This window comes from Manis javanica, chromosome 3, assembly GCF_040802235.1.
Source record: "Manis javanica isolate MJ-LG chromosome 3, MJ_LKY, whole genome shotgun sequence".
NCBI lineage: Eukaryota > Metazoa > Chordata > Mammalia > Pholidota > Manidae > Manis > Manis javanica.
In genome coordinates this window covers 44,708,479-44,765,966 of record NC_133158.1, presented here as the reverse complement: position 1 = coordinate 44,765,966, position 57,488 = coordinate 44,708,479, and the positions used below count along the sequence as shown (strand labels likewise).

At 46.0% G+C, this 57,488-nt stretch overlaps 1 protein-coding gene across 1 annotated transcript; it reads left to right on the top strand.

The window, feature by feature from the left end:
- Positions 1-10,863: 10,863 nt before the first annotated feature.
- Positions 10,864-43,312, top strand: B3GALT5 (beta-1,3-galactosyltransferase 5). Its single transcript, XM_037014609.2, has 3 exons — positions 10,864-10,998; positions 38,474-38,631; positions 39,769-43,312. The coding sequence occupies exon 3, from the start codon at positions 39,769-39,771 to the stop codon at positions 40,699-40,701; it is 933 nt and encodes a 310-aa protein (XP_036870504.1). The 5' UTR covers positions 10,864-10,998; positions 38,474-38,631; the 3' UTR covers positions 40,702-43,312.
- The last annotated feature ends 14,176 nt before the right edge of the window (positions 43,313-57,488 follow it).

Sequence of the window (57,488 nt, the reverse complement as noted above, 5' to 3'; positions counted from 1 at the left end):
AACACCATCCCCCAGATATGAATTGTGGCCAGGGTTAAAATGATGAGACGAGACCCCAGTTTTGCTGTCCCTCCCGGACCCTGTCCTTGGCATCCTCATAGGTCCTGGCATCCCCTGCCTGGCTGCCTGGCCCTCCAGGGACTTCTCTGACTTTAGTAGTGTTAGGCATGGCCTAGATCACTGCCTCCTACTGAAATGTACCTGTCTTGTGTCCCAGCCCACAGCCCAACGTGCTGCCCTTCTGCAAATAATACTCCAGTTTTCAACAGAGCTTGTTGATATTTTAGCCTGAATGACTGAGAACTGGCTGTTTCCAGTGATGGGGTTGAGAAACCAAGAATGAAAAGAAGAGCTGCCACCTCTTCCTCTGCCTCCATCTGCCTGATAGAGAAGGTGAGCACAGCAGGTGGGGATTTCCTCAGCATCCGCTCTTGCACAATTTAACACTTATATGGTAACACCATGTGAAGTTTGGGGACATAAAAACAAGTGACATGAGGTCTCTGTCCCCTAGTGGGGTGACAGACATGTGAGCTGATGGATGGCAGCCCCTGTGGTGCAGTGTGGTGAGTGTTGTTGCCGAGGCAGAGACAAACATGGCAGTAGAAGTCAGTAACTTTGTGCAGGGCATTTGATGTGAGTTTTGATGGCTGAATAGGAGTTTTCTAGAGACCTGGGGAAGAGAAACGTGGGCAGGAGAGTAGTAAATCATGCCAGAGTGTTGTGTCACAGGATGCAGGCTGTCACCATGGTTGGTGAGAGGCATTATGAAGTAGTATTGAGGTACTAAGGTAAGCAGTTAGAGCCAAATTATTAATGGTTTTTCTGAGGGCATACATCTGGCCAGGAGTGGCCATGGTCTTCAAGCCAGAGCTTGATTTAATTAGGCAGAACTGTCAGTTCTTCAACAGTGGAGCTCAGGGGGAGGCCAGAGATGGTGAGCCTGGATTGGGGAGAGGGCAGCCGGCTCAAAAGATATGCTTAGGGAAAATGGATTAGATTTTGTGAAGGAGAGAGGAAGGAGCTCAGGCTTCTGACCTGCATGTCAGGCTAGATGGTGACACTGCAGGTCCAGAAAGGTGATTGTGGGAGGTGTGGCAGGCTTGTGGGCAGCTTGTGAGCTCAGTGACAACAACAGCCTGATGTGTCCTCGCCTCTAGGACAGGCAGGGTCTCGGTGCAGCTGGCTGCCTTCCCTGTTTCTCAGCCCTTGCCCTGCGTACTTCACAGTCTTGTGAACCCGGGTGTTGCTAGAAGGCACAGAGATGGTGGGACTGCGTGGAGAGGCAGAGCCGTGGTCTGGGCCATCCCCAGCACGCCGGGAGGAGGGGCAGCATGACCAGGAGGAAGCCTGCCTATGTGTTTCTAGCTGTGGCAGGACTTCTGGCTTGTACCAGCGGTTTCATGCCTGGGCATCCTATGAACAGGGAGTGGTCCGCTGACTGTGGACTGGGTCTCATCTGGATGAGTGCCTTAGCTCTTCCTGCCTTTCCACTTGCTTTTTCTTGGACAAGGCATATGACTCCATCCTTCCTTGGCTGCACTGGGGGGCATGGCAGGCAGAAAGTGCTGAGAAAAGCATGTTCTCTGGGATCCAGGGAGAGAGGAATCCAGTATCTGAAAAAACAGTCACATCAACGATTGGCTTTTAAACACACAATTTTGTTTTCAAGTGTAGTTGTTTTCTTTTGCCTATGGACTTTGGGGACAATGTGGTCCAGCTCCATAAATGTGAAAAGCTCAGGTTCACTTTCAAAGTGCCTCAACAAGCTTCCTATCATTTGCATTCACAAACTTAAATGTCATGTTGCCAAATGGGTATCAGATAATAGCAGAAATAATAGATGATTCACATCATCATTTATTTCCCTTTTTTATTCCCTTTAGAGCACCATTACCCAAAGTGGATATCTTAGAACATTAATCAAAAAACATGCTCTTTGAAAAACAGGTTACATCATTAGATAAACGTGGAAAAAGCTGCATCCCTTATGCCCCTCTTGAGCATTCACAATTCACACTAAAGGTTCTGAGAAGTCCTGCACTAAAACTGCCTGGTAATATACAACTGACTATAGTTAACAGTACCATTCTGTATATTTGAAAGTTGCTAAAAGAATAGATCTTTAAAGTTCTCATCAGAAGGAAAGAATTTTAACTACATGAGGTGGTGGATATCAACTAAACTTAACTAAACTTATCATGGTAAGCATTTCACAATGTATTTGTGTATGAAATGATTATGTTGCACACCTTAAACTTACACAGTGTTATGTGACAATTATATTTCAGTAAAATTGGGAAAAAAACTATGTACACAGGGTCTCCTGTGTTGTTGTTAGTTTATGTCGATATTTTAGCCTGTTGTTAGTACATGAGACTCTGAACCTTTCTTTGTTTTTAAATACATTTTCACTGTCCAGGGGACAGACTTTTGTAAATGCTGCCCTAGCACACACAAACCACAAGCGTCTTAAATCACATTCTTGAGTCTGTAAGAAAGGAAGAAGAATTGAAGAACCACAGATAACGGGCCACAAGTCTATTCTGGACCCCTAGAGAGGTTCTTATCCTTTTGTGCATTGATTTTCCTTTTCCATTTTTACCCTCCCTCTAATTAATTTTTCTTATTGCTCTCCACTGCATTCTTGGATGTTTTGCCTTAGACAACAGTAGGGTAAATGGTTCTTTATCTCTATTTTAAAGGTATCCCATCCAGTTTTCAGCCCAGGGGTTAATTATGGCTTTATGGATTTCTTCCTTTGAAACAAATCAGCACTGATTTCTGCTAGCTCCCCATTTGCTGCAGACTAAGATGCAAAGCACTGTATCCTTAATTCTTCCTCCCTATTTTAGATCTGTAATATCTATGACAAAAAAGTGGGGAAGTGGTACTGGAGGTCCTAGCCACAGCAATCAGACAAGACAAAGACATACAGATTGTTAAGGAAGGAAGAAGTTAAGCTGTCACTTTTTGCAGATGACATGACATTTTTTTTAAGGTATCATTGATATATAATCTTATGAAGGTTTCACATGAGCAACATTGTGGTTTCAACATTCACCCATATTATCAGGCCCTCCCCCAACACCCCATTGCAGTCACTGTCCATCAGAGTAGTAAGATGCTATAGAGAGATGACATGATGTTATACATAGAAAACCCTAACAATTCTACTGAAAAAAGCTATTAGAACTAATAACTTCCAGCAAAGTTGCATGATACAAAATTAATACACAGAAATCTGTTACTTTCCTATATACTAACATGAACTAGCAGAAAGAGAAATCAGGAAAACATTTCCACTTACAATTGCATCAGAAAGAGTAAAATACCTAGGAATAAACCTAACCAAGGGGGTGAATGACCTATACTCTGAAAGCCATAAGACACTCATTAGAGAAATTAAAGAGGACACAAATAAAGGAAATCTACTCCATGCTCCTGGCTAGGAAGAATTAATATTGTCAAAATGGCCATCTTGCCCAAAGCAATCTACAGATTCAATGCAATCCCTATCAAATACCAACAACATTTTTCAATGAACTAGAACAAATAATTCTAAAATCCATATGGAACCACAGAAGACCCCAAATAGCCAAAGCTATCCTGAGAAAGAAGAACAAAGCTTGGGGAATTACACTCTTTGACTTCAAGCTATATTACAGTTCTACAGTAATCAAAACAGTATGGTACTGGCACAACAACAGACCCATAGACCAATGGAACAGAATAGAGAACCCAGATATAAACCCACATATATATGACCAATTAATATACAATAAAGGAACCATGAATATACAATGGGGAAAAGACAGTCTCTTCAATAACTGGTGTTGGAAACTGGACATCTACATACAAGAGAATGAAACTGGATTGCTGTCTAACTCCACGCACAAAAGTAAATTCAAAATAGATGGAAGACCTGAATGTAAGACATGAAACCATAAAACTTTTAGAAAAAAACATAGTTAAAAATATCTTGAACATAAGCATGAGAAATTTTTTCCTGGACACATCTCCTTAGGCAAGGAAAGGAAAATAAAAAATGAACAAGTGGGACTACATCAAGCTAAAAAGCTTCTTTACAGCAAAGGACACCATCAGCAGGACAAAAAGGCAATCTGCACTATGAGAGAATATATTCATAAATGATTTATCCAATAAGGGCTTAACACCCAAAATATATAAACAACTCATATACCTCAATAACAGCAAAAAATCCCACATAATCAGATTAAAAAATGGGCAGAGGACTTGAGCAGACATTTCTCCAAAGAAGAAATATGGATGGCCAACAGGCACATGAAAAGATACTCCACATTGCTAATCATCAGGAAAATGCAAATCAAAACTACAATGAGCTATCACCTCATACCAATTAGAATGGCCACTGATAATCCAAAAGACAAGAAAGAACAAGTGTTGGTGAGTATGTAAAGAAGAGGAAGCCCACCTACACTGTTGGTGGGAACGTAAATTGGTGCAGCCACTATGGAAAGCAGTATGGCGGTTCCTCAAAAAACTAAAAATAGAAATACCATAAGACCCAGTAATTCCACTTCTAAGAATCTACCCAAAGAAAACAAATTCCCTGTTTTGGAAAGATATATGCACCCCTATGTTTATTGCCAATTTCCAATAGTCAAATCATGGAAGCAGCCTGAGTGTCCACTTATAGATGAATGAATATAGAAGATGTGGTACATACACACAGTGGAATATTACTCAGCCATAAAATAAAAAGAAATTCTGCCATTTGCATCAACATGGATGGATCTAGAGGGTATTATGCTCAGTGAAATAAACTAGGTGGAGAAAAACAAATACCATATGATTTCACTGACTTGTGGAATATAAAAACAAAGCAGGACAGAATGAACAAAACAGCAGTAGACTCATAGATGTTAAGAAGTGACTGGTGGTTACCATGAGGGAGGGGTTGGGGTGAGTATTTGGAAAGGGTGAAGTGGATAAAAGGCCACAACAATTCTCAATCATAATGTAAGTGGGTCACGGGGATGGTAGTACAGCATGGAGAATATAGTCAATGATTCTGTTAACATCTTCCTATGTTGACAGATAGTACCTGTACTAGTGGGGGCCAGGAATTAATAATATGGCTAAGTGTTGAACTGCTGTGTTGTATATTTGAAACCAATATAAGATTGTATATCAACTTATACTTCAATAAAAATAAAGTGGGGAAAGGAATTAGGTGGGCTAACAAAGTAATATAAGTATTTTATAACTTTTGGTTATTTCTAGTTGGCAAGATATCACTTTATGTAAGTCAATTATTTGACCTCTCTGTGGCTCAGTCTTCTCACCCATAAAATGAGGATATAATAGCATCTACCTCATAAAACTGTAGTGAGAAACAAATGAGTTAATGCTTGTAAAACATTTAGACTAATGATTGCCACAGAACTTTCATAATAACTAATGTAATTCTACTTCTGGAAAAGATACCTAAGTGAGTTTTCCTGAGTTGACTGCGATCATTTCTTTCTCAGGCTTTACTTGATAAAACCAGCCATGAGAAATTCTGGAAAATAGAGACATGCCACACAGTGTTACTCATTTATTCACCAAACATTGCTAGCACTTTTTATTTTAAAGATCAGGTATGCTTCTGCAGGGACTCAAACAACCACACAAAGGACTCTGGGATAGCAGGGCTAGGAAGGGGGTCCCAGGGAAGACTTGGAGGCCTGGGACCTGGTTCTCCACCCCCACCTCCTAGGGATGTGTTCTGAGTCATTTACCTAACCATCAGAGCTAGTACATACTGAGGGCTCACTATGTGCCAGACATAGTTCAAAACACTTTCCTGCCATCTCCACCATGCACACGGGACACTGAGGTGACGAGGGGCTGCAGGGCTGGGACAGAGCTATGAAACCCTTGCTGTTAGTCACCACTGGGCTTCAGTTTCATCTGAAAAATGATAAAACCTCTCAGACACTCCGCCTGGTGGAGTTATCAGAAGCTTGAATGAGATTGCTCACGTGAACTCTTTGAAAGCTGTAGTGTTTCTGAAAGCAAGCTGTAGTTTCGGTGAAAACCTTTCTGTAGCTTTGGGTTTTCATTGTGATTCGACTTTGTGGACAGGAGCCCCGGTGCATGCACACGTGGGCTCGGGGAAAGGGGTTCCGGAGTAAACCACTGGAAGCAGCCAAGGCTCCGACTCCCTTAGCTTCCTCTGCATTTTGTACCAAGGTCCCACTAACTAATTTGGGTGGTTAGAAACTTCACCATCCTCTGGTCTGGAGATGCTGAAACAGTGCGGAGCACAGTCCTATGGGTCTAAGTATGTGATGTCTTTGGTGGTGGAAGGAAGGGGTGCAAGGCTCCCCCCTCCACCCCACAGAACAGCTCTGACCTAGCTCATGTGGGGATATTGGAGGCACACACACACCCTATTTGAAAAAGGAGTTTCTAATGCTAAAAATAGATGGAAAACATCCAAGCCCAACCCCTAGTCATAATCAATCGGCTGGACTTCCTCTGTTAACAGAAGTGTGAGCTTCTGTTAACATTTGCATCTGGGGCCAGCTCCTGACATGGCCAGTTATGGACAAGTTGGTCTCTTTTCCGCTGATGGGTGTCCCTGAAGGAAAAACATAAGGGCTTTTATCTTTTCTTGTGCCCTTGTGAAGGACGATCAATGTAGTAAGCCAATGCTCCAGAATTTACACCCCTGGAGTGAAGGTCCTCTCTTGCAAACGGTCCCTGGGACTTGACCTTCTCTTCAGTGTGCTTCTCCAGGAGCCGCTGCAGAGCTCAGGGTGCACAGAAACCTCCTCAATCGCAGGAAATGTCCTTGAGCTTGAAGTTGGTTTTCAACCCCTCAGAAAATCACTTAGCACCAGGTAGAGAGCTTCTCCAACAAGCAGGTGTATACCTCTGAAGCCTGGGTTTGTCGAGAAGGGGCAATGCTTTGGGAGACAATGTTGAGAAACGGGTGTGATTTCCTAAAATGACAATGAAACAAACAAAAAACTACCTTAGAATTGTTAAGGATTATAAAAAACCAGCATGGGGTGCCACAGGGGGTCGCCAGCCTCTGTCTTCCCTGTGTCCTGACAGCATGACAACTCTTATCTTCACGCTCACTGTGCAGAGGAAGCTGACAGTGGAGCCATCCGGCAGAGCCAGGGTGACCAGGCTCTTTGTGCTCCTGCCGTCCCATCACCTCCCGGGCTTGGGATGCAAGATGAACATCTGTTTGTGGGCTTTAGGATCTGGTTGGGTGTAGGGGTCCAGCACTCGCTGGAGACGCCAAGGGGAGCACATCCCTGGATGAATGACAGCGCGTTAGACCACGACTTTATACGTGGCCACCCAACAGCTGAAAACCAGTGGTTCATTTTCTAAGAGTCCTTGGGTTTTCATATGCCATAAAAATGACATTATTCTGGAATAATCCTGAAATAAAATAAAATACTCAAGTGAGAATATGAAATACAAAACGTACTGGTGCAAGTTTACATACTGTTTGCTACACTGTGGCTTGGGTGCTGGAGGTGGCCGAGGCCACTCGAACTCAACCTTCTTCCCTAATCTGACCCTCTGTAAACCTGTGTGGACTGCCCTTCCTGCCTCACTCTGAGGTGAATCCCGTCACTGTCTGGGAAGGTGTGGTCCCATCTTGTAAGAATGAGGAGCCACGTCTGTCCCAACCTATAGGGTGAGACTGGCCACAGCCTTGTGTTGTAACTGTGTGGGTCACTCAGGCGAGCTTCCCTCTGAGGAGTGGGGTTACAGTTACACGCTGCAGCCCCACCCAGACAGAGGGTGGAAAAGCCAGTCTCTTTGTAGGGGGAGGGGCAGTCCCAATGGCTTCTGGGGTCCATGTGGGCACAACCCCCCTGCCACAGCAGCATGCGTCCTGGGGTCCCTGGATGGTCAGCCACACAGCTGCACTGACACAAGACTCCCTGAACAGGAGCCTCTTCCCCTGGCTCTGGGTCCCAGTCCCCACAGCCCTTCACTTTGCCCCACCAAAGCTTTGCTCAATGCTTCAGAAAACTGCTGTGAACCTGAAAAAACCTTTATGGCACAGTAACTCTAATTCATACAGTGGCTTCCCTGGGAACACCATTTTCTGGGTCTCAAAGGACCTCTGATTGGTTCCTTACGTTTGCACGAGGGCCCCAGGGACAGGCTCAGCCACCGACGCTGGTTCCAGATGCTGGACTGCTGGCTGGCACCTCTACCTCTCTGAGATGAGGGAGACCTCAGTGGGCACCCCCCACCGCCAGAGGCCTGCAGCCTGGACCAGGAGGGAAGGGATCTTGCCCAGCCTCTCAGAGCCTGGGCCCAGCCCCAGGGCATCAGAGTGCTAGCTGCTTTTGACCCCACTCCTGCCGTCTGTTCTTCCCCCAACTTATGGGCTCAAGGAGTACTGTTCAAGATCCACTTGGGGCCATGACGAGCCCCAATCCTGGGGCTGTGGGCCTGTGATGGGGATGAGCCCTGCCCATCAAGGAATGCAGGAGGGCTGGCGTGACCGGAGCAAGTGCACTTCGGACAGTGGCTCAGTGATGTAGTGGGCCTTTCCAGTCTGAGAAATGGCCCTTTTCTGGGAGGCCATCCATCATAAATAAGTGTCTGTAGCTATTTGCGAGGCACTGGGTGCCACTCCTTCCTATTAGAGCAGTGGTTCTCAACTGGGGGCAATTTTCTCCCCTTGGGACATGTGACAATGTCTGCAGACAGCCACTCATGTGTGTGTTCCTGGCATTTAGTGGGTGGAAGCCAGGGATCTTGCTAAACATTGTCCCACAATAAAGAATTGGCTGACCCAACATGTCAACTGTACTGAGGCTGGGAACCCCGTTTTAGGTCTCAGCAGCCTGGGAAGGCTGCCAGCCATGGGTGCTGTGCTCTAGAGAGGGTCCGGGGTGGGATGGGGGACACACAGGACTGAATGGTTCTCTAGTGGGGGTTGTTTGCATGGCTCTCTTTTGCAGCTCAGCAAAGGACCTTAGCCCATGAGCTCTGGGCCTGCACACAGTGCTGCTGTTTTCCTGACCCTGTGCCCAGGGCTGCGTGACTGGTGCCCGTTGCCATACCTGGTTTACCCTGTTCAGTTAGTCCATTTCCACGTGGCAATGCCGAGCCAGGTGCAGGCACAGTCCTGTCTCAGGGTCTTGCCTCTGCCTGGAAGGCTCTCTCCTCACCTTCCAGTGGCCTTTTTGTCACTTTGGTCTCTGCTGGACCATCGTCCGACATCCCCCAGGCCCCTTTGCTGCATCCTGCTGCTCTGCTCACAGATTAAAAACACCTGCCCTCTCCATCACCATGGTGAGTGTGGTTACCATCTGTAACCATTCAGAATTATTACAATATGATTGACTATATTCCCGGCGCTGCACTTTTTCATCCCTTTAACTTATTACTTTATAATTGGAAGCTTGTACTGCTTTATGCCTTTCCCCTGCTTTTCCCATCTCCCACCCCCTCCCCTATGGCAACCCCCAGTGTGGTCTCTGTATTTATGATTGTCGAGTCACTGTGCTGTACACCTGAAGCTGATGAGATGGAATGTCATCTATACTCCAGTAGCAGGTCCAGTGAGCAGGCAGAGCTAAGGTGTCTGTGGCTGACAGGTGTGGACTGGTCCTGATGGGGAAGACTGGCCAGTGCCAGTCCCACCTACTGGCTGCCGGGGCTGCCCCCTGCCTGGCTGTGCTGCTCACAGCAGCTGAGCTGTGAGGGCACCAGGCCCGTTTGGTTGCCGCAGGAAATGTGCTGTGGAAGAGGGGGGCGCAGTGCAGCAGCGCGGGGGCGTTTACTGCTGCAGGCTGGTGGGGCTGCCAGCCTGCTACTATGTTCTTACTCATCAGCCTCCTCCCAGGACACCCTGCCTCCAGCCCAGTCCCCCTCTCCGAGGCTGCTTCCTTCCTCTGAAACTCTGAGCCAATTCTGCACTTGCAGGTATTGGCACTCTGTCTTGCTAAATATTTGGGGAGTTCTGCTTCCATCTCCCCCACATCAGCTCATTCCATCTTTGCTCAAAAAGGATCACCTGCTCACTGTGGGGAAATGGACCTCCTGCTGTTCTGATCCTGTCTCAGAATCACGTTTAAGGAGGAGAAGTCAGATTCCTTGGCCTGGGGCAGGGCCTGAGCGCTGAATTTTGAACGCTGCCTGGGCGATTTTACTGTGCAGTCCGGGTCGACAACCACGGAATCAGATGGTCCATGATATGGCCCCGTCTGAAAAAATATTCGTGCATATTTTTGTACATAAATATATGTATATTTTTCCCACTAGAGAAAGCTGGGCTCTCACTGGCACCACCTGTCTTACTACTCAACCCTCACTTTCTTCCTGCCTCAGTTTCCTTATGCGTGAAATGGGCATACAAATAGAACCTACTTCACTTGGCTGTCCTAAGGATTAAACAGCTCTACTACCTCCAGATTCCGTTATCTGACCTTGGCTCATTGCTAACAACCATTTGCTACAAAAATAGCATCTCTTTTCCGAAAAGGGGAGGGTATTCTTTTCGGAGGCATTTGGGGTTTGAGAAGCACAGACGGCCCTTCCTTACCTGTACAGAGAGGGTTTTAAAGTTAACTTTGGGACCGTCCCCTGGGAGGGCTGGATGGGAAACTCAAAGAGTGGGCCTAAGGCGACACGAGCAAAGGCCACCAGCGCAGACGTTAGGTGCAGGTGAAAGATGCTCCCCTCCCGGGGCTACCGAGGCAGGACGTGCTGACAGGCCCCCGCCGCTCCCGCAGCCGCCCCCCGCCCGCCGCAGCGCCCCCCGCCCCCCGCCCGCCGCGCGCCTCCCCGATCAGATTTCCCGTGCGCCCCGCGCGCCGCTCCTCCCACCTCCTCGGTGCCCTGCGGAGGGAGGCCGCCCTCGGCCCGGCCCGTCTCCTCCGCGGACCCGCCGCGGGCCCCGGGCTCTGCGGTTCGCGGGAGGCTCCCAGCTCGCCGCGGCTGCAGCCCAGCCGCCGCCGAGGGAGTGCGGGGCGCGCGGTAAGGGCCGGGAGGCGCGCGGGCGCCGGAGCCCCCGAGGTGCTGGCGCGGGGGACGCAGTGGGCGCGGGGCCTGGTGGGCGCGGGGCCCGGAAGGCGCGGGGTCCCCGGGCAGTGCGGGAGCGGGCGGCCAGGGTAGCCCGGGAGGTATTGGCCCGGGGGACACGGGGGCTCGAGGGGCGCGGGGGCCAGGGAAGGGAGGGCGCGGGGAACGGGCGCGGGAGGGCTTGGGGTGCTTTTGACCGCGCGCACTTCCAAGACCGCGTTAGTGCAGGTTGCCCCTTTTCCTTTTAAATCCCTCTTTCTCTTTTAACATTGAGGAAAATAAAATGGTTACAGATCAGTTCCATCCACTTGATAAAACAGTGCATTCTTTAAAAAAATTCACCTTTTTGGGGGTAAGAACATTTAAGTTCTATTTCTCTAGGCAAACTTCAATTTCAAAGCCCAGTGTTTATAACTACAGTCATTGTGTCATTCGTTAGATCCCCAGAACCTCTCCTTATTACCGTCCCCCTCCGCCCCGGAGCCCTGCAACCATTTTTCTACTCTGTGGGTTTGACTCTTAATTTTTAAGATTCCACGTGTAAGTGATAGCAGGGAGTATTTGCCTTGGTCTGGTTTATTTCATTTAGCATGATGCCCTCCACATCAATGTTATGGAAATCAGCAGGATTTCCTTCTTTTTAAAGGCTGACTAATATTCCATCTCATGTTTATATCACATTTTCTTCATCTGTCATCCGTCCAGAGGCACTTAGGCTGTTTCTACACCTTGGATATTGTAATAATGCTGCCATGAGCACGGGAGAGTGCAGATATCTTTAGGAGATAATGTTTTCATTTACTTTGGATTGGATGCTCAGAAGTGGACTTGCTGGATCATAGGCTAGTTGTATTTTTAATTTCTTGAGGAACCTCCATGTGGTTTTCCGTAGCTGCTGTGCCAGGTTACAGCCCTGCCAGTGGCATCCTCACCTGCATGTGTTGTCTCTTATCTTTTCTGTAATAGCGGTCCGAACACGACATCTCCTTGTGTTTTGACTGGCACCTCCGTGAGGGTGAAGATGTTGAGCGTGTGTTCATGTACCTGTTGGCCATGTTTACTTTCTTTGGAAAAATGTCTGTTAGATCCTTTGCCCACTTTTTATTTGGGTTGTTATTGTTATTTGGTATTGATGATAATGTATTCATTTATGAAATATTTTAACCAGTCAGACACTGAGGAAGTTGTGTTAGTGGTTGGGCACAGCAGTGCAATTTATGATTAGGGAATTAACATGGAATAGAAACATCTCACAGTTAAAATGAATAACCCAGTCTGGGAAAAAAAACCCCAACAAACCCACAAATGCCCCCCAACAGCACAGGAGGGTTTTGAAGTTGTGGAGAGGATGAGGAAGGAGTCTCTTTAGTTCATTCCCAAATGCATGAGGTGCCTTAAGATTTTATAATCAACATTTTTACAATATCTGTACCAGTGTGTGTGTGTAATATGTGCAGTAAATACTGCTTCTACCCTGTTTTTAAAATTGTTTGTTTCACTTTTTTTGTTTGTCGTTTGCTTAGGTTCCTGATTTGTTGGGGATAAATACAGCTTCCAATAATAGAAGGCCCTTTCCACATCTGCAGTAATCAGATGCTGTGGAGTTATTTTTCACTCTTCTTTTATATTAGCCTGACAAACATAGAAATCTTAGTTACGTATTTATCTTCAGAAAATGTTAGCATCACCTCCCATCTCCTATCTCCCTCATTTGCTATTTCTGCCCTTACACTGTGAGATGGAGGGGTAGAGTTGAAAGAGGATAGAGATCTGGGTTGGGAAGTGCCTCATTCCAGTGACTGGGATGGGAATGGCTGTTGAGTAGAGAATATTATAGACAGGAAATTCCTGGAGTCCCATTTGAAGGTAAATGCATGCTGAATCAGCCCAGCCTTACCTGTAATAAAATACTTCAGTTAAGTTATATAGTCCATCTTTTATGTGTTTCCTCTTCAACAAGGGTGGTAATATGCCACCTGTTTCAAATAAGGAGCACTTCATAACTTTGCTTTAGTGAAATAAGTCAGAGAAAGACAAATACTGTATAACCACACTTGCATATGGGACCTTGAAAAAGAAAAACTGAATTCACAGATTAGAGAACAAGTTGGAGGTCACCAGAGGCAGGGGTGGGGGTCTGGCAGATGGGTGAAGGAGGTCAGAAGGTACAAACTTCTATTTAGATATTTCCCTAAAGTGTCACCTCAAAAAACTGACAAGGACAGTGTTGTCTTCCCAGAGGTTCTTCCAGCCCCAGCCCCTTTTCCTCTGTAGGATTTCTGAGTAGGTGCTTTGAATAAACCAGGGCTTCTGTTAATATCTGATTTTCTGAGATTCGACATACGTGTCCAGGCCTCTGTGTTGGGTGCTAATCTTCATCCTTTCCCGGTGGACACCAGCACACAGCTGTCCTTCCCCCCGTGCCGCTCACCGACCGCAGGCACTGGACAACTGCGGCCCCAGGCCAGTTCAGGCCGATACTGGAAGGGCTCCAGGGGCACGATTGCCTCCTTCCTGGGCATGGGGTTGGCCTTGGGCTCCGAGCCAGGCACTGGTGTCCCAGGGGAACCTTTGCCTCCCCAGGATGCTTGTCCATTGGCTGAACTTCTGATCAAATTTCTACTTGGTTTTCTTCCAGGACTAGGTCCTGGTCTTGAATCCTGGTTCCAATAGCTGTGAAACGTGCTCAGCCCTTGTCAGCGTCTCCCCAGGTGACTGGCTTGCTGACTGGGATGAAGCTGATAGATGTTGAGCTACCACATTCCTGTCCACTGGAATGCAGCTGTCAATAGTCAGGGGCTCAGAGCCTTCTTTCTGCCCCCTGCCCCGTTGGCACCCTTGGATGATGCCAGGTTTGTAGTCTCCTGGGGTGGTCTGCTGACTTCTCTCGTGCTCCCCTCGGCATGCCTCTGCTTCCCTCTCCACCCCCAGGGGAGCCCCTCGAATGGGAGAGGGCCCCTCCCAGGCCTCTAATGCAGACCCTTCTCCATTGCCCTTGGCTGAGTTCGGGGGTTCCTGTGTGGTTGGCCTTGTGCAGGCTTTAATTAGATTTTTCGTTGCCTACTGATGGAGAGAGTTATCTGAGCCTGTGTGTGAAGAGGTAAGGAGACAGGGTGGGAAAGATGATTTACAGAGATTTTGACAACTAGTGTGGCCTTCAGGGGAAACCAGAATTAGAAGATTTAAGTATTGTGTAATGAAACTCATATGAAAAGCAAATCAACCAGAATTTATATCTAATTTTCAACATTTTTCCTATAGTCTCAATAGAAGAAAAGGAGCCAGAAGTGGTCTGGGACCAAGTTGGGTAAATAAAGTTGCTGATCATCCATTCACTCATTCAACAAATATTTATATAGTGATGGAGTTTGGGCCCTGGGCCAGGTGCTGTGTTCACACCCCAGCTCTGTCGGGAACTTGTTACGTGACCGTAAGCAAGTTCCTTGATTTCTCTGGGCCTCAGTTTCCTCAACTGAAATCAGAGATAATATTGGTACTTATTCAGAGGGAGCAGTTAGGAGAATTAAATTAAATTTCCGTATATATAAAGCTTTAGGCCAGTGCCAGTACGTAAGTGCTACATAGGTCATAGATACTATTATTATTATTTGCCTGTTATGTGCCAAGCACTTTACTGTGTTGAATAAGATTGTTTTGGATCAAGAGTGAGGTATGAAAATAAAATAACGGAACTAGTTTTCCGTTATTGGATGAAAAAAAAAATCTCGGTTTTAAAAGTAATGCCCCCCCCCCCCAAATGTGCTCCAACTCTTTTGAGCAATAGCAGAATTGCTGGAATAAAATGACCAATGTCAGGGGCCCAGTATTTAATTTGTTGCCCCAATCCTTTTATTTAGCCTCTGACTTTGTATAATTATCTGAAGCCATTCCTGGGCGTTGCTGTTGAAGTTTACAACTCCGCCTATTCTGTTTCTGATGAAAAATTCCAAATCAATCTCCAGGCTAGACGTGTTCCAAGTGGCAATGAAACCAGTGACAGAGAATCATCCAGCCGCCCAGGGGTGTTTCTCTTCTGCTTCCTGAGCATCAGCAGGGCCTGTGGGCACACTTCCAGCCCACTTGCGGGACAGTGTCTTTTTCCAGACTGGCTTCTTCATTGTCTTTCATGCACTTCTCCCCCTTTGCGCTCCCTTCTGTCCTGTGGGACTTACACGTATTCGCTCTGCCATTGTTCTCTCTGCCAAGTATCTTTAACAAAGCAGGTTCAGATGCACCTTTAGATATAATCTGAGTGAATTATTCTTAATTGTTTCTCTTCCTACATGAAATTAATTTTTTTCTTTTCCTTTCTTTAGTTTGTGTTATGGTTATCAGGGTTTATCTACTTTTTTATTGCCTGAGGATATGAAGGAGGAGGAGGTGTAGCTGGAATCATGGATGATTATGGTTGGTAGATATAGTCTTTCTGTTCGTCCTATAATTTTTTTACAAGTTGCTTTCAGGGTATATCAGGTTTGGGATTGCCTCCACATTGAGGATGTAGCTTGGAAGCATTAAAAAATTTTTTTCTTCAAATTGTCAGGTATTTCAAACATAGGGGAATAACTCACAAACCGTATGCAGCCCACCCCCAGCTCTACTGAGCTCTGACCCCACCTAGCCAATTTTTTATCTGTTTGATTTCCCCATTAGCGTATGGGATGCATTCCTCACAAACTGTTCTAGGATCAAAAAATTTGGACAACTCTGCATATGAATATTTTTTTTGAGATTCACTCTGCATATTAACTTTGTAAAAATTTCCAAAAGTCATTCATTAAAGAAGCCTGTTTAATTTAGTTTATTCCAGTGGTTCTCCAACTTGCAGACCCATCTGTCCCCATCCTGCATTACCCCCAACCACACTCAGGTCCTCTTGATGTCTGCTGGGGTACAGTTTGGGAAATCCTGCCAAGGATAAAGGACTCCACATTCCCTTTGGTTTTGGTTCCTTTCTGTCCTTTTCTTTTTTCATTGATAGTCTTATTGGCATATAATATCAATATCAGAAATTTTACTCATGAAGTTTACAATTTAGTGAACCCCAAATTCCATTTCATTATCATGGTAAAATATACAAGAATTAATTTGACCTTTTTTTTACAATTCCATGAATTTAGTACATTCATACCATGGTGCAACCATCCCTACAATCTAGTTGCAGAACATTTCCATTACTTCAAAAGGAAACCCTGAACCCGTTAGTAGTCACTTCTTCCCACAGTCCCCAGCTGCTGGTACCCACCATTCTACTTTCTGTCTCTATGGATTTGATTGCTGTAAGGACCTCAAATAGGTGGAATCCTACAGTATTTGTCCCTTTGTGACTGGCTTATTTCACTTAGCACAATGTCTTCAAGGCTCATCCATGTTGTAGGATGTATCAGACTTTCTGTACTTTTACAGGCTGAATAGTATTCCACTGTATGTATTGATCACATTTTGTTTATCCATTCATCCATCAATGGACACTTGGGTCGCCCCCACCTTTTGGCTATGAACATGGGTGTACAAATAACCTGTTTAACTCCCTACTTTCATTTTTTTGGGGGGTATATGCTCAGAAGTGGAATTACTGGATCATATGAATAATTCTATGTTAAGTTTTTTGTGGAACTGCTATACTCTTCCCCAGGGTTCCACCATCTTACATTGCTATCAGCAATGCACAAGGTGGTTGAGAAAATGGGCAGTTTCTTGACATATTGGTCAACACTTGTTAATTTCTTTTAAAATTTATTTTTATAATAGAAATCCTAGTGGGTATGAAGTGGTATCTCATTGTGGTTTTGATTTATATTTCCTTAATAATTAGTGATGTTGAGCATCTTTTCATGAGTTTACTGGCCATCTGAATATCTTCTGCGGAGAAATGTCTATTCAAGTCCTTGGCCATTTTTAAATCAGGTTGTGTGTTTTTTGTTGTTGACGAACTTCTACTTGTTCAAAGATAAGATGCTCTTACTGTCATGAACTTTCCTTCTGGGAAAGATGTTGCCTGGCATTTCTTCTTTTCTGCTTTCCTCTCTCCATCATCATTCTCCATCAGTCACCATTTATTACTCCTACTAGTTTGTCCTGTTCTCAGGCTTGACTGAATAACTCCATTCCTTCCCTCCCCTTTCTGCATCTGATGTTTTATACCCTTGTCTCTTTAGCTGTTGGTTCCTTGGATGGAAAGTGTTTTCAAGCCAACTGCCCTCTATCATCTTCCTTTTCTTCCTAAAGGCTTGTCATCTCTTCTCTGTATTTAGCCACAGCTATTCCACTGAAGCTGCATTTTGGAAGTTTGAGAGCTTCTGGCTCCAAGTTTTCTGTAGGATTGACACTTATGATGACCCCTCCCTTCTTTAGGCTCCTTGGTCCCTGGGACACTTATCTGTGACACCAAGAAGGGACTTGAGCAGGGGCCACTGAAGCTGCATTTTGGAAGTTTGAGAGCTTCTGGCTCCAAGTTTTCTGTAGGATTGACACTTATGATGACCCCTCCCTTCTTTAGGCTCCTTGGTCCCTGGGACACTTATCTGTGACACCAAGAAGGGACTTGAGCAGGGGGTGTGGACCCTGGGGTGTGTTTGCCTGGTTGTAGATTCTGGCTTTAGCCACCAACGCAGTCTAGGACCCAGGCCAGTGACTTCACTGTGCAGGCTTCTCCTCAGTAGAGGAGAACAATAACACCCACTCTGTAGGTGTGTGGTGAGAACTGAATGGATACTCCCAGGAAAAGCGCTTAGCACAGTGGCTGGCACACAGGAAGTGATAATGCTAGTCACTATGGGGGCATTAATCTGGTTTATCTCTAATGTAGCCAATTGATCCCTTTTCACCTCAATTTTTCCCTCCTGAGCCTTGTTTTCTAAATTCTATTATTTGCTCTTTGTTATTCTGTTCCTAGACATTAACTCTCTGTTGCCATTTCAATTTCCTCCTTTATGCAGGCAGATTCTAACCAGGTCTCCTTTCTACATTTTAGTAGGAGACTTCCTGTGGCACAAAACTGTGCTGTAAGGACACAGTTTTTGGAGGACATTTTGACCCTCTCAAATCACGCTCTGCCAGCTGTGCCCCCACTAGCTCATACACAGCCATGTCAGTTTCACTTCAAGTCTGGAAGAATTTTATCTTTTCCCAACTTCTACAAACTGCATTAGTTTGAAGATGAAATTACAAGTGTCACCTGCCCCGTGAACCTAATGGGACCCTGTCAAGTGATTATATCCCAAGCAGATTTAAGAAGGGATTGTAGGGCTTTACAGATCAAAGTAACATACCAGAAGGCTTAGGTGTGAGCTGGAATATTGCCTGAGTGCTTACTAGTTCCTGGGTACAATGAAGTACTTTTTTGACTTTCACAAAAACTTGAGGAAGTCATAGTATTTTATCATTTTGTAAGCTTTCTATTTCTCATTTATAGAGAAAATGGAGTCTTAAGAAGGTCAATATGCCTAGTATCTCATAGCTAGCAAGTGGCTGACTTAAGATTAGATCCAGTTCCCTTGGGTTCCAGACACAGAATGCTTAACATTATGTGTCTCCCATATGTATCATTCCCCATTTTCCATTTCTCATTTTATTTTTCCCTGACCCCCTTTCTGTATGTTTTGGATATGCTACCACATAGTCCATTTGAAAGAGAAGGTGTGTGTGTATTTTTCAGGAATATTTTGTTTTAATGTTTGAATTAATTCAATCCTGTTTTTAGTTTTATTCCTCCTGCTCTTTTCTATAATTTCTATTTTCTAATTCTTTGAGAGCTTCGTCCTTTTTTCCTTTCTTTTCTCTAATAATGTTAAGGTGATGTGTTTGCCTCTGAAAGCAACTTTGAACATATCCTAAGGAATCATATCAAGTGTTCTCATTTGCTTTGTTTATAAGTAATCTGGTATTATACACTTAATTTCTCCTTTGACCTCATAATTAATCTTCTTTATTTCTAAGTGATTGGGATTTTTGATGATCTTGATGAAACTTAAATTCCTAGTTTTGTTGCTTTGTGGGCAGGATGATGGCTGATTAGTGTTTTCCTCTTACATCTGTGTACAGTTACATTGCCATTCAGAAATACATGCAGTTATAGTAAGGGAAATGCTGGTTTAAAATGAAAATGACTAGGATTTGAAAACAATGCTTGTAAGTTGGTTATTTTAGTTTAAATTTGCTCCAGCTGACAAGGTTTGTTTCTTTCTATTACTAAAATAGAATATATACTGTCAATGAAATTCTTAGGGCACATTGCCAGTTTTGGTTTTAATAGGAAAACTGTCCCAGCCTCTTGTGTAACAACCAGCCCTCAAAGCCAGATACCAGTGAGAGAAGGAAGAGTTGTCGTCAAGTCAGATGGAACAATAGGACCATCTAACAAACCCATCAGTGTTTAACAATTTTATTGAGCTTCTATAAAGTGACATATTTTCACTGTGAATCATTTCACATTAAAATATGTGGTTTTCCTGCCAAAGTTATCTTTTGGGAAAAGCTCTTGTACTTTCAACCAGATTTAGAGTGCAGTGAATGGGAGCTGGAAGCAGACTCCACAAGAGGCCCAAATGCCGGAGGGGGAGAGGCCTGAGCATCTGGGTCTCGAATCTGTTAATATTCCCTGTGGCGTTCTTAGCCCCACCCCCCAGACACTCCTGACCCCGTGGCAGGGACTCATGCAGGCCACTTGGGCATTGGTGATTCAGGTTGGTAAAGGTTCTGGCTTCCTCTATCGATTCGTGGTTGTCTGTGCTGGGTTTTCAAGTGAGAAACAGTGAAAGACGCAAAGAGGTGACTGGCATTTGACTGGGAGATGACGTTGGCGTGTTAGCATTTTCTTTTTCCATTTGGGGGAAGGTGGTTTCTGGAGATCCACTGAAAGTCTGTGATGGCCTAGCAGTGGTCAGAGGAAAGAAGGCAGTGCCGAGGCGGTAAGATGAGGCAGAAACACCAAAGCGAGGGTGGAACAGCTGAGTGGGAACAGCTTTCCAGCTGTTTTCAAGTCTTTACTGTCACCATTTGTCTACTCTTTAGTGACTGTTCTTGCCTGTAGAGTTTTCTCCAAGCAGAAACAAAAATCTAGTGTTGAAAATTTATATGGAAAAAACCCTTTTCCCTTTCAAAACCTGCATAGAGAGAGGCGGAAGCACTGACAGAACTAAATGCAGTGTCGCTGGTGGGTGGAATTCCACCTGATTCTGCTACTGTGCTTGCTGCTTAGCTAAGTGCATGAAAGGTGCATTGCAGATATCCAGGTAATAACTCTTCTGAGTAGCTTATTCATTTATTCACTCAGTAAATGTTGAAGTGTTCTAGGGCTGCCATAACAAAGAACTACGGAACGAGTGGTTCACACGGAGACATGGACCCCCTCACAGCTCTGCAGGCTTGGGGTCCATGCTTGAGGTGGCACCAGGGCTGGCACGAGGGCCGTGACATGGAATCTGTTGCATCCTCTCTGCTGGGTTTCTGGCAGTCTTTTGCGTCCTTTCCTTGTGGGAACATCACCCTGATCTCTGCGTCCAACTTCACATGTTGCTTTGTGTATGTGTGTGCCTGTGCCCAAATTACCTGTTTTAAAAAGGACACTAGCCTTATGGGATTAAGGACCACCCTACTCCTGTACGACCTCATCTTAACTAATTACATCTGCAATGACTCTATTTCCAAATAAGGTCACATTCTGAGTCCTGGAGGGGAGGGGTAGGACATCAGCATATGAGTTTGGGGGGAACACAGTTCAACCCATAACAGTAAATTTTTTTCTATGCACTTGGTAGATGTTTACTGAGCATCAGTTATGTGAAAAGTATGGTATGAAGTATTAAGACTTAAATAAATATGAATAAGTTACTTCCTGTCCCAAGCCCCTCATCATAAAGTAGGAGAGAGACATACACACAAATAATCATGCTCAGGTGGAGCTGTGGTCAAGGTCTGCCCAAGGAATGGCGGTGGCACCAAGAGAAGGAAAGGTTGAGCCTGCTCCTTGGGGGGGTGTCAGGGGAAACTTGCGAGCCAGGCCTGAAGGCATTACAGGAAGCTGCCTCGTTGGCCATAGGCATTCTGGGCAGAAAGAGCAGTATTTGTGGAACTTCACACCGTCTTGCGGCAGGAGTGTCAGTGCACTGTGGCCGTAAGGGGTTGACGCTGGAAAATTTTAAGTGTTGGAGTGAAAATTGGAATAAGTAATTGTGCTTACCATCTGTATTGCCTTGTCTGCCAATGTGCTTTAGCCTAAACACTGGTTTAGCTATTGGACCTGTGTTTTTAAAGGTTCTTCTGATGGACAGCACGGAGGCTGGAGTGGCAGAGGTTAAGAAGAGTCTTTTGCTAAAGCAGTGGAAGTGGGTGTGGCTCTGGCACTTGTGTCCCTGAATGGATTCTCAGCCGGGAATGAGGAGTGGAACTTGAGACATGTGTGGATGTCCCGTTGGCTTTTGGATCTGGAGTTAGGCAAAAAGTGTGGATGGGCAGCATGAATTTGAGGGTTATTTTGTGTGTAAGCATGGGAGAGGATAACATCAGGAGACTGTGTCCATTGCAAGAGAGGGTGGGTGCACACCTGAATTTCACGGGTGGGATGAGAAAGAAGAGCCAACAGAGAGTCGGGGTGGAAAATCAGGGAGGTCAGAGGTGAAGCAGAGGAGACACTGAGGAAGCCCAGGCCTGCGGCTACGAGAGCGGAAGCTTGGGTGGAAACAAGTAGGTCGTGGCGATGAAACCTGGGTCAGGCCAGCATGCCTTGTGGCTCAGTCTTGATGCTCTGTCTTTCAGAGTCTCATCAACACTTCGATACGCAAAAAGCAATCTGAATCTTTACTGAAATCTTTCAAAGAACACCGAAGGTGATTCCAGTCATAAGGACCAACAATTTTTTCTGAGTGAACTTTTGGTTTGCAATCATACTTAAAGTAGAGATTCACATAGGGGGTGGCTGTCATCTTAAAAGGAAAAATCAACACCATTTGCTTTGCTCATTATTAATATGTATTGTCGCCGGAACTGATGAGGAAGAAATTCACAGCCTCATCTGGACAGAAGCCTGGATCCCGGACTATGGACATTTTCTACTGGAGAAGCTTGAATGTCATGAGGACAGGGGTGGAGGTGTGAATGTGGAAATCCCCTGAGAGGAAGGCTATCGCTCACTGAGGCCGGGAGAGTGTCCTTTATTTTTTGGTCATAGACTCTGCTCAGATTATTTACTTCCAATTATTTATTCAGCAAGTATTTGTGTATCTCTTACTATTTCCTTCCAACTGTCCTAAGCCTTGGGGTTCCTAGGTCTTGGGGCTGTAGCAAGGCAGATATGATATCCTATCATTCCTATGCCAACCTTTTCCTGACCCAGAGATTCCCAAAGGGAAGTGACCATTGGAATCCCCTCGTAGAAGGCAGGGTGATTTAGGTCTGGGAGCAGGGGAGCGGCTGCCATGAGTCACCCATAGGGGAAGTGGGTGTATTCAGGTGCTCCAGCTGTTGCACAAGGGCCATGAGAGTTTGCCGGACTCGCTGTCTTGTGCCACGGTCCCTTGGTAATAAGAAAATTTTAGAAAGTAGGTGTGACTCGGTAGTAATTGTCACAACTGTGATAAGGTGTTCCCAAGTTCAGTAATTTGGGGAAGTCCAGTTTACATGGGTGAGATGGTTGTCATGTGCAATGACACCCATGTTACTTGCTTCTGCATGTGTGTGACACTTGGAAGTACAAGTTGGTTAACAGAATATTGTGATGGAGGTGCTTGACAAGGCCTGCACTGTGAGCTGGGTAAGAATATTTGTAACTAACACAATGTATATACACAAATGGCCATTGTGAAATTTGTTGCTAGGGTGTCATGTAGAAATGTGCTTTCTTAAGAAGACTACAAAGATGTTTGCCCAATCCTTCCTTCCAGTGGCTAATTCTTCTCAAATGTCTACTGTTTTACTCTTCATGGCTCATATTTGTAAATGAAAGTCTAGGTTGACCAGTCTTGGAAGCTGGAGGGTAGTCTGTTGGCAAGCGTGTAGGTCAGTGTTTGAATCATAAAAGCGGGGGCCTTAACCCTCCCCCATCAGCAAGTTTCTTGGCTGAGTACCATGGCCTCAAAATTTTGTCCAGAGCTGGGGCACAGGGTCCTGCTTCAGGCCAGGCCAAGTGATCTTGAGCCCAATGGGCAGAAGTTATGAGGTGCTGCTCTATTTCTGTTTGAAAAACAAGGCTCATTCCCTAGTCATGTGTCATCAGAAGAATCCTTCTACTTTCCTGAAGACAATCAGCAAGTGACAACAGGCCAGAGGAAGCTACGTGATCGCTGTGTAGGGTGAATGACAGGCATAAGAAAGCAGTTCATCATCTCGAGGTAGATACCGCCCATCTGTTACAAGAGGATCCACTGTGGAATGAGAATGTTCTACCACATCTCCTGCAGTGAAACTGAGGGCATAAAACAGCTCACACTCAAAGGATGTTGTTGCCGAGGAGAAATGATAATTGCAGTTCCCGATGGTAGCCTTAAGAGTGCAGAGTGTGTCTGCCTGGTGGACGAGACAGCCGATGTTTGGATTCAGCCTTTTGCTTGTGGATTTCTGTGGTGTCTTCTGTCAGGGCTGAGAGGTGGCTGTGGGGGATGAAGTCCGTGGACAGAAAGTTGTCCCACAGTTAGAGGAAGTAGGAGGAGGGGGACAATCTCCATGTGCCAGGAAGTGTGAAGTTATTAACATCAGGAGGCTGTTCTGGAGGCTGGCTGCTTCTGGAAGATCCTCTTCTGCCATGTAGACGAATCAAGTGTGCTTTTGTGTGCACAGCATGGTGTATGGTGTGTGCACTGTTTTCTGAATGAAGGTTATTTCCATCCTCTGAATCATCGTAGGCTTCCCTCTGGGGCCAACAGGAAAATACGGTAACTAAGGCTCTTTGGGTGCCACTGGGTCCCCCTTTCTCTCTGTGCATCTTTTCACTCTCCTTTATGCTGGAGCAGCCTGACCTTCCATATCTGAGCCCTCCTAGTAACAGGCCGCACCCCTTCTCAGTGTGAATAGCACCGGGCGAGGCTTGACATTGCTTCTCTCCCATTGAAATAAGCCAGGTTCTATTCCTTTTTTTTTTGGTATCATTAATCTACAATTACATGAGGAACATTATGTTCACTAGACTCCCCCACCACCAAGTTCCCCCCACAAACCCCATTACAGTCACTGCCCATCAGCGTAGTAAGATGCTGTAGAATCACTATTTGTCTTCTCTGTGTTGCACAGCCCTCCCAGTGCCCCCCCACATTATACATGCTAATCGTAAGTCCCACTTTCCCCCCCACCCACCTTATCCCTCCCTTCCCACCCATCCTCCCCAGTCCCTTTCCCTTTGGTAACTGTTAGTCCATTCTTGGGTTCTGTGAGTCTGCTGCTGTTTTGTTCCTTCAGTTTTTTCTTTGTTCTTATACTCCACATATGAGTGAAATCATTTGGTACTTGTCTTTCTCTGCCTGGCTTATTTCACTGAGTATAACACCCTCTAGCTCCATCCATGTTGTTGCAAATGGTAGGATTTGTTTTCTTCTTATGGGTGAATAATATTCCATTGTGTACATGTACCACATCTTTATCCATTCATCTACTGATGGACACTGAGGTTGCTTCCATTTCTTGGATATTGTAAATAGTGCTGCAATAAACATAGGGGTGCATCTGTCTTTTTCAAACTGGGCTGCTGCATTCTTAGGGTAAATTCCTAGAAGTGGAATTCCTGGGTCAAATGGTATTCCTATTTTTAGTTTTTTGAGGAACCTCCATACTGCTTTCCACAATGGTTGAACTAATTTACATTCCCACCAGCAGGGCAGGAGGGTTCCCCTTCCTCCACAACCTTGCCAACATTTGTTGTTGTTTGTCTTTTGGATGTTGGCCATCCTTACTGGTGTGAGGTGATATCTCATTGTGGTTTTAATTTGCATTTCTCTGATGATAGCGATGTGGAGCATCTTTTCATGTGTCTGTTGGCAATCTGAATTTCTTCTTTGGGGAAGTGTCTGTTCAGATCCTCTGCCCAGGTTCTATTTCTTTTGAGAAATAATTCAAGTGTTGTGAAATGGACATAACAAAAAATGCCTGATGCTCTGAAAAACTTTGCCAAACAAAAATTTCATCCCAAGGAGATGCCATATAAAGAAGGCGTTTTCTTGTAAGAAAATGTATCCAAGTTGTAAAGAAGCGTGATTTGGCTTTTGGCGACATGGGCATCTTCTCATTGCTTTTTCAAAACTTTCCTTTGAGACAAGAAATAAGTGCTGGTGAAGATGTGGAGAAATGGGAACCCTCCTACACTATTGGTGAGAATGTGAGCTGGTGTAGCCACTGTGAAAAGCGGTATGGAGATTCCTCAAAAAACTAAAAACAAGAAATACTATATGACCCAGTAATTCCACTTCTGGGAATTTATCTGAAGAAAATAAAATCCCTGATTTGAAAAGATATATGCACCCCTATGTTTATTGCCAAGTTGTTTGCAGTAGCCGAGGTACGGAAGCAACCTAAGTATCCATCAATAGATAAATTGATAAAGAAGATGTGCTACATATACAATGTAATATTGTATATACAGTGGAATATTATTCAGCCACTAAAAAAATCCTTCCATTTACAACAAGAATGATGGAACTAGGGGATATTTTGTTCAATGAAATAGGACAGGCAGAGAAAGACAAATACCATATGATTTCACTTATTTGTGGAATCTAAAAACAAAACAAAATGAACAAAACAACAGTAGACTAAGAGACACTGAGAAGTGACTGGTGGTTACCATGGGGGAAGGGTTGGGGTGGGTGGGTAGGTGGGGCAGGTGAGGTGGATAAAGAGGCACTTTCTCAATCATAATGTAAGTTGGTCACAGGGATGGTAGTACAGCGTTGAGAATATAGCCAATGATTCTGTAACATCTTCCTATGCTGACAGATAGTGACTGCACTAGTGGGGGTGAGAATTTAATAATGTGGGTAACTGTTGAACCCCTGTGTTGTATACTTGAAACCACTGTAAGATTGTACATCAATGATACTTGAAAAAAAAAAGAAGTTAAAAAAAACCTGTCCTTTGGGCATTTGCATGGCAAATACCATGTGTTGGCAGAAGCTACAACGGTGAAAAATACAGAAAATGGTCCCTGCTTTGTCCTTCTGGAGTTACCCACCAGGGAAGTCCAAGGTTTGCACAAAGAAACAATAAATTAGGACCCCATTAATGACATTGACAAATAGCCTACAGTGGGTGCCCTGAGCAGTAAATACAAGAGTGGCTTTGCTGAGGACCTGGTCGTGGGGGACAAACTGGAGTTAGCTGGGCAGAAGTGGGGTTGGGCGGCTGGAGAAGGGTGGATGAGGCATGGAAACCCACATAGGGAGGGACATTGGCACAGGAGGGAAAGAAGGGGTCTGTTTAAGATGCTGGAAGAGAACCGTGGGGCCTGAGGGTAGAGGCAGGGGGCTGGAACAGATAATGCGGGACTAGGCTTGTTGATAAGGAGCTCGTATCATCTTAAAGATCAGCTGAACTCGTTTGTCAAGCAATGCTATTTCAAGCCCTCCTAAATTAGGATGCATCGCATGGAAGCACCATCCAACTCAACACTGGCACTGTTCCCACTGCCTGTTTAGGGCACTTCATGTACACTGAAATCTGGCAGGCCATGATTTCCAGAGTGATCACACTCCCTGTTTTAATTATTTTTCTTCCTTCCCTACCCTGTTCCGGTGGTTTGCATGCTGAACTTTTACCACTCTAGAATTTTCCAGCAGGACCAGTCCAGCAGCCTAGATTCTATGGCTCTGCCATTCAGACCACAGGTGTCCAGAAGACTCCGGGAGATGTTGTTTGAGCGAAATCTCTTGTGTTTGTTTCAAGGTGTTTATGTGGTGCTGAAGAATATTATCTTCCCTTTATTTCACCAGACCCAGGCAATCAAAGAGCTTTACCAGATTTTTCAGATTCTTGTAACATGGTTGATTGTGCAAGATAATCAACAACTCAGTTAATGACATCCTGCTGCATCCTTTTTTGTCACGTTATCAATTTGCTTTGTTTACTTTTTGGACAGAAGAAAGGTTCTAATTCTGAGCTTACTGAAGCAATCAAAAGCTTATTTTAAAAAGCCCATTGGAGAGCAGCCTTCCTAAATCTATGGGTACCATTTCTTTTTGCTCCTTTTCACACTATGGGTAAAACTGTTCAGTAAAATCGTTTAGTATTATTTGGCCTGTTCAGAAAAGAATGCTTCAGAGGTTTAAAAGAATCAGGTTTCAAAAACCTTGGTTTCTGAAGGTTTGGGAGCTGCAAGTAAACCCATTAAAAAAAGAACATCAGACAGTGCCTCAGCAGGGGTTAGGGCACAGAGGGAGGGGACGGAGCCTGAATGAGTACAGACCCCTGTGCTATAGTCCCGTCTCTCCCTTTCTGAGTCCAAGTCACCAGACTGGGTGAGGCTATTGTCAACATGTTCAGAAGAGAGGGTCCAGAAGTGGAGCTTCCCAGTGGGAAGCACAGCTAATAGCCCGGAACAGAGTGACACTTTCCTCTGTATAGTAAGCTCATCTGATGAGGGGGATCAAAGGAGAGTCCCGGGGCTGCTCGCCGTGGCCAGATGCTCCTTCTACATAGCAGGTGCCCGTGAATGCTGGGAGATGATCCCTGCTGTGGACCGACTTGTTGCCCCAAGTTCATATGTCAGTGATGGTATTTGGAGGTGAGACCTCTGGGAGCTAATCGGGGTTAGATGAGGCCATGAGGGTGGGGCCCCAATGATGGGATTAGTGCCTTTCTAAGAGGAGATGCCACAGAGTGTCCTGCTTTGTGCATTCTTTCTCTCCCTGCCATGTGGGGGCACAGTGAGAAACCGGCTGCTGCAAGCCGAGAAGAGGGCTCCCCCAGAACTCCCCTGTGCTGGCAGCCTGATGTTGGGTTCCTTGCCTCCAGAACTGTGAGAAAGAAGTCTGGGGTTTGAGCTTCCCTGTCTGTGGTATTTCATTATGGCAGCTGGAGCTGCCTAAAACGTCACCCCCGAAAATGCCTTTCTAAAGCTCAGAATTCATGGGTCCTGGGACCAGAGCTTGTTGGTCTGAATCCTGGGCTCACTCTCCTCAGTTGTTGGTTTGACAGCAGAGGCTTCTCTGTTGTATTATAGGTAGAGGACAGAGGCCCTACCAGACCCCAGACTCATCAGTCTGTCAAGGCTAGAGAAGGACTGTGGGCCCCTGGTGTCCTCAGAAAAGGCTGGGCTCCTCATGGGCTCTTCCAGGCCATGCTGAGCCCGCCCTGCCTCTCTCCAAACTCACTTGCAAGCTTTCCTTCTGCACAGTGCCCTGTTTCTGGAACCCACCAGGCCCTTCTGGATTCCCTGCCTCTGCCTGTCGGCCTCCCCAGAGCAGCTCTCCTGCATGTCTGCAGGCAGACCTCTGTTCTCTCCTCTGCCTTGTCAAAGAAAAGCCAGAGCTGGACAGTGGAAAAGCAGCAAAACCAGGTTCTTCTATTCAGAACGACTGCAACTGGGGAAAGAGAGGCTGGCATAGGGCTGGGCTCACCTCTGAGTGTGGCGCGGACATGTCGGGACTTATGGCCAAGCAGTGGGGCAGGGGCGGGAGGCAGGGGATGGGGAATTACTAAGAGGAGACCTCAGGAGCCAGGGGGATTTTGACTACCTGACCCCACAGGACCCATGACGAAGCAGGCCAGGCTGACCAGACCCTGAGCCTGGGGCCGAGGAATTTGATCATATGTTGAGGGTGGGGTGTTCTGGCTAATCCAACCCCCAAGGACTCTGGTTAAAAACTGGGCAAGGCACAGGCGCCGTGGGAGTCTGAAGGTGGGGGCCTCACTGAGAAGGGGCTCAGAGGTGCCTGACTGGAGTTGTGGGGGGTCTTATCAGCTTGCCCGCCACCTGCTGTGTCAGTGATGCAGCTAGAGCGGCTGCTCTGCTTGTCCTGTGGGCTGTGAGCCCCTGGTGCCTGGGCCTCTGCCTGTCACAGTGAGGTGTCGGGGGCGGTCCCCTGAGGTGGCAGGAGGGCGTGGGAGGAGGGCGCAGTGCCTGGGGCGCCATGGGCTCCACCAGGGCTCCTCCGATGGGATGTGTGCCCGTCTCAGGTGGTCAGCCTCAGCAGATGGGCACAGGACACTCCTGAAGCCGGGCTGGTGGGATGCTTCACTAATACAACCTCCCAGGGCCACCAGCAGCATGAAAGGCTGATGAGGAATGAGATTTTTGTTCACTGTGCTTGGTTGAACTGATGAGATGATGTAAAAGGCAGAGAAAAAAACCATTCCTCGCTGGGTGGGAATGCTTGAATCCCCTTCTCACAAAAGGCGGGCCCCCGGCACCCTCCACACCCTTCCCCTACAGACCCCAGAGCAGTCGGGTGGCTTGGCCATGGCCAGGGGACACCTTCTATTGGCCCTCTGTCGAGCTGCCGCAGGAGCCAGTCTATGGCAAGACATTTTGTAAATAGGAGAAGGATTGAAATAAAGCTGATGGTTTATTTTGCTAATTTGAGAAAAAATTTAAATAGCCAGTACCATAATTTTTTCCATACAATTAAAAAAGATACTTTATCAAAAAAGTGGTAAAACTGTGCAGTGCAAAAATGCCCCACTGTACTCGAGCCCAGCCCCGATCCCAGGTCCTAGCTCAGCGTTGGCCCAGTCAGGTGGGGAGACCAGCTCAAAACGACACCGGAGACGACCTGGGAGTGGGTGGAGATAAGGGGCAGGCTCTCCACCCTCCGGGATTCCCACGTTGCCACCCTCCCTGCCCTCGAAGCTCTGTGTTGTTAGTTTTGTGCTGTGACCTTCTCTCAGTTCAGACATGTGAGCCCGTCCACCGTAGGCTGAGGAAGACCCTGGGCAGCCGAGCAGGATGAACACCCTGGGGTCTGACGCCTGGGATGGGAAAAGAAATGTCATTCTGATTTTCACAAACCTCTAACTGAAATTTAGCACCTCCTTGCATGGTGAATACAGGCACTGCATTAGTTCGCTAGGGTGGTTGAACAAGGTACCACAAATTTGGCAGCTTAGACAACAGAAACGTACTGTCTCACAGCCTGGAGGCTGGGAGCCCAAGACCCAGGTGCGGGCAGGGCCACCTCCTCCTGCGGCCAGGAGGGGGCATGCGCCCCAGGCCTCTCCCCGCTTCGGGTGTGCAGTGACCTTCCTTGGGGTTCCTTGGCTTGCAGAAGCAGCAGCCTGACTTCACCCTCCGTCCTTCCCTGGTGTCTCCCTGCGTGTGTTTGTGTCCCCATTTCCAGTTTTATATAAAGACACTGGACCAGGGCCCACTCTAATGACCTCATAACTTGGTAAAGGCCCTGTTTGGGTGAAGACCCTCCAAATAAGGTCACATTCTGAGGTCCTGGGAGTTAGGACTTCAACCTATGAATTTGGGGGACACAGTTCAGCCCGTAACAGGCACTGAGCCACACAGTAGTGGAGCCTGTGACTTCGTTTCCAGAAGAAACTCTGGTAGTTTCACATCACATGATAGTAGGTGTAGACATTTCCAAATATGGGTAAAGCTCATGCTGTCTTCAAAATTAAGGTAGTTATTAGAGCTAGAAAGCGTTTTTAGATGCAATAATGGAGACTGCATATATTACTCGCAGACTTTAGAAAATAGTTTGATAAATTTATTTTGGCATAACCGATTTCCTTTATAATCCTATGTTTTGTTTTATAAACTGTGTTAAAAAGATCTGTGATATAAAAATGCTTGGGGAGGGTTTGTAGCTCCTTGGCTGGCATTGGGAAGAACTCATTTTGGGGCAAATGCTAGGAGACCCAGTTCTGCTCCTTTGCTGGCTGCTCAAGAGGACGTCGCTGTCCCCCGAGGGGCCAGTGCCCAGCTGGCTGTGTTCTCTCTCCCCTGGCTCTTGGGCTCTCGGCAAGCGAGGCCCAGGGTGCGATCAGCCAGCCAGGGTGAGGCTCTCAGAGGTACTTCCAGACCATTCTCCTCTGCTCAGGCCACCCCCTGGGCAGTGCGCCCCTCTGTCTATGACTGGAGCCTGGCAGGCAGGGTTCTCCCTGCAAGGTGAGCCTGAAGGGGAGAACTGAGTTGATGTTACAGAGTCAGCACTGCTGAGGAGCACTTTGATTAGAGTCACGGCAAAGAGTTACCGCCACGTGAACAGCACTTTCCAGCCGCCTATGAGGCAGGTATCAGGGTCCCCAGCTGGAGACAAGGTCACAGGTCCGGAGCAGGTTTTGGTCACCTAGTGCCCAACTGTCCCACTGCTGGGACTGAGCCAGATTCCTCCATCTTTCCATCCCAGCAGGCTGCCTGAAGTTAAGAAAAGGGGATTAAAAAAATCTGCTCTGTAGCATCTTAAGCTGACTTAAATGGAAAATGGAGTAGGTGCTGAGTTGGCAATTAATGAAATGCTGTAGAATCATTGCAGAGACCTCAGGCTTGGATCAGGGGGCCTGCTGGCCGTACCTGCCCAGCTGATGTGTTAAAGCAGCTGTCCCTGATTTAGAATTTTCAGAAAGCAAACTCCGGACTTTATTGCCTGGGGTTGAGCTAAGCCTATTTTTAATTTTCTGTATATTATGATGTTTGGCATCTTAAAACCCTTTTCTGGCTGGGAAGAGGCCAGCCAGTTCTTAGAGATGACAGAGGGCCCAGCCAGGACCATGTCTTCAATATGCAAACCGAACCAGGGCCACACCTCTCCCTGGCCCGTGCACCCCAGGAGACATATCCCTTAGCCTTAGTCATCCCAGGTCCAGGCCCCAGACAACTAGAGGCCACCCCTATAGTCCAGAACTGGTCACAATTCCAGCTGGCCAGTCCTAAAACGTGTATCCCGCCTTGCCTCCCCTTCCCACACAGTCTGGACTTGTCTCTTACTGCTGCTTCTGCTTCCTGACCAAATCTGTGTCCTTCCTGTGGCCCTGTGTGGCCAGCCAGGCCTCTTGTTCTAAGAAAACTGTAAGTAACATTAAACTTTTCTTTCAGCAGCACTGACCTGTCTGTGTCATCGCTCAGTCACCTTTGTAAATTAAGACCTGGACACAAAACAGGGGTCTGTTCTGTGGTATACTGGCTCATGAAATGCATGGTGAAAAAAAAAATCAGATTATGGTCCAATAAATCTGGACTACTCTACAGAAGATATTACCTTTTCAGAGATACACTTTTAATTAAAATTACTGAAAAATATTAACATGGAATAATTTATAGACAGCTAAGAGCACCAATCTTAGCTGTGTGGCTCAATGAATTTTTACATTGGTCTCCACAAAGGTAATGACTCTTCTGCTGTCCATCATCGCTGATATGTTTTGCCTGGTTTTGACCTTCATATAAATGAAATCATCAGTATATTCTCTTGCACATCTGCCTTTTCACTCAATATGATGTCTGTCAGGGTAATACATAGTTGGCATATAAAAAGTTTGTATTTCTTAAAGGGTAGGTAGCATTTCATTGATCCATTCTGCTCATGAAGGAAATTTCTTGGTCATGTTTGTGCCATTTGTTAACTTATTGCCAAATAAGTTGACAAATAATCTGGGCTCCAGATTCACTCTCTCGGACTCTGTGAAGATGGCTCCGGGCCCACAGGGGCTTCTCTGCTCTCAGGGGGCCGGGCCGCGGCCTTGTGAAGGAGGTCTGGGTCTCGGCTTTCCTCCTCGGCACTGGGGGCAGTAGCTGCTCCTTGTATCTGCTATTCATATGTTTAGGGGTCTTGTTGCCTCTTACTGCTAATGTCTCACCACTAGCCCCTTGTTACATGAACAACTCTTTATGTTAAACTTCCCTTGTTCAAGTTACTGTGTGTTTTCTCTTTCCTGATTGGCCCAAGACTGATATCCCCGTTTTTGGTTATTATGAGCAGGGTGCTGTGAACATTCTTGGCTGTGTTGCTTGGTGGACATAAGTAATCATTTCTGTTGGGTATGTGCCCAGGAGGGGTTTTCTGGGTGTATCTTTGGCTGTTGTAGATATTGCCAAAGCAAATACAGCTTTCCAAAGTGTTTGTTACTTTACACTGTAGTCATTTGGGGGGTATTTTATTGTGATTTTATTTGCATTTCCCTAATGGCTAATCATGTCCTTTACTGGAGTTTTGTCCATTTGGATGCCCTTTGTGAAATATCTGTTCACAATTCATTTTTTAAAAATTGCCCTTTTTTTTTGTCCTTTCCTTGTTGACTCAGAAGTTCTTGATGTATTCTGGATGGTTGTCCTTTGTCAGATCATGTACGGCAAGTATATTTATTCTCCCAGTCTGTGGCTTGCCTTTGAACTCTCCTGAGGGTATCTGTTGAAGTTTCATTTATCATGTTTTTCTTTTATGCTGTGTTTCTGTGTCCTCTTTAAAAATAAGGCCTACTTGAAGATTAGAAAACTCTTCTTTCAGAAGCTTTATTGATGTACCTTTCACCTCAGATATGCAGTCTGTCTGGATTTGATTTTTGTGTATGGTGTGAGGTAGGGGTCAGGTACTTCTTTCTCCTCATGTGGAACTCAAATTTGTGTAAGTTCTAGTCCAAAAGCTGGTAGGCTTAGACCTAGGTAGAGCTGATGTTTCAGTTTGAGCCTGAAAGCAGGAAAACACCTCAGTGCTGCAGTACATGTAGTCAGGTAGGAGGAGCTCCCCTTACTTAGGGGGAGAGTCAGCCCTTTATTCGGGCCTTCAGCTGATTGATTGGCTGAGGCCCACCCACACTAGGGAGAGCAATGTGCTTCATCAGTCTACCGATCCTGATTTCCATCTCATCCCTAAACACCTTGCAGACACACCCAGAGTAATGTTTGACCACGTGTCTGGGCACCCGTGGCCCAGCCAGGCTGAACACGTGTTGGTCATCACAGAGCAAGAGCTGCTCTTGCCTCCCAGGCTGCTGGGCACCAGGGAGGCGCTGAGAGCCGCAGGCCCAGCGTGGGCCTGGGGCAGTGGTGAGGACCTCCCTTCACACCTCTGCTCCTCAGTTACTCAGGGACCTGGGGCTGCTCAGCTCCCGCCCACTCTTGGGGACACTCTCCCCTCTACTGGAGCTCAAGAATGAGGTCAGATTTCATTTTGTTTGAAGCTAATATGATTTGGGGAGGAGCAGCCTTCTTTCAGAAAAAGAAAACAGTGGAGGTGAGGGGTCATTAGCCACCTCATAAATGTCTTTCCTCGAGACCTCCCAGGCCTAGCTTCCAGACCTGGGCCAGGTGGTGGTGGTGTGGGGTCAACACTGCTCATCTCTGGCCCCAGGAATCCTCTTCCCCTCAGTCTCATCGTTGTCTTCTTGCTCTTCTTCCTGTCCCTCCAGGGAAAGTGATATTTTCAGTCTTTACTAGTCCACTTAAAAATTAGGGTGGTGCACCGCTCTGGGGTACGTGATCTCACCTGTTCATGATGTGGTGCCCACAACTTGTCACCTCTACAAGTGATGCCCACTGGTGTTTTCTTTTTTTTTTTATTGCATTAAAGTTGGTATATAATCTTATATTGGTTTCAGGTGTATAGCACGGGGGTTCAACAGTTGCTCATATTATTAAACTATACCCCCTCTAGGGCAGTTACTATCTGTCAACATAGGAAGATGTTACAGAGTCATTGGCTCTGTTCTCCATGCTGTACTACCATCCCCATGACCAATTTGTATTATGATTGAGACTTTTTGTGCCCTTTTATCCCCCTCACCCTCTTCACCCAACCATCCCAACCTTCCCCCATGGTAGCCGCCAATCACTTCTCAGTGTCTATGAGTCTACTGCTGTTTTGTTCATTTTGTTTTGTTTTGGTTTTAGATTCCATAAATAAGTGAAATCATATGGTATTTGTCTTTCTTTCCCTGGCTTATTTCACTGAGCATAATACCCTCTAGATCCATCCATGTTGCTGCAAATGGCAGGATTTTTTTCATTTTTATGGCTGAATAATACTCCATCATGTGTATATACTACTTCTTTATCCATTTGTTCTATCGATGGACACTTAGGTTGCTTCTATATCTTGGCTATTGTAAATAATGTGGCTATAGACATAGGGGTGCTTATCTTTTCGAATCAGGGATTTCATTTCCTTTGGGTAAATTCCTAGAAGTGGAATTACTGGGTCTTATGGTATTTGTATTTTCAGTTTTTTGAGGGACCTCCATACTGCTTTCCACAGTGGCTGCACCAATTTACATTCCCACCAACAGTGTAAGAGGGTTCCTATTTCTCTACATCCTCGCCAGCACTTGTTATTTCTTGTCTTTGGATAGTGGCCATTCTGACTGGTGTGAGGTGATATCTCATTGTGCTTTTGATTTGCATTTCCCTGATATTTAGCCATGTGGAGTGTCTTCACATGCCTTTTGGTCGTCTTTATGTCTTTGGAAAAATGTCTGTTCAGGTCCTCCACCCATTTTTTAATTGGGTTATTTGTTTTTTGGGTGTTGAGGCATATGAGTTCTTTATAGTTTTTGGATGTTAACCCTCCACCCTTCATCAGATAAATCATTTACGAGTACACTGTAGGTTGCCTTTGGTTCTGCTGATGGTGTTCTTTGCTGTACAGAAGTTTTTGGTTTGATGTAGTCCCACTTATGCATTTTTGATTTTGTTTCCCTTGCCCAAGGAAATGTATCCAGGATAAAAGTGCTCATGTTTATGTTCAAGGGATTTTGCCTATGTTTTCTTCTAAGAGTTTTATGGTTTCATGTCTTACATTAGGTCTTTGATCCATTTCAAGTTGACTTTTGTGTATGGAGTTGGACAGTTATCCAGTTTCATTCTCTTGCATGTAGCTGTCCAGTTTTCTCAACACCAGTTGTTGAACAGACTGTCTTTTCCCCTTTGCGTGTTCATCCCACTGTGCTCAGATGGGCCAGCGCAGAGCAGAATCACCTGGGACATGTCAAAATGCAGTCACTGTGGGATGGCACCTCTGAACCTACCTCCCTGGGACCTCCTGCACCCCTGGGTGTGAGGACCTCTGCATTGCTGGGTGCAGAGATCCTTGGTGTCATCCTTTTTGCATTCCCATGATGCTATCTGCTCCTGCAGCTGGTGGGGTTGGGGGTTCTCCCAAGATCTGTGATGATGGCTCTGGAACAAGTGTCCTGAAGGGCCACCCCAGCCCTCTGGACTGCCTGCTGCACAACCTGAGTCCCCGTGGTCTGGAATTCCCTCCTCTGGCCCCACCTGTCACATCACACCCACCCTTCAAGAACAAGCTGAAATACTACATCCTCCACGCTGCCCGCACAACTGGCTTGGCCCCTTGCCAGTTCTCTCTCACTCTGGGCCAGGGCCCCTGGGGACGTGACCTTGGTTGTGTGCTTTGACTCCAGGTGCTCCGTCTGGCTCAAGGTTGGACTTGACCATAGCCATCTGCTCTGGATCTAGAAGGTCCTCCTCACCAGCCCCTTGAACTCAAGTTTCCAGACTGTCCCTTTAGCTTTCCAGCCCCTGGGGACATGGACTACTGATCTCTTTGTCTCCAGGCCCTGCAGCCTTAAGTGAGGAGTCCTGCACACCTGGCCTGGGGAGGGACCCTCTGTATGACTGGGAGGCGGTTAGGTTCCCAGCAGACAGCCCTCTCCCTCCCTGAAGGCTCTTGCTCTGTGCTCTTACTAACTTGTTTTACTGTAGTTCACACGTGCCCAGTGTGTGATCTGTGGACTGCGCCCTGGCCTCCTGGGCACTCCAGCCCGAAGAGGTGTGGCGACCTGGCCTGGGGCTGGAGTCGCAGCCTGATACCTGCAGAGGAGCCTTTGCAGGGCGGGAGGTGGAGAGCAGGGGATGACTGCCACCTTCTGGCTTGCCGCGATCTATAATTCATGGGCAGTACTTAGCGACTGCAGTTTTGAGGCTCTGTATCTGGGTCTGTATTACTTATAGCTTTAAAGAGCAAGGCCTGAAATGCAGAATCTGCTAAAGAAACTGCTGTTCCATTACAACTGCCTGGCCTCATGCCACAGCCTGGTCCTTGATGCGTCTGGAAGGTGGGGCTTCTCTAGCAGAGATGGTGCCTGTCCTTGGCTCTGTCCATGGGGCTGCTTTATGTCAAGGGCTTCTGCATCCCAGCCAGCCTGGGAAGGCTAGAACCGGCGGTACCTACATTCCTTTCTAGAAACATGCTCTTCCGGGCTCTGTCCCCTGTTGGTCCTCAGTGCCATCCTTGAATCCATCTCCGGGGAAGGTTGTATCCCTGGTCCTTGTAGCTTGATACATCCAGACTCAAAGATGCAAATGGCTTGTCAGTGGGGATCTTGGGGTGTAATTTCTGGGGGATTTGTTTCTTCGTCATTTCCTGGAGTCAGGAAGTGTGTTCCAACTGCAGGTGAAAACAAACAACTCAGGAACCTCGGCCAGTCGGCCCTCCACTTGCTCTGCCTTCTGGGTGCTATTTGGCTTCCAGCCAGAGACCAATGCAGCAGGCGAGCTGAGTGACCATCCCTGGGGATGGAGACCCAAGCGAAGGATCCTGAGAAAAGGCACTTTGGGGACTGAGAACTTCAGTTCACTCCAGGCAGCCACCTGAGGAAGTGCAAACTTGCCCGAGGAAGGAAGCAAAATAGAGAAACAGCATGTTTCTCTTGCGTTTGGTCTTTGTTTCTTTTGAAAATGTGTTGTGGAAGAAAATGTTGTTTGGTCTGCCTCACCTCTCCCCTGCCAAAACAAACTATGTGTCTCAGCCCTGCAAAAAAAATAATCTCACAAAGAAAGAACGAGGGACAGAGACTTTGCAGCACCTGATGGTGGCTCGGACGTGCTCTGGCCCCATGTTTGCCTCGTACAGCCAGTCTCAGAGGCTGGTGAAGCCCAGCGGGATGGGAGCTCTTCAGCAGCTGAGAAGAACAGGGACTGGACCAGGTTGGCCTCTAGAGACTCAGCTTGTTCTGGAAGGGTCCATCACTGCTCCATTTCTTTCACGGTGAATATATTTGGAACTGAATTTTAACTGAATGAAATTTCTGCCTTTTTTGCCATCAAAATAACCAACCTTTCTTCTTTTCACTTGGTTGGTGTCTTTTCTCCCTGGTCCCTCTGTCCTCTCACCCAGGCTGCCACGCTGAAGACACGGACATTGAATTGAGAATTGAGGGATTTCTTCCCTGTGTTAAATTCTTTAAGCACAGGCCGCAGACCCCATTACACAGAGAACATAAGGGCTATGAGTCCACCGAGCCTCTGCCCAGAGCTCTGGGCGCTTTCCTAGCCCATTAGGCCAGAAAGGATTCGTGGATGTTTGTGTGCTGTTCCTACTGTTGGTGGGTCAACCATGCAGTGGAATTTGTCTCAATCCCACCCATTTTAGAGACAAGGAAAGTGAGGCTGGTGGTGGAGTTCGCATACTCCACCAGGGTTAGGTAGGTGAGCAGTAAAGTGGCTCTGTGGCACTTCCTCGTCCTGCTGGTGACTTCAACCCATGAGCAGATGTTTGAGCTGCCAGTGAGGTGTGTTTGGAATGACGCTATTCTTTGGTTTCTTCTTTAATAGCAACTCCCGAGGAAGAGAAGGATCATTTTTGGTAAATCAAGCGCAGAACGTGATACTGCCCAGTGACACATGCTGACAGCACCTTGGAACAAATTCCCTCTTGGAAGCCACCCTGTGGCTTAGCTTTCAAACCCAAGGTTCATCTTACCCAGGAAAAAGTGAGTTACTTGATTTCTTAACATATAACATTAACACGGATGATCCTGGCTTTGTGGAGAGTGACAGAGGTGGGTGAACAAGAGATAAGAAGATCAGACAGGAGATTTCAAAAAGTAACCTAAAAAAAGAAAAATAACCACCACCACTCGCAGGGACAGAATCCCAAGGTACAGTTGTCACCCTTATCTGGGGATCCTGTTACCCGCTGCCCACAGGTCAGGAAGCACATGATCCCCTTTCTGCCATATTGTCAGAAGGTCAGTAGTAGCCTGACACCATGTCACAGTGCCTGCGTCATGCACCTCACTTCTCATCCTGTAGGCATTTTGTCATCTCACGTCACTATCATAAGAAGGGCGAGTACAGCACAAGATATTTTGAGAGAGAAAGGTACCACATTCCCATAACTGTTATTACAGCCTATTGTTAAAATTGTTCTATTTTACTATTAATTATTATTGTTAATCCCTTACCTTTCCTAACTTACAAATTGAACTTTATCATAGGTATGTACATATATAGGCAAAAACATAGTCTATATAGGGATTGGGACTATCCACAGTTTCAGACATCCACAGGCGGTCTTGGATTGTAATCTCTGGATAAGGGGGGAGATTGATGTATATAATTGTGCAAATTAGGCAACTGGCTTTGCTTTTTCCTGGGCATGATAAAATCGTCCTTTATTCAATCAGAGAAGAATGCAAATGGTCCACACATTTAGATCTAGAACATGTGGTTTCCTGTCTTGTGGTTTCTCTAGCTGAACCTCATTATAGCATCAGTAAGGGCACAACGAGAAGGATCTAGGGAGACATCTGGTCCCATAACCTTCTAGATACGAATCAGAATCTACCAGCAGTGGAGAGAGGGCTAGCTAGCCTTAGAGTCAGGACCAGTGCCGGGTCTCTGTGCTCCTGATCTTATGCCACAGAGTGAACGACACTGCCTGTTGCCTGTGCCTCCCTGTGGAACCATAGCACTCCCCTTCTGCGTGCAATGAGATTCCACAGTTTTTGGCACACAAGCCACAAAACATGGGTCTCAGCCCCATCTCAGCCTGTCAGTCTCCTGGCTGAAAGTTAGACATGACCTCCTGCTATTGAGGTCTAACCATTTGATTTTGTTCCTTTCAGATGGCTCACACGAAGAGGCAATTGCTGTACGTTTCCCTGGTGGTCCTGGGAGCCCTTTGTCTGTACTTCAGCGTGTATACTGTGAGTCCTTATAAAGAGCCATTTGCTTTCAAGAAACCAAGCGAGAACTTCCTTCAGCTTCCGGACATAGACTGCAGGCGGGATCCCCCCTTCCTCGTCCTGCTGGTGACTTCAACCCATGAGCAGACGTTTGCTCGCATGGCCATTCGGAGCACCTGGGGAAGAGAAAAGAGCGTGTGGGGAAGACACATAAGAACATTCTTCCTCCTGGGAACCACCTTCAATAAAGACTTGTCGAGAGCGGTGGCCCAGGAAAGCCAGCAACACCGCGACCTCATCCAGAAGGACTTTGTGGACACTTACTTCAACCTGACTCTGAAAACCATGATGGGCATGGAGTGGGTCCACCGCTACTGTCCCCAGGCGGCTTTTGTGATGAAAACAGACTCTGACATGTTTGTCAACATTTACTATCTGACAGAGCTACTTGTGAAGAAAAACAGAACCACTAGATTTTTCACTGGCTTCTTAAAATTGAATGAATTTCCTATTAGGCGAAAGTACAATAAGTGGTTTGTCAGTAAAGATGAATATCCGTGGGACAGGTATCCACCCTTTTGCTCTGGCACCGGCTATGTTTTTTCTAGTGATGTTGCAAGTCAGGTGTATAACATTTCTGAAAGCATCCCATTCATTAAACTAGAAGACGTCTTTGTGGGGCTCTGCCTCGCGAAGCTCAAAGTCACCCTGGAGGAGCTGCACTCAAAGCAGACCTTTTTCCCAAACGGTTTACGCTTTTCCACGTGCCGTTTTAAGAAGATCGTGTCCTGTCATTTTATCAGTCCTCACAACTTGCTGAGCTATTGGCAGGCTCTGGAAAATTCCCTGGGAGAAAAGTGTCCACCTTTCTGAGGGGTGCCTGGCAGCGTGTCTGGATACATTTCTGACGACCCGTGGTGACTGGTTGGAAAGCTCTCCGGGTGGCATTCCGAACTCATCCGGGGCAGGGAGGGAGAGAGAAAGGAGGACCGTGAGGTTGTCTGAATGAGAAGGCAAGCTCCAACGAACTGCCAGATTATTCCACTCCGTGCCCAAGCAATGTAGACGCCACCTCTTGAGTACCTCCGCTGTGGCACTGTGACGTGCGCCTACATTTTCTCATTTCAGCATCCACAGGTGTGGTGGGTATTATCACCCCCATCTTACCCAAAGTGATAGCAGCTTATCTCGAGGTACAGGAACTTGTCCCAAGGCTCCTGGCCAACAAATGTTAGGGCAGGGGTGAAAATCGAGCACTACGAGAATCCAGCCTGCAGCTGCTCTGTGCTGCCTGCCTTGGAAGAGACAGTAGTGAGGAAGGCTCAAGGCTCCTGGCATCCTTCAGTCCCTTCCTAGAGTGCCCTCCTGCTCAGCTCCCAGTTCCTGTGCCTTTTAGTGCTGGCACTGGGGTGGGCCCACGTGCCCCCAGCTCCCTTTATTCACTGTGATGGATCTGGCGGCACACGGAGTCCCTGCTGGCAGCCTGGCACTCATCTCACTGCCGAGAGCATCCCAGATGATATCCACTAAGAAACAAGCTCTGGAGAGAAGTCAGTTTTTTTAGATTTGGCTTACAAACCACTGTAAAGCCTGGCCTGTTGTTTCGACCTCTTAGCCACACTGCTGGCCTCCCCAAGAGCATGGCCTCTCCTCTGAGTCACCCGTGACGTTCCTGTTTGTCTGCTCCCAGGGCCCTGGGTCTGCACTTCAGGTCTCCAAGTTCAAACTAGAGAGTGATTGGGCACCAGGCTGGGTCTGTGAAGGATTCTGGGAGATCTAGGAGTTTAGTTGGATTTTTCTTAGGTGGCCAAGGACCTGTAGGACACTGAATGCCGAAGTGAGCTCCGGTCAAGGAGGAGCCGTCTCCCATGTCCAGACTCATCTGCTTTGAATTTCTCAGATGGCCAAGCAATGACAGTTTTGTGGTGTGGAGTTTCATGTTCAGCTTTCTGCTCCCTTTGAGGTTTGTATGAGCCAGTCTGCAGGGTCCTGTGGAAGCAGGGCACCTCTCTGGAGGGCCTTTGCACATTCAGCTGCTGCTGCATTACATGCAAAGTCATCTGGCTCCTGATCGTAGGAAGGATTGCTTCTCATTTTTTTTTTTTTTACTGGACTTGACTTTACCAGCATTCCACACAAAGGCCCCTCATGTGGCTGGGTAACTTGTAATGTTGGACTAAGCCTATACCTGAACTCAGGAAGAGATGTTTGCTGCAGAATAGTCATGGCAATGCTGAATTGCAAAATAAGGTCTGGCATCCTTGTGTGCACAGTGTCTCTCATGTCTGGATGGAGCTGCTTCTTTGCAGATGTGTTTCCTTATCCTGGCTGCTCTGAACGTGCTGGATCGTGTTCAGAGCAGCCTCCTTCTCAGGTGGGAAAGTCAGGGACTGAGCTTGTTTTCTGAAGCCCAGACTTTGCGAGAGCCATAACCCTTGGTCCCATAGGATGTGCTGCCCCTGATTCTGAAAGTAACAGAGGGCTTTGAGAGGGGAGTTTGTGTGGCAGTAGGTCTGGGTCTGTGCTTAAATGTCTAGTGTGCGTGACCAGGTGGCTCCCGGGCTGGGGATGGGCTGAGGTGTGGCCGATGCAGGATGCGGTCTTACCATCAGCCTGATGCCCTGAGCTACAGGGGCCCCTAAGCACAGGTGGGCTCCACCTACAACCTCTGTGTGATCTTAGAGCGTTTTTGGCAAAACACATTTCCCCCTACTCTATTTCTTTATACAATGAAGAATTTTTTTTTTTCTCTAGGGAAAATAATTTCATGACTATAGAACTTGAAAGGACCTCAGGACTCCTTCAGTCCCGTCTTCAGCTCATGGCTGCTTATCCTGGTGGCTGAGCCAGACACCCTGCAGCCATCTTGACTCCTGTGCACCAGGAAACACCACGTGCTCTACCTTCAAATTAGATCCAGAAGCCACCCACGCCCCTCACAGCCACCGCTGCCACCTCTTCCCACTCCCCCCTGTGTTCTTGCTACAGCTTCTACCTGGTCTCTTGGCTCCCATCACTGTATTCCTTTAACCTGCTCCCCAAACAGCATCCAGAATGCTCTTTGAGAATATAGATCGAAGCTTCTCACTTTTCTGCTCTAAACCCTCTAGTGGACCCCCATTTCTGGGTAAAAGCCATATCCTTAATGTTATTACCTGCGCTGTTATTCTGTAATCTCAGCCCTTCACGCTCCCCTCCCCCAGCCTGCTCTGGCCTCCCTGAACAGAGTACTCTGCCAGTCCCACTGGCCTTCCTGCCTCTTCTGAAACATTGCAGGCATGCCCCACCCACCTCAGGGCCTTTGCACTGGCTGTTCCCTCTGCCAGGAAGGCCCTTTCCTCAGATATTCTCATGGCCCAGCCTTCTTGAAGTCTTTGGTCAGATAGCATCTTCTTAATGAGGCTGACTGTTCTGTGAAATTGCAGCTTGCCCCACCCCACATTCCCCTGCCTTGTTAAAGCATTTCCACTGCACTTACCAATTTCTAACTAAGTATTTATGTCTATTTATTATAATATATCTCTTTTGCTTTACTGTTTCTTTTTTAACCCACATGAGCAAAAGCTTTGTGCGGGAAGGATCTTTGTTTTCTTCACTGAGGTACCCCAGATTCTCACCGCAGCTCTCAGCACAGAGTAGATGTACAGAGTAGACTGTTGAATGAAACTGAAATGATCTGCATGGGGGATTAGAGGGGAAAAGGAGAATCTAGACTAAATACTGAAGGGTTTCTAAAGCACAACCAACACCGTGGTCTCAATGGGTCAGAAAACAGGAAAATGGGTGTATTTTTACCGAAAACAGTGGCCTGGAGACCTAGAAATGCTACACATTGGTGCTGCTTGACCCCACACCCCCTGTTCTGTAATGGAAAGCCTGACTGAGAAGTAGTGAAATTCTGTAAACCACTCCACATGCCTGCCCTGCGGCCTCTCCCGAGGCCAACCTTGTCTCATCTACACCCCCCTTGACACCTTCCTCCATCTGTTTTGATGATTGTAGAAATCTGCTTCTTTTCCTCAACTGTATCTAACTTTTGGTGCTGAGGGAATGAAGTTGTCAGGAAATCTACATGGGATCCTCAAATAATTTTTAGTCCCATTGTCATCCATTTATAAAGAACTACGTACAGATGCTCCCTTGGGACCATAGAAACCACACCAGGCTGGCATCTACTCTGTGCCAGGAGCTGTGGTCAGAATCTGGGGTACCTCAGTGAAGAAAACAAAGATCCTTCCTGCACAAAGCTTTTGCTAAGGTGGGTTAAAAAAAAAGCAGTAAAGCAAAAGAGATATATTATAATAAATAGACATAAATACTTAGTTAGAAATTGGTAAGTGCAGTGGAAATCAGGAGTAGGAAGCAATGACTGGGAACAAATCATTCAAATATGACCACAAATAGAAACCGCAGAACGTTTTAACTTTACAAACGGCAACACCTGCCTTGCATTTGATTACTGAAAAATGTTCCCTTGCTGTCCAGTCACAAAGATGTCTAAGGTGAGTTCCATCAGTCATCTGGGGGAAAAGCCCAATGTTTTTTTGTAGCCCAGCTACTTATTGTAGATGGCCCTTTTGTCCACAGGTCTAATTGATTATCCTAAACCTCCAGCTCCCTTTAGCTCCTCCTTAGGAGCCTTTACCTACCTTCCAAACACTGTGTTTCTTTTTTTTTCTTTTTTTTCTTTTGGTATCATTAATTTACAATTACATGAGGAACATTGTGGTTACTAGACACCCCCCATCATCAAGTCTCCCCCACATACTCCATTACAGTCACTGTCCATCAATGTAGTAAGATCCTATAGAATCACGACTTGTCTTCTCTGTGTTGCACAGCCCTCCCCGTACACCCCTACATTATGTGTGCTAATCGTAATTCCTCTTTTTTCCCCTTGTCCCTCCCTTCCCACCCATCCTCCCCAGTCCCTTTCCCTTTGGCAACTGTTAGTCCATTCTTGGGTTCTGTGCGTCTGCTGCTGTTTTGTTCCTTCAGTTTTTTTCTTTGTTCTTATCCTTCACAGATGAGTGAAATCATTTGATACTTGTCTTTTTCCACCTGGCTTATTTCACTGAGCATAATACCCTGTAGCTCCATCCATGTTGTTGCAAATGGTAGGATTTGTTTTCTTGTTATGGCTGAATCATATTCCATTGTTTATATGTACCACATCTTCTTTATCCATTCATCTACAGATGGACTTTTAGGTTATTTCCATTTTTTGACTATTGTAAATAGTGCTGTGATAAACATAGGAGTGCATATGTCTTTTTCAAACTGGGCTCCTGCATTCTTAGGGTAAACTTCTAAGAGTGGAATTCCTGGGTCAAATGGTATTTCTATTTTTAGTTTTTTGAGGAACCTCCATACTGCTTTCTACAATGGTTGAACTAATTTACATTCACACCAGCAGTGTAGGAGGGTTCCCCTTTCTCCACATCCTCACCAACATGTGTTGTTCTTTGTCTTTTGGATGTTGGCCATCCTTACTGGTGTGAGGTGATATCTCATTGTGGTTTTAATTTCTCTGATGACTAGCAATGTGGAGCATCTTTTCATGTGTCTGTTGGCCATCTGAATTTCTTCTTTGGAGTAGTGTCTGTTCAGCTTCTCTGCCCATTTTTTAATTGGATTATTTGTTTTTTGTTTGTTGAGGTGCGTGAGCTCTTTATATATTTTGGATGTCAACCCTTTATCAGATATGTTATTTATGAATGTTTTATTGATGGTGTCCTTTGCTGAGCAGAAGCTTTTCAGCTTGATAATAGTCCCACTTGTTCATTTTTGCTTTTTTTTCCCCTGTCCTGGGAGATATGTACATGAAGGAGTTGCTCATGTTTATGTCCAAGAGATTTTTGCCTATGTTTTTTTCTAAGAGTCTTATGGTTTCATGAGTTACATTCAGGTTTTGTATTTACTTTTGTGTATGGGGTTAGACAATGATCCAGTTTCATTCTCTTACATGTAGCTGTCCAGTTTTGCCAACACCAGCTGTTGAAGAGGCTGTCATTTTCATGGCTCTTTATCATTTTTAACTGACCGTATATGTTTGGGTTAATATCTGGACTCTCTATTTTGTTCCACTGGTCTGTGGCTCTGTTCTTGTGCCAGTACCAAATTGTCTTGATTACTGTGGCTTTGTAGTTAGGGCTTGAAGTTGGGAAGCGAGATGTCTCCTGCTTTATTCTTCCTTCTCAGGATTGCTTTGGCTATTCAGGGTCTTTTGTGATTCCATATGAATTTTAGAACTATTTGTTCCAGTTCGTTGAAGAAGGCTGTTGGTATTTTGATAAGGATCACATTGAATCTGTAGATTGCTTTAGGCAGGATGGTCATTTTGACAATATTAATTCTTCCTAGCCAAGAGCATGGGATGAGTTTCCATTTGTTAGTGTCCTCTTGAATTTCTCTTAAGAGTGTCTTGTAGTTTTCAGGGTATAGGTCTATCACTTCCTTTGTTAGGTTTATTCCTAGGTATTTTATTCTTTTTGGTGCAATTGTGAATGGAATTGTTTTCCTGATTTCTCTTTCTGCTAGTTCATTGTTAGTGTATAGGAAAGCAACAGATTTCTGTGTATTAATTTTGTATCCTGCAACTTTGATGAATTCAGATATTAGTTCTAGTAGTTTTGGAGTGGATTTTTTAGGGTTTTTTATGTACAATATCATGTCATCTGCAAATAGTAACAGTTTGACTTCTTTACCAATCTGGATGCCTTGTATTTCTTTGTGTTGTCTGATTGCTGTGGCTAGGACCTCCAGTACTATGTTAAATAACAGTGGGGAGAGTGGGCATCCCTGTCTTGTTCCTGATCTTAGGTGAGAAGCTTTCAGCTTCTCGCTGTTAAGTAGGATGTTGGCTGTGGGTTTGTAATATATGGCCTTTATTATGTTGAGGTACTTGCCCTCTGTACCCATTTTGTTGACAGTTTTTATCATGAATGGATGTTGAATTTCCTCAAATGCTTTTTCAGCATTTGTGGAGATGACCATGTGGTTTTTGTCCTTCTTTTTGTTGATGTGGTGTATGATGTTGATGGATTTTCTAATGTTGTACCATCCTTGCATCCCTGAGATGAATCCCACTTGATCATGGTATATGATCCTCTTGATGTATTTTTGAATTTGGTTTGCTAATACTTTAAGTATTTTTGCATCTATGTTCATCAGAGATATTGGTCTGTAATTTTCTTTTTGTTGGTGTCTTTGTCTGGTTTTGGTATTAGAGTGATGCTGGCTTCGTAGAATGAGTTTGGAAGTATTCCCTTCTCTTCTATTTTTTTAGAAAACTTTAAGGAGAATGGGTATTATGTCCCACAGTATGTTTCTTAAAACCATCTATTCATATCTACTCTTTCTTCTTCTCCTGGCTGTGGTCAACCACCTGTTCTCCTGGGGTCACTGACCCCTTGGCCCAAGGTTCTCACCCTGAAAATGATGGCCCTGGTGGCCCCATGGTTCTCCAGCTGCTGTTTAAGTGAGTGTGGCCTGGGGGTCATGTTATTTATCTCTACATATGATGACAAATGGCATAAATAGTGAGAACACAGTTTCAAGTGAAAGTAGAATCTCTGTGCTTCTGAGCGTAAAGAGATCTAGAGCTCTGGTTCCATCCCCTTAGTTTATGTGTGAAAACCAAGATTTCCAGAGTTTGTTTTCAAGTCAGCACTTGAGGGACTTCCCGACCCTCCACCGTACAGCACACCCACTGTGCCATACCACCTTCTCCTTTTTTTAAAAAAACTAAATGTACTTAATTCCTACTTGTCTTAAAATACATTACTGTAGCCACATGTGTGAAAGACAGGGAAGAACAATCCAAGCCAGGAAAACCCGCAGGTCGCTTCACCTTGAGCCCCGTGTCTCCATTCATCAGCCTGATTCACACCTCCCAGATGCCCCAAGGTGTGTGCAATGCAGCGCCCCCCAAACCGAGCCTTCCTCCCCCAAGCCCTCATTTCTGCGGTCCCAGGAAGCAGCCGCACCAACCATCTGTCCGTTCTGCTGGTGAGAAGGTGCCTTCACAGCTGTCTGCGCCTACACTCCCCCTGACGTCTGATGGCCACCAGTTCCTTACACCTGGCCTTCCCACCCCCTCTTTCCCCCCATGTAACCTCAGCTCGGGACCCCTCTTGGTCCAAGTGGCCTTGTGCTGCGTCCTTCTGATTGGTCTCTTGGATCTATCACGCCCCCTTCCAACCCGTCCTCCACTTTATGTCCAGAGTGATGTTTCTAAAAAGCAGAACTGATTAGGAAACTCAGAGACCCAGAGAAGCTGAGTGACCACCCCCAGGCATCGTGCTCCCCTATCCCTGAGCTGTGGGCCATTCCAGAGGTCAGACTGGTGACCCCAACTCCTGCAGGGCACCCTGGCACTGCTCCGGTTATCCTCAAAGGCTGCAGACGTTAGAACAAAATGAATGAATTTCATTAGCGTTCCTCGATCCCGGGGGTGTGGTTAGTCTGGGGTCAGCTGCCTGGGTTTAATCGTACCTTCCTCCCTCACTTCCCAAACCAAGTTATTTACCTTCTCTTTATTTCAGTTTTCTTATCTGAGAAAGGAGACAGTAGTGGCTCCCACCTCATAGGGTTCTTGTGTTGGTTGAGACAATGCATGTAAAATGCTTTGCAACGTGGGTGCTCACAACAATCGGCCTTTGGGCAGGGCGCCTTGACCTATTTACACTGACGTGTGTGCAAGTCAAGGATTCTTTGGGGTGAGTTCTTAGGCCTCGTTTGAGCTGTTGTTCCTTTCTCTCCTTTGAATCTTCACTGGCACTTGCGGAGAAATGCTCACATCCATGGTTCAGAATGGTTCAACACAGTGTTCTAGACTTGATTAATTCAGCATGTATGAAAATTTGAACAGGTTAAAGATAAAAAAGTAGCTGGAAGGTGCCTTAGAGATGTTTTGCAGTTTAGGAAACAGATGAGAAAATGAAGGCTCAGGAAAATGGAGTGGCTTTGCCATGTCCTTCAGTTAGCAGCATCTCCGGGATCAGAAACCAGCATCAGAAAGCTCACGTCAGTCCCCATTCATTGGCAAACAGGCTCACTGCTTTGATAGGACGTCTGGAATGAGAGTCAAGCTGCGGGTAATGGCCATGGGCTTTGCAAACAGCTTTAGGGTAAATGCGCAGTCACGAAGATGATCTCATAAAGCCTGAAAGAAGTGTTTGTCCAGGGCCTTCTCCGTGGTAGGACATCGGAAACCATGTCCACAACTGCTGCCTCACTGAATCTTCACAACAACCTCTTTAAGAGGCTGTTTTTATTCTAATTAGCCCACTGGTATTGAGCTGAGGAAAGTGAGGTTCCGAGTGACCTCCGCAGTGTCAAAGGAAGGACAGAGCATCCCACGTCTTCAGGGGAAGCACAGGGCTGTCCCCACACCAGGGGTCTGACACTACTTCTTTTCCAAGTACTGACACACATCTCTGCTCCTCCTGGTCCTATCCGACCTTCTGGAAGGTGGCCCTTTGTCATCGGTGGCTTTACCAAGAATCTCCTGTTTAGCTGTGTCCTCCCACCTGTCCTGTTCCACTGACCCTGTCTTGAGGTCAGTCAGGTCTCTGATGGCCCAAACAAGGGTCAGGCTTCAGACCATGAACCTCTCCAGTCTTGCCACGTTTCACCTCTTTACCTGAAGCCCTTGCAAAATGAGCCATCTCTAAAAAAAAAACGCGTGGGTTCAACACTCCGGACACGTGGCTTCTGTGTGTGTGTGTGTGTGTGTGTGTGATCTGAGGCTCTAAATAGAGGCACCATGCTCAGTAGCAGCTGGTTTCTTTCTTAAAAAAATTTTTTTTATCGAAACAGGTTACATACAATGTATCAGTTCAGGTGTACAACATAGTGATTTGACATTTATATACATTATAAAATGCTCACCATGATAAATATAGTTACTGTCTGTCACATACAAAGTTATTCCAATGTGATTGACTATATTCCCTATGCTGTACCTTTGATTTATTTGATAATTAGAAGTTTGCACCTCTTTATCCCTTTTGCTTATTTCACCCATCCTCCCCACTTCCTCCCTTAGGGCAACTATCAGTTTGTTTTCTGTATTTATGAGTCTTTCATGTGTTTTGCTTGTTTCCTAAATTCCACATATAAGTGAAGCCATGTGACATTTTTCTTTCTTTGTCTGATTTATTTCACTTAGCATAATACTCCTTAGATTGATCCATATTGTTGTAAATGGCAAGATTCCATTCTTTTCATAGCTAATATTCCACTGTGTATGTATAATTTATGTGGCAGCTGGTTTCTGTCCATTGGGAGGGACAAGAGTCTTCAGGGCAGTAAAAAGAGCAGGGTAATGTTTGCTTACATGGGATGTAGAAGAGTGGGTGCCCCCAGTGTCCTCCTCAGTCATGGGGGTGACTGCATGGGGCTTGGGAGGCCTCATTTGTTCTCACATTTGCACAAGTATGTGCTATGTGCTGTGCTTGCTGTGGTGGAAACATGGGCAGCAGGAATGGTCTGCAGTCACATTGTTCAGAGATTTTCCTGAACTCTAACTTCTAGGCAGAATATTTAGCAAGAGTGAAATAAAGTGAATGAGATCAAACAGCCTATTGTGTGTGGATGCATCTCTTACAAGCAAGAGCTATCCCTGCACTATATAGAAGCATCTGCACCAGTCAGTCCTGATACCCAGGTGGAAAGGCCAGAGGTTAGGCCTTGGTGATTGTTGCGGGCTCTCCATGCTAAGATTCTATGGCTCTGTGATAAATTAAAGAATTAACAAACCTGATTTAATGTAACAGCTGCTGTGACTCCTTGTTTTAAAAATAGATGAGAAGATGTTTACCTTTTCTCCATGTTTCTTGCTTTAGAATATTTGTTTCCTCCTGATTTTTTTTTTAAAGAATTAATTTTTAGTACTTGTTGTGTCAGGACTGATGATTTAGCAATTTTCCAGGAGATTGTAAACTTCTCTAGGCTGACTCTTCTCCCTGTTCAGGCCCCTGGCATGGTACCTGGTGGAGTAGAGACACTAGTAATTACCTATTGGGTTTTAAGGCAGTTCCACAAAGGAGGTATTCAGGCAGAATGCTGAGCTAGAGTAGAGTATTAAGTGACCTGCAAGGTCCCTTCAAACACCAATTCTTGAAGCCTCTGTTACAGATTGTTATTGTCACTTATTTTTATTTGTTTGGTTCCACATGATTCAAAAATCTGTATGTGAACATTAGGAAACTGAAATGGTCTCTGGGATATGAAATTGGCTTACATTCTCTGTTCTGAATATAGATAGAAAGATTTGTAGGCCACTAGGAACTTGGAAGCGTAAGTTCCTCCTATTCTCCTGCTCTTCAAGTACGACTCCCAGGAAGGGACCTCTTACTCTCAGACTGGCTGGGAAACTGAGCGGTGAAGCCACCAATCCCCAGTGTGGGGCAAAGAGCCAGGAAGGGATGGATGAACACATGGGATGAGGAAGTGGGATGCATCCCAGCTCTTGACAGTCAGAAGATTAACAAACAAATAATCAGTTTTTAATTAACTAAAAGAATAATTCCTTCCATATAGACATAACCAGTTTTAATTATAAGTAGGAAAGTTAACTCCATAGCCCAGTATACTTTCTGGTGTCATACTGTTTTGTATTGTCCATTTGCTTTACTACTTTGGTTCTCTGACTTAAGAAATTAGTGCTCAATGCGTGCAGAGTTTAGATGGCCTGTGTGGCATTTACACAGCTTGGCCTAGAGCTCCTGCCATACACATTGTCCTGGGAAGTCAATGCAAGGTCCTTTGTCTCAGGGGTTCAGTCCTTTAGTCCCCAAACAAAGAGGTAAACCAAAGAAGTAATGATACCCTTTGTTAAATTCTGCTTTGGAAAATATCAGAGGGGAGAATTGGTCAAATAATATTAACAAAAATTCAGCACAACTGGAAATTACTTAATGCCAATTAAGAAGACTTTGGTTCAATTTTGTTTTTCCTAGAAGACAAGAAATAAAAGTATGTTATTAAGTGATATTTGAAAATACTATCTCCCTGTATTTTAGGGACAGCTACTAGACAATGTCATATTTTGGGAGTGGGCATATGTATTTATGATTTATTAACAATAGCATTTATCTTCAGTAAAAATTAAATTATTGAAATGGCATAATGCTCTTAACTTGGTTAGTTCTAAGTGGCAGATAGATGTGATAAACTTATGCTCTTCCTGAGAGGTTGGCAATGTAAAGTTTTAACTGGACAGTCTTCTTTTCTTTCACTTTTGATGTTTTCTATATTTATTTTGCATTTGGGAAAATATTTTTAAAATTTGACTTTATATATTTGGGAAAATATGCTGAACAACCTTGACATGCTTATCTTTGTAAGAGATGGGAATTTCTTGTTTCCTTTGGATTTTGGAAGCAAAGAAATGGGGCTCCAGCTCTGGGAGGGTCTTTAGGGGTCAGAGTCTGAGTGGAGAGGGATCAGGGGTGAGGGGTCCTGGTGGGAATTGTAAGCCCAGGGCATTATGAGGCAGGCGTCTGTTGGAATTTTCTTTCTCTCAGGTATATTTATATTTTCTAAAAGTTATCATGTAAGTTTAAGAAATCAAGCCTTGTGAATTGATATTATTGCACCTTTGGAATCTTCATGGGTAGCTTATCTCTGACATATAGATAGGGTTCTTGATCTCTCTAAGTGTCATTTAAATGGAAATAAAATGACTGAAGCAGATGTATTTTCTTTGATTTTAGTATGCATTTGTCCCCCATTCTGTGGTACCAAAGACTTGGAAATCACTGTCCACCCACACTTCTTGCAGGATTTGTCCCCAGCCCATCTCAGAAACAAAACAGAAGTAGCAGGGGACAGGGAGGGGTGCAGGTCTGTGCATTGGGGCGCCTGGCATGCCTGGAGGTGGCAGCGGAGGGACTGTGTTCGAAGGACCAATGACGTGCCCTTCCCTCTCCTCACAGGCAGGAGGGGCCGTCTGTGTCCCCTTCAGAGTCTTGTCTGGCCCCACCCACTGTTCCCACGTCCCCTCAGACCCCTTGCCTGCTCTTCTCTCCTCAGCCCCACATCTGCAACTCCCTTCCTCTCAGAACCTTCCCCTAGCTCACAAACATACCTCCCCTCCCGACTCAAAGACAGCTTTCTAGAGCCCCCTCCTTTTCCAGTCCTGCCCCTTTCTTCATTTTTCCTTAATTCTGAAAACTCTTCACACAACAGCCCTCCTGCTGCCACCCATCCTCAGCTCCCATTTGTGCCCCACTTTGCCCCCACGCCGAGCCAGCGGGGGGAGCGCTGTCCTGGCTCACAGCCTGTGTCACCAGTGCCCTCAGCACGTGGGACAGGCCTGGGCCTGGCCTCCGCCGGCAGGTTCCCCCCACCCACCGGCCCCCGGCCTCCACGCCCTGTGCATCTCCTTGCAGCTCACCTCCTAGCCTCTCCTTCTTGGTCACACTGACTGGTTGCACAGCCTCCTCCCAGCCTTGCTGACCAGCATTCTGGGGTGCTCCAGAGCTCAGACCTCCGACGTCTTCACTTCCTCTCTATTGACACTTACTCTAGGCCAAATGACCTCTCCCATGTGTATTAGTCTGCTAGGGCTTCCATAACAAAATACTACACAATGAATGGCTTAAACAACAGAAATTTATTTGCTCATAATACTGGAAACTAGAGGTCCAAGATCAAGGTTGGTTCCAGAAAGGTAACACACCCACAACCGTCTTTATAGTTTGCGGTGATTCTAGTCTGCATGTTCAGGCTTTATGGTGAGTGTTTGTGAACCATGACAAAACCTTCTCATCAGGCATCTGCAGCCACCCCAACTCTCAGATGACAGATGCTTCTGTTTAGTCTCATCATTTGAACAGCACTGTGGCCCTTGAAGGCTTTTAGGGGACACTGTACTTTGTCAGTAAAGATGGAGATTGTAACTCAACAATTAGATTCCTGGTCAGTGATGAGAACATGGCTGCTCTAAATTAAGATCATATTTTTATTACTGCTTTTAGCAGCAATGCTTTAGTAATGCTTGCTCATTGCAGGCAAGAAGCCAGAATATCAGACAGGAGAGGGGCCTTGGAGATAATGGGTCCAACTTTCTTACTGTAGAGGTGACGAACTGAGCTAGATCTGACTTGTGTGCAGGAGACAACACCAGAAAAACAAAGACTTTTTACTAATTTCTCTATAATTTTAGCTCTTTTTGGATTTTAAGTGCTATGTAAATCATAGCACTTAAGACATTAAGTAATACATGAGGATAAAATAAGAAGGCAGCATCTGAACACCAGGAAAAGGCCTTTCACCAAGAACCCCACCATGCTGACACCTGACTTCAGACTTCCAGCCTCCAGAACTATGAGAGATCAATGTCTGTTAAGTCAGCCAGTTTATGACATTCTGTCACAGGAGCCCCAGGTAACTAAGACATCTACTCTGCTAGCATTAAGGTATTCTCGTATTTATATAAGTTTTTACCTGAAACAATTTTAAAGATAGGTTTCCAACTTAGGATTTTAATAAACCTGAAATTTATGTTGTTAACTGGTGTGAGGAGGAGTAGAATTTCATTTTTTTTATGTGGATTACCAATAGTTCATCTTTTCTTCAACAATATATAATGCAATAACTCTCTTCTATTGTTTCTGTATCTACATGGATTTTGGGGGGGCTTGCTGTTCTGTTCCTTTTGTCTGCTTGCTTTTCCATGTGCCAATTTCCACTGTCTTAATTACTAGAGTGTTATATGTTAGGTATCTAGTAGGAAAAGCCCTCTATTATTATATGCAAATTATCTCACTTATATTTGGAACTTGCCTTTTCTGTACAAATTTTAGAATCACCCTGCCAATTTCTGTGAAAAAAAAAATAGTTTGTTATTTGAATTCCATTGAATTTAGGGATTAGTTTGCTGAGAATTGCTATCTTTATGATTGAGACTCCCCACCCATGAATCTAGTTTATTAGATTTATTTCTAGGTACTTAATACTTTGTTAAAAGGTTTCTTCTTTTAAAAATTGTATTTTTTAACAAAAGATTTGATCTTAAATACATAGTTATTTGCTTTCAATGATCTGAAGTTACACACCTTTTCGGTTTTCAGTTGTTGACATTGATATATTTATAGTTAGTCTAGCTCATTCTATGGTAGACAATATTTCTTTCTTCAACAGAAAACTTTCTAAAGTTTTTGGTATTCCACATATTCATTTTGCTAGTTGTGGGTTTCTTTTTATTTATCTTGCCTAGAATAAGAAAAACAAAGTTTCCTAATTCTGGTGATATATATTGTGTATCAATTCTGGAAAATTCCGAATTTTTCCCAAATCTCTCTAATCTCCCCTTCTGAAAGAATGTTTAGATGAAAGAGATATATGTTGCATCTTCTTATTCTATCTTTTCTGTCTTATTACTTCTCTTTCATACCTTCTAACTATTCAATTCTTTTGATGAATTTGGGTTAATTTCTTGAGCTCAATCTTGCATTTTATTAATGATCTCTTCAGAGTGGTGATAATTACTGAAGGGCCCCCACCTGTAAGATGGCGAACTTCCGGCTTCTCTTCGGGGTCCTTGGTTCCCGCCGGCGCCACCTGAGGCCCAATCACCTCTCGTCCCCCTCCCAATCCCAGCACCTAGCCAATAGCCACCAGCCCTGTAGAAGTAACACCACAATCACCCCATGCCCCTTCCTATATAACCCAGCACCTTTCCCTAATAAAGCGGATTTCTCTGGTGAATTGCTGCTGTGTGTTGCTCCTTTCCTTTCATTGGTGCCAAAACCCGGGAGACGGGACACCCCAACTGGGCCCCGTCTTCCCCCCGACACCAGCAGCAGCTTGCCCTCGTCCTCTTTTTCTGGGGCTGGCTCATCACACTCACCACTCCTCTCTGGCCTTTAGGTAAGTTTTCCCCCAGAGTGGGCCACTCTTCCCCGAGCTATCGCAGTGCCATTGACCGTGATCATCTGGCAAGGCCCTGATGCTTGGGGACGAGGAGGGAACTCTCCCCGCCTCAGGCCTTCACGGCTGCGGCGGACCCTCAGGCCCCTCCTCCAACAGCCATAAACGAGGTGACTCCTTTGCGGATGAGAACGCTCCCTTTTTCCCCCCCTCCTCCTTCCGTTCCATCCACCGAAAATTCCTAGTACTAGGTTCCTCGTGACTCTGGCACTCTGCCTTCTTAGAGAAGTCTGGGTGACGACCCACACTTCCTAAGAAATTCCGACTCGTATATGAGTTTCCGCAGACCACCAAGGATCATCGGGGATGCCCTTTGTCTCCTTGCGGTCTGCTCCCAGTCCGAGGATCTCCTTTCATCTTCCCCTGTTTGTCTCCTTCTCTGTCCTTTAGCCATGGGAGCCTCCTCATCCCTCCCTAAAGATTCACTTCTTGAATGCCTGCTCAAGTATCTAGCCACCCTCTCCCTGACGCCTGATATAAAACCAAAACTTCTCCATAAATACTGCTCCCAAGATTGGCCGACATACCCCCTAAACAATAACAACCAATGGTCAGCAGGGGGAATTCTTGATCCTAACATCACTCGCGATCTTTTTAACTACTGCCAGCGCCTGAAAAAATGGAAGGAGATTCCCTATATCGAAGCTTTTCGCCTCCTAGCTCAAAATCCCAGCCTCTGCACCACCTGCTCCCCGCCCCAAGTTCTCCTAGCCTGCGAGCCCTCTCCCTCCCCTCCCCACACTCCCAGTCCCTATTCGATTACCTTTGACCCAGCCGATGAGCCTCTGCCATACAGGCTTCCCCCTTTGGCCCCTCCCCCTCCCACAACCCCTCCACCCTCTACTGCCATAGCCGCCGCCTCCACCTCCTCCCCCGCAGAAGCCTCCCGTCCTCTCCCTTCCCCCTCCTCTCCTACAACAGCCCCTCCCCTTCCTCTACCACTGCTGTCCCCGCCGCCTCCCCCTCCTCCCAGGCAGAAGCCTCCCATCCTCTCCCTTCCCCCTCCTCTCCTTCCTCCACCACCATCTCCTCCCCCGCCTCACGCCCTCCGCCTCCATCCCCCTCACCTTCCCCCCTCCTGCAGATCGAGACTGAGCCTTTCAGCCCACCTCTAACTAAGTCCCAGGAGCCTCGTCCGTCTTTGCCCCCTCAGACTCGGTCCCGAGGGCCTCCCAAAATTATCGCTTCTTTGCCCCCATCACCTGTTTTCCCCCCACAGACTGAGCCAGAACCCTTCAGTCCCCCTCAGACTCGGTCCCGAGGGCCTCCCAAAATTATTGCCCCCCTCCGGGAGGTAGCAGAATCTGAAGGCATCGTGCGCGTTCACGTCCCTTTCTCCTTAGGAGATTTAGCCCAACTTGAGAAACGCCTAGGTTCCTTTTCCACTGATTCCACAACACACATCAGGGAGTTTCAATGGACCCTCCAGTCTTACAGCCTCACACATCATGACATTTTCATGCTCCTGGCCAATACCCTCCTCCCTGAAGAGCGTAGACAAGTTGGGACTTCACCCAAACGCACGCTACCGAAACCCACAGGACTGACCCCACCTATTCCCCTGGCCCCACCGCTGTCCCCAAACAAGACCCACACTGGGATTATAACACCGCCGTGGGTCTCCGCTCTCAAGATATTTTCACCTCCTGCTTAATAGCAGGTCTGAAAAAGGCAGCTTGTAAAATAGCCAATTTTCAAAAGCTCCAAGACATAATTCA

Coding starts and splice junctions, on each gene's coding strand:
- B3GALT5 (XM_037014609.2), top strand. CDS start 39,769: ATGGCTCACACGAAGAGGCAATTGCTGTACGTTTCCCTGGTGGTCCTG.